The sequence below is a fragment of the Amphiprion ocellaris genome, chromosome 13 (genome assembly GCF_022539595.1).
Source record: "Amphiprion ocellaris isolate individual 3 ecotype Okinawa chromosome 13, ASM2253959v1, whole genome shotgun sequence".
Classification (NCBI taxonomy): Eukaryota; Metazoa; Chordata; class Actinopteri; family Pomacentridae; genus Amphiprion; species Amphiprion ocellaris.
The window spans coordinates 21584541-21635120 of record NC_072778.1 but is presented as its reverse complement, the minus strand read 5'-3'; the positions used below and the strand labels follow the sequence as shown (position 1 = coordinate 21635120).

At 40.4% G+C, this 50580-nt stretch overlaps 2 protein-coding genes across 3 annotated transcripts; one reads left to right on the top strand and one right to left on the bottom strand.

The window, feature by feature from the left end:
* The first annotated feature begins 13896 nt into the window (after positions 1–13896).
* ccnjl (cyclin J-like) lies at positions 13897–36250 on the top strand. Of its 2 annotated transcripts, none has more exons than XM_023277609.3 (6): positions 13897–14189; positions 14831–14938; positions 19132–19342; positions 31554–31853; positions 31978–32137; positions 32746–36250. In XM_023277609.3, exons 2-6 carry the CDS (start codon positions 14861–14863, stop codon positions 33254–33256), a joined length of 1260 nt encoding a protein of 419 aa, XP_023133377.1. In that variant the 5' UTR covers positions 13897–14189; positions 14831–14860; the 3' UTR covers positions 33257–36250. The 2 variants fall into 2 exon arrangements, with proteins under 2 accessions (XP_023133377.1, XP_023133378.1); XM_023277610.3 differs by having other exon boundaries at positions 14828–14938.
* A 12288-nt stretch (positions 36251–48538) lies between these two features.
* Positions 48539–49879, bottom strand: LOC111573458 (gastrotropin-like). Its single transcript, XM_023277630.3, has 4 exons — positions 49684–49879; positions 49422–49582; positions 49239–49328; positions 48539–48857 (listed from the first exon to the last, which is right to left on the bottom strand). The coding sequence occupies exons 1-4, from the start codon at positions 49748–49750 to the stop codon at positions 48798–48800; spliced, it is 378 nt and encodes a 125-aa protein (XP_023133398.1). The 5' UTR covers positions 49751–49879; the 3' UTR covers positions 48539–48797.
* Between the last annotated feature and the right edge of the window lie 701 nt (positions 49880–50580).

Sequence of the window (50580 nt, the reverse complement as noted above, 5' to 3'; positions counted from 1 at the left end):
TGGTTTATGTAGCATCACTATTTCAGGATTTTTTTTCTGTGTTGTGCATAGTTTACTGGAATGTTAGTAATATCATGATGTTTAATGATAATGATGATAACAACAGCAATATGATAATTGTAATTATTTTAGTTGTGGCACTTAACATCTAACCTTTCGCCAGTAGAGAGCATGGCTCTTGCTGCAGGGGTTTTTGGTTTATTTTGACATTCAAAATACAGCGAGAGGAGGCACCAAAAGTAAATATTTAATTAATTTTATTATGCTGACATTTCTATTACCATTCCAGAGTCCAATAAAAGTAATATAATAAACGAAGAGAAAGAAATCATCCTCGCCTTCTAAAAAATGTGAATTACAAAGCAATATCACCATTATAACCAAGCTCCAGTATCCAACTTTGCCACTGAATTTGTTCCTCAAGAGAGACATGCTTTGTGTATCTTTATCTGTTTTCATGTTTATCTTCCCGTAGTCAAAAACAAGTTTGGGCTTCCTGATGACACTGAACTTGATGTTTTTGATGAAACCGACACAGCAGTGGAGGAAGACATCTTTATTGAACTGATAGAGGCCAATCCGGACTTATGCCTGAAAGTACGTGACAGCATTTCACATGAAGGTAGGTTTCATTATAAAAATCTCTTGAAACTTACACACCAATGGACAGGGTTGGGTCATATTACTTAGACAAGTTGTCAGTTACTGAATAAAAAATGACATGGCAATTTTCATGATTAATAATGCTATCCAGTGGATTACAAAAAAGCCACACTGCCTGAGCAGCTTGATGGAGATGCCTGCAGGGAAGCTATTTCATTTCTTGTTCACTCTCCTGATGAAGCAAGTGTGTTTCAGAAGATGAAGATGACCTTGCAACATCGCCAGGACCTAGTGCATGATCCACAGAGAACCACAGATGTCTTTAAAACATTCCCACGATTTTTAGATGTGAAAGGACTGGTGAGTTGTACATTTCTTTTCTTTAAAACTCCATTTGTTTGGTTGGATGTAAGCAGTGAACTGTACACTGACCATTGACTTGATGTATTTGCATGTGTGTATGATCAACAGCTGAATCAAGACTCCCTGCTGCTGTTTGGAGCTGAAACAGCCTCCAAGATGCTTGAGAAGTGGGACACAGTATTCAGGCCCAAAGTTATCAAAGAGGCCAAACACTTGACTCAGTCAACTGAGCTGTGCCGACTTCTGAAAGCTGCTGAGAAACTCACAGAGAACGATGACACAAGTAAGCTACATGACATGCTTGGTTTATATTCCAAACAGCTAGTGCTATTTACTTTGTGCATTCTAAGTAGATACTACTGATGTGTTTTGCTCTATTTTCCTCCTGATAGACTGGGACAGCGACGTGGCTTCTCTACTGCTCCTTCTCCATCTCTTGCCACCCACAGCTGGACAGAAGAGGGCCAAGATAACTTGCAGTAATGCAGTGGACAAAATGGTTCACTTTCACAAAGTATGTATGTCTCATCTGTTAAAATCCAACAAGCCAGTTTAAATTAACTCAATTAGAAACAATTTGCAAAGGCATATTCTTCACCCAGAGATGTATGTTTGCAAAAAGAGAGAGGACTAATCTGAAAGTCTTCAGGTTGTCTACTTTAAAACAATTCCTCAACAGCAAGTACTTCTTGGGGACAAATAGACAGTTTGTCATGGCCTGTTTAGCAACTCAGCTTTTCTGGTGTCCTACAGACCCAAGTATGCCATGAGCAGCTGAAAACTTGCTAGTTGAAGATGTTCATGTTATTACTGTTATTATTCTGTTTGTAGTCATGCTGCAGCATCGATGAACACCTGCGAGGAAGTGAGGGTAAACAACCATATATCCTTGCTGCTGGCCGAACCCAGAACAGGATTGACACTTTCTACATTGTTGTGGACAAACAGCTCATCCCCTGCCAAGCTGCCAACTCGTTGGGTTCTTTTGATGAACTATTTAAATCCCACTATGTATTCAACCTATCTTATGATGAGTCTCTGGTCCAGCTCTACACTTTTGTGCAGACAACAATCTATAACATTGATGTTACCACAACGGAAGAGTCACCAAGAGTTTGTGAGTTACGTGCAAAACTCATCAACTAAAACGCGGAAAAAATGTTTGTGCTTCATTTGTCAAGCTGTGCATGTTCTCTGCCAGTCCTTGATAACTCATCTAAGCACTGATCACAGTTTCTATCCTAGCACCAGGTTTAAGTTGGTTTGCTCACAAGATCGTTGTAGGCGTCAGTTTTCAACATATTCGGGTTTCAAAAAACATCTAATTAGTGCTCATGAGACGGGTTCTTGTCAAAGTGGTGATGCAGCAAACTTAGAGACATTTCAAGCTAATTTTAATTAATAAAAAAGATACTTCTTGTCAACAATGTTATCCACTTCCTGGTGAACAAGGTTGTGGTTGATAATTTCAGTGAGCATTTTCATGCTTACCAAGTATATGAAAGTGATGAGAAAGATGTTATTAAAGCAGACAGTCTTGAAATATATAAGCCTTTTGACTTCCAAAGTGCTTATGGTGGAGATGAGAGCCTCTATATTGTACCATTATTTTCTTTGTAAATGTGCACATAGAGTTAAGTTGTGCCCAACTCCCATGATGCTAGGAAGTTGGGGTTTTTTTTGTCCTGAATTAAAAAAAAAAAAAAAAAAGATACATTTGTTGTAATGATTAATTGTACTTGATCACTGTAAAGTGGCTTGTGGGTCAACACTTTTAAACTTCTGTAAGCACAGGTGGTAAAGAGATTTACAGCATGATATTGTTCATAACTGTTTTTCTGTAGCCTTGTAGGTGACTAGTAGCATTTTCAGATTTGGTGAAAACATGTATCCTTTTATTATGGTGATAAACACTTAAAAATACACTTTCATTTGTAATAAGACAACACAATGAATGTTAAAAATTAACACTCCTAGTGAAAGGTAATACATTTTAGTGTTAAAAGTACACTTTCATGTGTCATTAAACAACACTGACAGTGTCAGATATTTAACACTATTCAAGAGTTAAAATATTAACACTTTCCAAAGTGTAATTTTAACTCAAAATCCATGAGAATTATATAAACTCAGAAAAAGTGTTGATTTTAACACTATGCGAGTTAAATTAACACTCGTGATTTTGCTGTGTTGGAACAGCAGAAGGGGTTAGAAAAATAAATTATTAATGAGAAAAATCTACCCAATTTGCTCTTTTGAATACATATTTATCGTTTATCAGTAAAATATAGTAATAATTATCAAGAAATTTCAGTTCACCCAAAATACAAAAACAAAGTATGTAAAGGAAGAATAAATTTTGAACTCACACGTTGAGTGAGGGTTGAGGACTCTGTACAGGCCAGTCAAGTTCATCCACACCAGACTCTGTCATCCATGTCTTTATGGACCTTGCTTTGTGCACTGGTGCACAGTCATGTTGGAAGAGGAAGGGGCCAGCTCCAAACTGTTCCCACAAAGTTGGGAGCATGGAATTGTCCAAAATGTCTTGGTATGCTGAAGCATTCAGAGTTCCTTTCACTGGAACTAAGGGGCAAAGCCCAGCTCCTGAAAAACAACCCCACACCATAATCCCCCCTCCACCAAACTTTTCACTTGGCACAATGCAGTCCGACAAGTATCGTTCTCCTGGCAACCGCCAAACCCAGACTCGTCCATCAGATTGCCAGATGGAGAAGCGCGATTCGTCACTGCAGAGAACGCGTCTTCACTGCTCTAGAGTCCAGTGTGGCGTGCTTTACACCACTGCATCTGACGCTTTGCATTGCACTTGATGATGTATGGCTTGGATACAGCTGCTCGGCCATGGAAGCCCATTCCATGAAGCTCTCTGGGCACTGTTATATGTGGTCAGTTTATCAAGATAAAGCCTGATTAAAAACTTGCTCCAACGGTGAGGGTCCAGGTTAGATGGCTATGACTGGACAGTCAGCCTCACTGTAGCCGCTGAGAGCAGCCTTATCTCGTCAAGACTTTTTGAAATCTGCTGCTGGCTCTGACGGTTCTATAGTGGTTAAACGGGGATATAAGTAGTTTTACGTTTATCTAATGGTCACACTTTGACCTCGGCATATTTTTTTTATTGTTCAGAGAAAACTGGGCTTGAAAGAAGTTAAAGTTAATGTTTTACCCGATTGCTGACTGTGTACTTCTGAATTACTGTTTTGTCTTCATTACCTGTAGTACAACTTTGTTCTATTCTTATGACTGTTACTGTGCTGTAAAAATAACATTTAAGCAATATTTTATTCCAGGGACATCTGAAGAAACCCAGATCCTCCCTGACTGCTGGGAGACTCCAGAACATGAGCAGATCCATCTTCAGCATGTGGACCAGCAGGATGCTGTTCAAGGAAACTGAAGAAGATAAAATGCTGAAATGCATTTATACATTTTGTAATTAAATATTATTCAACTGTCATCGAAAAATTAATTGAACTGTTGAAGCCAGAATTAAACGTTCCTCGTTCATCAGAACTACTTGATCAGATGCTGCTGATGTTTGAAAAGGTTTCTTTTTTATTTTCTGACAGGCAGAAGAAGAGCTCACCTGTAGGAGCTCACCTGTATTCAGGTTTTGAGTAAAGTAGTTGACATGAAATATTCTCTCAATCAGTGATGATGTTCAGTGCATACAGAAGTCCTGGTGATCACATTAAAGTGTAGTGATGTTTGTGTATCTGTCAGACTACAAACCTCTGGATGTTGGAGGACAAACAGCAGGTATGTATGTAGACTAATGTATTTTAGTAATGTTAGTAATAAAACTGTAAACCATCCATCCCTGTTTATGAGATGTCCTCGTGAAGGTTTAATATTTTTTCAGCAATCAGTTTCTGAAAAGTTTTTGTGGATCCACTGATAGAACTGAGAATGAGACGGTTTAGTCATCAGTATTCATCATAAACTACAGCTGTCAATAAATCAGCAGCTGTAAAACATAAAAAAAAAAAATTATGACGATCTTTCAAACCTGAATATATATACACATATTGCCTCGCGGGCCAAATATAATTACACTGCTGGCCAAATTTGGCCTGTGGGCCAGAGTTTGACACCTATGATCTAGAGACTGCAATAGCCTCACTTGGACTCATCTCACCCCTTTGGATTCTTGCCGGTCCCGGCATTGCCTCCAGCCTGCCATAACCTCACCTAGACTATCGTCGCCCCCATCCCTGGATACCTGCCAGTCCCCTCTCTGTCTCTAGCCTGCTATCTGCCTGTCTTGTCTCCTGCCAGCTCCCGAATTCCTCGTGTCTGCCAACGTTGCCCCTTTAGTTTAGTTCCCCTGGGTCTTGTGAGTACAATGTTTGTTTGCTTAGTTTAGTTCTACTGTTTGGGTTTATTCCTTGGATTTCCGTGTTGGCTTGGTTTGGGTTTTTGCACATTTTTGTATTTGGTTTAGTTTCTCCCTCAGTTTAGTCTCCCAACTGGTTTCAGTGGTAGTTTAGGTTTTTTAATAAAGCCTTTTATTTTCCTCCTGTCTCCCCATTTCTGTCAGCGCCTAGGTTCTCTGCTCATTCAGTTAGTGGGAACTGGTCTGATAATTGAGCTGGAGTGACCACATTAAGAAATGTTAAAATGTCTATTGTGCCCTTGCTCAGACATGACTCTTTCTGAGGTGTGTTTGCTAAGTCTGCAATTTGAATAAATGTGAGTAATTCTGAGAAGGGTGAAATTGAGTAGTGATCCTTTACCTGCAGCTGGTGGTGGTTTGAGAGAAGCTCAGGGAGAGGTAAAAATGTCAAATTTCTTTGTCTTCAACTAGTGGAGACATCCAAGTTTTACAAGTTAAGATTTCTTTGTCTCCATCTAATGGAGATATCCAAGTATTACAAGTTCAAGCCATTTGTCTCCATCCAGGACACATACTATTGGGCCATCCAGAGGAGACATAGGTACTGAATAAACAAGAAATTGTCTCCATCTAGTGGGGAAACATTTGTATGTAGTGTTGGTTCTATCTAGCGAGTCATAAGAAGTACCAGATGTGGTGCCACAACAGTGTTGACGCCCGTAGTGCAAAATATAACCAGGATTGCAAATTATAGATGTTAAAGTTAAAAAAAAAAAAAAAAAGAAATTATTGTAGAATTAATTACAATAAATAAATATATAAATAATAAACAAAATTATATTGTTTGGGGATGTATCATTGATAATAAAATAAACAAAATCACATTACATTTGCTGTCTAGAGATGCTTTATTTACAACATGGAATGCGAGCAGAGCTGGATTTCAGTTTTGAAGATTGATTCATATGAATGACAATACATCAACCAAAACAACTGAAGACAGAAGAGAGAGCAATTTAGAAAAAATCCTGACACCAGCAGAATTTCACTTGTCAAGTGTGACACTGAACCATACCAGAGTTGACAGAGGAGGTGTTCCCGTCTCCCATTGCACCTACCCCAAAAATGGGCAGCGATCCTGAGTTAACAGAGGGTGAAAAAGAGCAGGAAAGACAAAGGATGTTGACAGAGATGGCTGCATGCAAAGAGGAACGATGGAGGATGTTGCTAGAGATGGCCCTGGTATGGTTTTCTAACCATCAATTAGCCTTTCAACACCATTAGCTAACACAATGTAGCATTAGAACACAGGAGTGGTAGTTGCTGGAAATGTTCCTCTGTACCCCTATGTAGATATTCCATTAAAAATCAGCCGTTTCCAGCTAGAATAGTCATTTACCACGTTAACAATGTCTAGACTGTATTTCTGAATAATTTAATGTCATCTCCATTGAAAAAAACTGCTTTTCTTGAAAAAAATATTTCTAAGTGATCCCAAACTTTTGAACGGTAATGTAGAATAAATACATTTTTAAAAACACGATTGAATTATTGGTTGTTTTCAAGTTCAAAAATATGTTCTGCATTTCACAGTAACCACACAAGTCATGGAAAATGCAAAATGAAATTTGTCACGTGTAGTTTTCTTTGGATCACACTGAGGTTAACATGCCTGGTGGGCTAGCCTTAAATGGGAATGGCTAAGTAGGGCTGCTGCAGCAGGGTCTCCATGCACCCTGACATCAAGTTACACAGGTGAAGGTGGTTTTTACACCCTGAACTCTGTCTTGCAAATGGTGCAGTGTCCACCAGGGGAGGTCTGCAGGTGTAGGTGGGATGAGGAGAGGCGCACAGAGACTACCGAGCCTCAGGAGACCTGCATGGAAACCATGGAGAGACAACGGAGTGAGAAGAGGCTCCATTATCAAGAGATATGTTGAGCTGTTTATGAGACAGCAATGGAGGACGCCTGGGAATTGGTAATGCAATCAAACTTTGTGTTTTTATTATGAGCTCCCACAGCGGTTTGCATCTGATGCATGTAAGTGAAACTACCAAACATTTTATCGAACCGTTGTCTTATTGCCATTCATTGTCTATGACCAGTAGACATCACTATTATTTTATTGTCCAGGGTAATTCTCACAGCTTGTCCTTTCTATAACAACATGTCTGCACTGTGCCTTGTGTTGGAAACTGATATCAGAATCTGTAAGACAAGTGAGAAGATCTGTGCATAGTTTCCACTCCAGTGGTTTGTGACTGGAGGTGGTGCAGATGTTCAAGGATGGATGGATGTGGAAATCTCTTTTCAGCCTGTGGTAAGCCATGGCGTTAGCCTTCTTCCAGCAGACATTTACAGATTGAATCACTCAATCCTTCAGCAAAAAGCGTCTATCTTAACAAGTGCTGCACATCCTGTAGTCGGCCTTCACACCACCTCATAGCTTCATTTCAAACTAAAATGGTGTTTCTTGGGAGAGTTCGTACTCAACTGTGTCTGTGAAATTGATGGTCAGTCACATTACACATGGAGCTAATTAATCAGACTTGATCTACAGCAGTGGTGGAAGAAGTATTCACTTTTTTTTACTTTAATTAAACTCACGATTTAAGCATTATAATATTTTATTCAAGTAAAAGTCCTGGAGATAGAGGTAATTTCAGCTGTTTAATTCATCATATTTTATAAATTCATCATTGGTTTAGGTTGTCACGTCTATAAAGTAACTAGAAATTGAGACGCTCAAATTTATTTGGTTGAGTAAAAAATGCAAAACTTCCTTCTGAAATGTGGGAAAATAAAGGATAAAGTGACATAAAGCATTGATCCCAAAACTGTACTTAAGTGCTCAAAACTTCTAATAAGTTTAAAGCAAAAATCTATGTTTGGTAGAATAATTACACAACATAGCCATGAAACTGAGTAAAGATAAGATTGGATGAGATAAGAATATATCCCTGTACAATATTACCTGAACATCACTATGGTGTTGCATGTTTGATAACTCTTGTATTCTATGTGATGTATGATGTATGGAATATGTATTACTTTTTTTTTTTTTTTTTTTTTTAGGGCACTTCCGCACAAGTCCAAGACAAATTTCCCTACGGGGACAATAAAGTATATCTTATCTTATCTATCTTATCAAATGGCTTAAAATTGTTTACAATTCACCTTCTAGTAATAATTCAGTGTTCAACAGAATGGTATTTGGTTTTGTACAGACTGTAGGACCACAGCAGAAGACAGTAGGAACTTTATACAACAGATGTCAGCACACTTTTCATTACTGAGATTTAAATCTTGCATTTTTATAACACTATATTTCTATCTTGATTTTGGATGACAGACTCTATCTTCTTGGCCTGGAGGCTATCGGTGTTGCACATATTTATGGAGAGATGTTCTGCTGTTCTTTAGAGACTGCTTTTTTATCAGCTGCTTTTTGCTGGAGGAGTTTTCTTGCTCTACCTTCCTTTTTAAAGTACCTCAAAGGTATTCTACTGGATTCAACTCAGGTGACATTCTTGGCCAGGTTACAGTTTTTGGCAGTGTGCTTTGGATCATTATCATGTGGAAATATTCCTCTACTGCCAAGATTTTACAGACTGGGACTTATCTTGCCAGCCAGTATTTTAGTATAACCACAGGCATTTATGGTGCTTTCTATAAACATGTGCATGGCAGCACCTTCTGCTCACATGCAGCTCCATATCATACTATTGTGCTTCACTGTTGGGACTGTGCGCTCACTGTGGTTGTCCTGGCCAGGTTCACATCAAACACACTCAGATCCATCTGGGCTAAATTTCTCTTTTCTTTTCTTTTCTTTTCTTTTCTTTTCTTTTCTTTTCTTTTCTTTTCTTTTCTTTTGCAAAGTTAGACTTCTGTTTTTGTACCAAACAGCAAGCAAAGGTGTTTTTCTTGAACCACCATCCATTGAGGTTGGAATAATTCTCTTCTCACTGTCTGAGCTGTCACAGAAACGTTGATTTTCAAATGTCTGAAGCACTTCCCTTTTTGTTTCAGTCTGTGGCATCGTTTTAGGTGGACAGACACTGTGGAGCTAAATAGTGATGATCTGACTCATTTCATATCTCCTCATTACAGCTACCAACTGTGTTTCAGCTGATTTTTAGTTGTTCATAGACTTTCCATCTTTGTGAAGTTTCATAATAAAAAATTCAGTTTCTCTGACAATTCTTTTCCATATAGAGCTATGATGTGGAGACGCAGGCATATACGGCCCATTGGTCCAAAACTGAGAAACTTATTGTGTTCTCCCAATTAGGCCATTTAGAAATTATGGGTATTCTCAGTTTTGTTTCAATGATGACAGGTTTTCTAACTTGTGTGTCTGTAATCACAGATGTATTCAGGTTTGTTACATTGAATTTCTACTTAAGAGCATTTTCAAATGTAGCTTTTCTAAAATATTTGCTTTTTATTGTTCATAAAGGTAAAAACTTTAATTCTCAGCTTAGAAAAAATGCAATTACTGAGAGGTGATTCAGTTTTAAAACATTTAGAATTTACATAACAAATAATGTTAAAATTAGAAAACTCCAAAAACTACAACCAGATTTTTGTAACAGACCTCTATTCTCTTCCCACAATTATTCATTACACAACCCCTCAGATGAAAGGCTTCACATTTCTACAAAATACAATAACAATACATCTTGTATAAAAGGAGTCGAAACAAGTGTCACCAAGAGTTGCCGCAAAAGCAAAATGCGACTTAAACAGAGATCAATTAGAATTTATTTTTGTGAGAATTTAGTGCTTTTATTTTTCATACTTGAGTAACTTCTTTGCATCTGTTAGTTCTGCTTAAAGGCCTGGCAGCAGAGTTCTGTACGGTCTGGAGTCGATCAACAGATTTTTGGTAAAGGCACGTAAAAAAGCTGGACACGATGAGATAAAATCATGGCAAATGGTCTCTGTTGTATTCAGTTCACTTCAGTTTAAATCACTTTTCATTTTTATAGCACCAGTTCAAAACATATGTCATCTCAGGGTGCTTCACATAGTAAGGTAAAGATCTTACAAAATAAGACAGAGAAACCCAAGAAATCCAGTGTTTTCGGTGGAATTCCTCTAAGCAAGCATTAGGCAACTGTGGAAAGAAAAACGCTCCTTTAACAGGAGGAAACAACAGAACCAGGTTCAGAGAAGATTGCCATCTGTCTTGACCGGTTAGGGTGAGAGCAAAGTGGAGAGAGAGCAGGTTAACAGATACAAAAAGAGATACCTGCAGGAGAACAAAACACAAACTCCTCGAGAAAGAAGATGCAAATTTAGTAAAGAACAATAGTGGCATAAAAATACAGAAGAGAGGAAAGGAAAGCTGTTTAATGCATGATGGGAAGCCCCCCCAGCAGTCTAACTAATGGATGGTTTAGGGCAGTGGTTCTCAAATTTTTTCTGTCGGGCCCCCCTTCGGAGGACAAAAAATTTCCGCGCCCCCCCACCCATAACTTTGTGTATATATATATATATATATATATATATATATATATATATATATATATATATATATATATATATATATATATATATATATATATATACATATATATATATATATATAAAAATAAATAAACTGTTTTAATATTAAAACGCGAATATGCAGGGCTGTGTTATTTTCTCTCTCTCTCTGATTCCATTTTGTTGTTTTTCACAGTAAAGATCAGGGGTGTCAAACTCATTTTAGTCCAGGGACCACATAAAGCCCAATCTGATCTCCAGTGGGCCCCACCAGTAAAATCACAGCATAATAACCTATAAATAACCACAACTCCAACTTTTCCCCTTTGTTTTAGTTTTTTTTTTTTTTTAAAAAGTACATTGTGAAAATATTCAGATTTAATGAACTATCTTTTTACAAAACATTATGAACCTGAAATTTCTTATGGAAGATACGTTCGGTTTCAACAGTAGCCTATTATGCCTCAGTTCGTCATTTACACATGCATTCTAACTGCCAGATAACAGTTTATCTACAAAAACACAAAACATTCAGTCACAGCTATCTGGAACTGAACAATCTAGTATTTTACTTTATGATCAGAACAACTTGTCAAGGTCTAGAAATTATTTTAAATTTACAGTTTTACAAATTTACCATTTACAGTAATTTTTATCCGACCTGCGGGCCGAAATGGACCGTCTGGCGGGCCGGTTTTGGCCTGCGGGCCGTATGTTTGACATCGCTGGTAAAAATAATCGGAGGAGATGAGAGGAGTACGTGACGTGATCAAGTACGCTGGTGTTCCGTCTGCACATTAACGATGTGTTCTCCCGTTCTCTGGAGTCTGTACTTCGGAGTCTGAACGGCCAGTGCATATACCGTAGATATATACAGAAGATCATTATTATTATTATTTATATCTATGGCATATACAGTCTGTGGGGTCAGCACAATTTCAGTATTGTACGCCGCGAAAAACATGCCGACGTTAAAACAATAGTTCAGCTAATTAGTTCAGTGTTGAAGGACCTTTTCCTCCCAGTCGCTCGCGCCCCCCTTGACATGCCTCTGCGGCCCCCCAGGGGGGCGCGCCCCACTATTTGAGAAACACTGGTTTAGGGTCACCTGATATTATATAAGTTTCATGTTTAACAATGCAGATGACTACATAATACTTTATGTCCTATTTGACATGCTTAAGCTTAATTGTATTCCCAGGGTATATAAGAGGCCATTTCATGTCATAAGCAGCACTGCACATGTAAAGGCCTAGAGTGGTTTCCTGCTTACATTCAAGCCGTAGCACAACTCAGAAGCTGTCAGCTCTCACATAATGCGTAAAACTAAAGAATTATGTGACCCCACAAAGGCAACCATCTTGGCACTGCTGGAAATTGGCATGAGTGAGAGACAGGTAGCGAAAAAAACTGAAGATCTCCAAGACAGCCATTCATTACACCAAGTAAAAACAAGGTGAACATGGTACTACCAAAGTGCTGGCCGCAACAGGAAACGTCTTTGTACCCCACGAGATGACCGTCACTCATCCGTTCCTGTGTCAGGAATTGTCGTCAGACCTCCAGGGACCTTAAAAATGAGTGGACACTGTGAAATGTGACTTGTTCGGCAAGGACAGTTGGAAACCGACTTCTTGAAGCTGGTCTGAAGTCACACAGGGCACGGAAGAAGCCCTTCATCAGTGAAAGGCAGAGGAAAGTCTGTTTACTCTTTGCTGGGGATCACAAGGACTGGACTGTTGATGATTGGGCTAAGGTTCTCTTCAGTGATGAATCCAGTTTTCAGTTGATGCCCACTCCAGCCAACTTACTGGTTAGGAGGAAGCCTGGAGAAGTCTACAAACCAGACTGTCTTGCTCCTACAGTAAAACATGGGGGTGGATCAGTGACCATCTGAGGTTGTTTCAGTATGGATGGAACAGGGCCAATGAACCAGGTCATGTACAGGGCTACTCTTGAAAATAGTCTTCTTCCATCAGCTGGAAAACGCTTTCCTGCCTCCAATGATGGGATTTTCCAACAAGACAATGCCCCTTGCCACACAGCAAGGTCAGTTAAAGCCTGAATGGAGAACCAGAGCATTGGAACCATGCCTTGGCCTGTTCAGTTACTAGATCTAAATCCAGTTGAAAACCTGTGGAAAATCATCAAACGCAACATGGAGAACCACCAGCCCAAAAACAAAGCAAATTTGTTTGAATTTGTGCAACAGGAATGGGCTGCTGTGACAGCAGAACATTATTAGAAGCTGGTGGAGAGCATGCCAACACACATGGCTGCAGTCATCAAAAACAATGGTTATGAATCAGTACTAACTCCTGTGTGTATCATGAGACTAAAACAGACAAAAAAGAAAACATGGAATGCCTAAAAGCACTGTTTTTGGAGGTACAATGCCATAGCTATTGATGTAAGAACTTAAGTGATTTTGGTTATTATCAAGAAAACCATGGAAAATGGCTAGATATCAGCTCTTAAACTCTTACGAGCTTTTTTTTTTGTTGTTATCATTATATTTGTCCAAACAAAAGTACCTTTAGTTGTATGAGGCATTAAAATGAACAAAAAAATTAAGAAAACAGGGGTGGTCTAATAATTATTTATATATATATATATATATATATATATATATATATATATATATATATATATATATATATATATATATATATATATATATATATATATATATATATATATATATATATATATATATATATAGTGTTTTGTAACAAGAAAAGTTTCATGGTATAAAATGACAACCTTGTATGTTGTCGTAACATCAAAAAACTTTCGCGTTATAACGTTAAACAGTCAAAACTACTGCAATATAATATAATATAATATAATATAATATAATATAATATAATATAATATAATATAATATAATATAATATAATATAATATAATATAATATAATATAATATAATATAATATAATATAATATAATATAATATAATATAATATAACCTGGTGAAGTGTGGCGGTTTGTAGTTTTCAGACTGACCCCTGTAGGACTACAACTCCCAGGCTGGAGGAGGGACCTTCACGTCGAGCGCACGAGCTTCGCTCCCCAGCAGCAGCTGGTGCAGCCGAAGAGGCTACTTTGTTATAGCGGAGCCACCGGAGAGAAAACGGATGAACGGAGTCTCTCGGAAAAGTGTGAACAGTTGAGGGAAAACGGCGCAACCGAAGGCCCGTCGGCGAGATTTGGCAGTGGCAGCAGCTTTATGACCTCTCCGGTGGATTTCAACCGTGTGTTTTCACCGTCAAAAGCAGCGCTTTCTCAAAGTTGAGCCCGAGAGGAGTTCTCTCATTCAGGATGTCGGACTGAGACAAAGGGGTCTGGGGGGCATTCCCGTCGGAGCGGTGAGTGGCACATTCAAAAAACACGCAGATGAAAAGTTCACCATGTTGCTGCCCTGTACGAGGAATGAGCCGAGTTTGTGTCGAGGCGTCTAGTTTAGTATCTGAGCTGTTTTTGTTTCCAAACGAGGCCAGTGTTTGTGAGCTCGGTGGCCAGTTAACTTGTGTAGCCTCACTGTGTTTGGCCGCTGGCTCGTGGTGCAGAGCGTTTTCAGTGATAACCAAAGTGTGGGATTGGTTAGTGTTTAGTCGTCGTGGTAAACAAGCACGTCTAAAATGAGCTTTCTGGAAAGCTGATTTGATTAATTTGACCTACGGCGTGGTCCAGTGGACATTTAACTGAGCCATTTAAATTCCCGAGCAGAGAAAATGGCCTATGCGGGTAAAGAGACCTCCACTGTGAGATTAGCAAGGTGCCCAAAACTTTATTAAAACCGATGCATATTTACATCACCATGTCTTTATTTGGTACAGACTCAAATATTTAGTAGAATAAACCGTTACAGATATCTTAATGAGAACATTTGGATGAAATTCAACTTATTCCTCCACTAACACTTCAGATTTTCTAGTTTTCCTCAACACTCAGCCTCCTCTCTACGTGTTTGAACTTTGTCTCGTTTTGCATCCGTCTGTCTCAGCAGGCAAAACTTGATTCTTGAAGCCTCCTCTGAATGGGAAAGATGGAGCGGGAGTTGCTATGGTGGAAAGGACAGTTAGCTGCAGATATCCATCAGTCCCTCCGTATCAAGGTGAGTGGATGCTATCAAGCACTGCTCCAGTTTAACAGGAAGCTGTTATTATGTTGTCAGTATGAGCAAATCTGTGTGGACTGCAGGAAAACTTTGAATTTGCATGGCATTAACTCATTTGACAGTCATTTCTCTCTGAAAATAGCTGTGTGCTGTGATTAAATATTATGACTAAAACATACAGCTAGCTATATAAAATAACTGTTTAAGTACATTTTTTTTTACAAAAAATGTGAAAAACTTCCCTTTTCAAGCTCCTCATCTGAGAATATTTTCAGTTTTTGTTGTGATTCCCTTCGTGGTAAATGGAATATTTTTGAGGAGTTTCTCAAATGTTCAAAAGTCACAATGGGAAATTTTATTTTAATTCATTTCAAAGACAAAACAATTCGTATTATTAATACTACTACTACTAATCTTTATTTATAGAGCACTTTTTCAAATCCAAATTACAAATTGGTTTGCAAGGCACCAAAATAAAACAGACCAATTATAGAAACAGACAGATAAAAACACTACATGGTGTATAAAACCGATACAGAGTTAGAAAAGGTAAAAATGTTATTGAAGGAAGTGGAATTCAAATAAAATCAGGAATTGCTCTCTTACAATAAGTATGTTTTAAGAAGACACTTAAAAGAGGTCACTGACTGGTCACTCAATAATACAGTTGCAATGGTAAGAGATTTTCCCTATTTTCTGACATTTTGTTGTCTAAATGACTGTTTTTAGTACAGTGTAGATATCCTGATAAGGAAAACAAGAGCTTTGTTGATATTCCACAGCAGCATCTAATCAAATGTAAAGTTGGGAGGAAAATATAATTACACGGTCCTGCTGTCTACTTAAACATGATCTGAATTAAATTACATGGAGGAGTTAAGGCTCATTAATTGAGAACATCTTAATTAACCTCGAAGCATGATCATATTTCTTCCCATGTGTCACTTTGATGGAGACATCTGTCACTTGACTGGCGTTTTCAAGCCGAGAATCTCCTGCCATCATCACGTTGACGGTGATCAAACACAGATCGGGTTTTGAATATCAGGTGTCTTAATGTGCCGTGGATTGAAACTGCATAGAATGAAGACTATCGTGTACGAGACTGAATTAGATGTTTGAGAGTCGTATAATGAGTCACTTACTTACACACTGTTTGGTTCGGTTTACTCATGCTGGACAGTCTGACTCAGAGCGAGCTGTCAATTAGACTGAAATCTGTACGCAGGGCTGGAAACTAAACAACACACCCACGCCTTTCTCATATACTATAATGAAAGAGAGCGAGAGAGATACTGTCAGTCTAATGTTAGGTTTTGATTGCACTGTATCAGCATTTTTGGTGAGATCTCAAGCAGCAGTCTCATCATCGTATACAACGTTGAATACAATGTCCCTTTTGTAGGTGGTGCAAAGTTACAATAGAGAAATATGGTAAATGGAGGAATGCTTTTTATTTGAAGTGACACGTTAGACTTAATCACTTATTTAAAGGCAACATACTGTATATGTGTGTTAAACCTGTCTGTTTTTTACTTAGTCAGCCAGACTGTGCTGACTGGGTTTTCCCCAGTTTCTAAATACCTTTTGATAATGTAACTCCTGATGTATAAAGATGCCGGAAGAGTTTGGGCATTTTCCCAAGAAGACAATCTTTTAATAAGTGATATTTCTTTAGTACTCATAGTGACAGCAGTCTTTATAAATTCATAGTGTCATAGACCTTGTTGTGTGCTGTCAAGTGGAAATATACTACAATTTATCACAGAGAATTGGGATAGCAGGTCTTATTAAGCTTATTTGTTTTGCTTCTTTCAAGATGTCAAGTAACATAAAAAAAGATAATTAGGTTAAAAAAAAGAGTAAAATAGAAAAGGATATGATTAATATAAAATAGAATTCAATGAGTTGAGCTCAGTGAGAGAAATTACTGCACACCTACATGATATGAATTAGTCCCAAATTAAATGTAATAGATTGCTCTGACAAAAAGAAAAGTCATGATTTGAGTTGGAAGAAACCTAAAGGTTTCCGGGTGTTTGCTACATGAAGAAGCTGCCTTCGTAATTAAATGATTTGTTTATGTAATTTTCAGTTAAAAATGCCCAACGTGCTTTTTCCTGCATCTCAGATTTTAAAATTTGCTTCTTTTCATGATTGTAAACTGCTTAAGTTTGGATTTTGTTCTATTAGATAAAAAAAATAAACAAGAAAACTGTTTGAGTTGGTCTCCTCATCATATTTCTGTTGAGTAAACTATTTATGTTAAAAATAGACCGGCAAGGCAGATCGATTTTAGAGTAGTCTAACAGTTAGTTACAGGATTGTCAGTGCTGTTGAAAGACTTGATGATGAGCGGTGGTTGTTTGATGTTTTACCAAACGGGTAATAGGAAAGTGCAGTAAATTTGTAGTGGGAATAGGATGGTGAAATCAGGATCAGAGCTGTGTGTAAAAAAGGCCTTCACAGAGTGTTCAGATTTCCTGCATGGCGCCTGCTCCCCCACAGCCTCATCCAGCCTTAATGACATTTGCTGCAGTGGTAATGCCCTGATGTGGAAGATAGCGGCAGTGTGTAGCATGTGGCAAATTATCAGACATGCAAATCAGTAGGCAGCTGTGGAATCCTTAATTATGGTGCGGATCCCCCACAAAGGCACCTCTCCACCCCACACAAACCAGCCCCCCTCCTTAGAGCCCCCCCAGACTCCAGCAGCCTTCCCCCTTTCACATCTACCCCCATTCTCCTGCTGCCCTTGTACTCCCAGACAGACAGATGGACCAGAGGCAGAGGCAGTGGGAAGAGAGGAGAGTTTGGGGAGGACTGGGTGATATGGTAGGTCATGGCACCGGGGGTGGTGCTGCTATATGTTGATTTGAGAGGGGGGGGACTGTTTATTTTTGGATTCCATTGAAGTGTCAGTCTGAGCATCAATGTTGTTTTAGTTGCGCTCAAAATAAATATGACAGTTCATGTAGCCACGACTATGTCAGTAGTTTTGACCTCATTGCAAACTGTGTTTTTTAAGGTATAGACTGTGGTGTATATTTCACTGAGTTTGCTTTGAAACACAGGAAGGCTGCAACTAACTGTTATTTTCATTATTGATTAATCTGTCAATTATTTCCTTGATTGATTGGCAATTTTTTCTTTAGCCTGAGCAACAGTCCCAACCCCCAAATTTGTAATTGACTGAAATGGAAGAAGAAGGAAGAAATCAGAGAACCTTGAGGCATCAAATGTTTGATATTTTTGCTTCAAATGCAATCAATTTTTAAAGTAGTTGAACATTTTTTTTTATTAATCAGTGTGAATCCTGAAGTACCTTATGGCCTGTTTGGGCTAGTCTAAGGGATATTTCTAGACAGTCTTGACATGATGTGGATGTTTTCTGTATTTTTCTTTTATTTTAAGGACTCCTCGCTGACCCTAAGGAGATTAATCTACCAACCCTCAATCTCTTATTAAATCCAAAAGCTCTTATAGACTTACAGAGAGCAAGAAACACTTTTGAAAACAAAAATATTTTCTATAAGCGGCTTAAACGCAGAGAAAATAACTGTTTTGCAAGCTTGTACGTGCAGTTCTACATGTCTTTTGTTTCTTACTCTAAGGCAGATTGTGAAACTGGAACCTTCTGCTCTCTGCTGTTCTGTAGCTGATTGAGAAGATACCCAAGGCTGATTCAATGCTAATGCCCCCGAGTGTCTTCCTTCCACTTTGAAACACATGCAGCTAATTGAACATGAATAGGAGATGTGCTAGGGGTGAAACCTAATCCTATCTGCTCCTCAACCACTACTGGAGAGAAGGCGCTCCCCTCCCCAAACCACATAGACACACATAGCACACACAAACCCTCAGCCCATTGTTCAGAGACCCCTGCAATGACCGAAATTAACTCCAGTTCTCTGCAGCAGTGGTGAATTAAATGGAATTGAAATGAGGCTGAATCATAATCAAGAACTTTCTGTATTAAATTGAGTTTTATTTTTGATAGGGCTATTTTCTACCCACAGCCGCTCTCCTGACAGTAGTTAAAAACCCAACCACAGGAGACATGCATCACTATTATTATGCATATGCTTTACAACCCCCACGCTTCTTCATCTGTGCTTCCTGCCCACCCTGCTCCTCTCACCCCCCGTCGTTTGCTTGCCCCCTCATCCCTTTTCTTGTTCCCTCTCCAGGAACTGAAGTTACCGGTCTACCGAGCTCACTCTCCGCAGATTGGCATGCGGCGGTACTTTGCTGACTTGTTGGCAATCCTGAGCAATCGGTACCAGCTCTGTCCGACAGCACGTCACCTGGCCGTCTACCTGCTGGACTTGTTCATGGACCACTATGATGTCGCTGTTAAGCAGCTCTATGTCATTGCGCTGTCCTGTCTGCTGCTAGCTAGTAAGTCCAGAAACATCCTTCCAGCTTGTTTTCTAAAGCTATCTGCTCGTTTGAGTACTTTCTGCTTTGCATTAACATTTACTTACTCAAATTCATCATATTATGAGTATTAATGAATTAATACTAGCAATAATTTTCGTTTTGAGTGCTGTATGCTTAAGTATACGTTGAATCTAGCAAAGCAGAACCTTTACTAAGGGTTTGTGTTTTCATCTTGAAAAGTATTGCATTTTCACTTAACCTGTAAACACACACTTTGTCCTTTCTGCTGCTAGCTAGTAAATTCAGACACATCCTTCCAGCTTCTTTTCTAAATCCATCTGCATGGTTGTTTTAAGTTTTGAAGACTGTTTCGCTTTGCAGGAACATTTACTTACTCTTACTTTTCATGTTTTAATTAATACTCATAATAATTAACATTTTGGGTGCTGTTTATGTTTTCATCTTGAAAATGATTGCATTTTTACTTACCATGTAACTACACCAAAGCTCCACAGTAAATCTGTTGAACTAAAAGAGACATTGTGACTGTGGTTTATGCACACATGGCTTAAGGCGAAACACTTCCTGCAACAAGGCTAATTTAAGTTACACTGAAGAGATCATGATGTTTTCTTTCCCTCCCAGGTCTACATTTTTAACTGATCTGAACTGCGTTGACGGTTAACTGATAACGGAAAAGTTGCCTTAAAAATAAACAAGGTTTCCAATGTGGTAGGATGACTGTGCCATTGTTTTGGGACAAACGGTTGGGGATTATGCTCAAGTCTGCAGAACTTTATCTATGTCTTTGATCCTGGCTGTAATGTGATCTCAGCAACTGCTTCTGTTAAGTCAGTTTGAGATGAGCTAGCGTAGCACCTTCCTAGGTCAATATGTCCTCTAACGAAAGGTACATTCATTTTCTTTAATTTCTTTACTCTTACTTTTCTCTTTTACTTCAAACGTACGCTTAATTGCAGAGGGCAGCCCATCCACAAGCTCCTTAAAAATCTATTTGTTGCCTTTAATTGTTAAATATCTAATTCCCCGTATTTTAGCATAGTATCCATGTAGATATTCTGTGTTTTTCTTATAGACAAGAAATGGTATAAACACCAAAACCCACAATGATTTGTCCCTGCTACTTTTAACATATCTTATTCCTCTGTGCTGTAGTGCTACCTTTGTTGTCCAAAACCTATTAGAAATGAATCAGTGTGCACAGATGCAAGGATTATTCTGGGGTTGAAGTTGCATTCCTTCTTGAGCCATCTGTAATTCTGTACAAGTGAGTGAAGTAGTGGTTTGGTTTGTTGAGTAACTCTGAAAGTGTTTCTTTGAGTTTCGTGTAAAGCAGGTGTGTTATTCATCCTCTCCCTGTTGATGCATGGTGCAGGTTTTGTGGTAGTTATTAGTGTCTCTGTGTCTGTCTGGTGATTAACAGACTGTGAGGTTTTCTGTACATTAACGCAGCCCTTGGCATCATGGGTAATTAGACTAATGATGCTGTCAAAGTAAGAGTCTGGAACAGGGCCTGCTCACTTGGGAAGACTCAGTGTGTGCCTATGCACAGTCACGTACAGGCCATCTTTGCAATCAGAGAAGTCTCTGTGGTGAGATAAATTTGAATACTAGACTTGAAAGAGATTTTTTTTTTAAAGCAATCTCATGAGAATCCAAGAATAGCTTTAAGACTTTGCTCATTTAGTGAGATAGGTATTATTGGGCCGACCTGGACAGAGGGTTTTCTTCTAGTTTGTAATAGATTAGTGCAATTTTTTTTATCGAATCTTTTGATTATGGCTTTCAGTTAGTGAAGCTCTCTCCTCTCGGTTCTTCTGCGTCTGACTCCTCTAGGACTCAAGGGAGTCTCTATCATGATTGATGAATGCTTGAAAGGGCGTTTGATTCAAAGTTGTCTTGGGTTTTCATCTGTCCCGAGGTGCTTTGGTATCTGGCCTAGTTATTGAACAACCTCTCCAGGTCTCACTGCATGTCTTTGACAGGCACATACATTGTCTTTCTTTAAACTTTTCTGGCTTCCGCACTCAGTTAATTAATCGGTACTTCTTTTGTGCCTCTCAGCAGTCACTGCTTAATCCTGTTACTCCATTGTATGTGTGTTTTTGTGGTACTTGTCTGTGCATGTGGTTGTTCATGAATGAGCTCCTCCTTTTTGGTAGCAGTAAGGTTATGTTCAGTTCTTCAGACTCATAGAGGCTGAGTGTTATTGACACCTATCCCAGCTATCAGATTTATTTAGACACCTGACTTCACTCTTTAGAGACAATCAATCAGGAAAACCAAAATTAGCATTTGAAAGTTCAGTTCGCATCCCCAGTTAAGTTTCTATTGTGTTACATTCCATGAAGTCCTGCAGTGATTGCATCAATCTTCATGGCAAGTTTTGGTCCCCTAAGTCAAAGCTCTGCATACTACAGCTATTTGGAACCTAAACTGAATCATGGATGTGTCTCTGCTGTTGTCTTGATCTATTTTGCAATGTCTCTGTGGCAGGTTATTGCTAAAGCTGGATTTCATACTGTTCTTCCAGTCAACCTGATTCAGTAAAGGGTCTCCAACAACAACAAAAAAAGAGCATCCAATGAAACGACTGAGCACAGGAAGCTCAGTCATGTCAACTACACAGTGCACTTGCATAGGCTATGGAGCCCGGGGGTGGGGAAGAGCTGTGTGCTGAGGGGCACCTGCCATATGCTCTCCGAGTCAGCCCTCAAACAAAAGCCAGTCAGTGCAAGCAGGACAGCCAGCCAGCCAGCCCCTTCCGAGAGAGGGGGAGGGGAGCACACTCTCAGGGGTGGAGGTTGATGTGTGAGCAGGCGTGTGTGTGTGTATGGTAGAGATTTCCCGTAAGCTAACGTCGCTAGAAGAGGACATGGTTGCTGCGGCAACCTTACACTAAACCTATGGATTCCTTTCTTAAGGTCACCTAATTAAGATCCACATTGAAGTCTAATTTATTATAGAATTTACTATTGAAAGAGCACTACTGCTACTGACATATAACCGTTTATCCAGCTAGGTTCAAGTGGTGTCCTTTTACCTTTTTGCTGCCAGCTCTGTTTCCTCCTTGTTCTCTCACCTTGTCAGGGTCAGGCAACGCGAGCCAGTCCGGGGACAGGGCGGTCAGTAAAAGCAACCCCACATCCCTGGGGGGTTGGGAAATGAGTGGAGCAATACTTCAAAGACAGGTTGGCTGCTGATGTTAAACAGGGTAGAAAGGGAGGGAGAGGTGGTGGCCTGCAAAATGGGACATGTTGGAACTGAACCACCCAGCAGGGTGCCCTGAAATGTAGATTAATAGGGAACCCACTTCCCCCTTTATCCCAGTCTCAGAGGTTTGACGGTAATTCTGATGGAACTGTTGTCATGCGGAGCTCTCACAATTAAAGAAATTATACAGAGTTGTATAGATGGGTTTGGAAATGTTAATATTATTCATTATTCTGAGGTGCAATCAAAGCACCATTTCACATTTTTGCTTAAGATCTGTTTTGTGATTGTAATCCACAAAACTGCAGTACAGATTTCCACATTTAGTCACATTCTATGTTTTGCCTGAAGCTCTGTTTGCCCACATGCACCCTATGTCACTACCCAAACAGCAAGGCGCTTCACACCCTCATTCAGTGAAAACCCCACCTTCCCCCTACCACACACACTATCACAAATATATATACACAGAGCTGAGGTTTCTATGATTCTCCCTGGTCACCCAAGCATTCAGCATCAGGGGTCAAGGGCTGGCCCAGACCCACACTGTGAGAGTTACCAGGACCAGGGGTGGCAACACACAGATTCTGTGATGGAGCTGTGACCAATTTCCCCACTCCCAATGAAAGATGAACCAACAAATAAAAAGAGTTTAAAGAGCAAAGGGAATTCCTTCATGGCTGTCAAGTCAAAGAGAGAAAGCAGGAAAGAATGAGGATACAAATGAAGGTTACTTAAAAGGTGTAATTTTCTTAATCTAAGTCTTTATTGGTAAGGCAGTTATAAACATTAAATGATAGTCAAAACAAATCCTGTTGGGGAATACATTGACATTTATGCAGTCTTGTTAGTAGACGTTGTCTGTCACCCAAATGTGTAGTTCCATTTCTTTGGAGATGCATGTCAGGCTACCTATGCCACAGATTCAACGTAGAGGTATAAATACTTAGCTTAACTTCCTAAAACTGACAGCCCAATGCTGATACCGAGTGATTGGTCACTGTGCAGAGGTGAGACAGAAGCAAGGCACTGCTGTACTCATTGTGTAGCTCCCTTTTCTTGATTTGATATCCAATGTGAGACAACCTGGCACCCATTTTTACCCTTTCAAAGTACTTTTGGGATTTTTTTGAGCAGATTTTTCTTGTTTTTGGACAGTTAAAATGTCTGCAAATGGAGAATTGATTTTGGTCACCTTATATTTTTTTCTAGATGAACTTTTTATTTTAACAGCTGAACAAAATAGACTGTAGGTACATGATGTTGGTGAACTGAAAAACGACAGAAACAGAGGCCTGTCTTTTTTGTGCGAATGCAGCTCTCAGGTTTCCTAACTGCCCCTATCACTCTAAATCGCTCTTCACCTCCACCGCCTCCTCTTCCCCAAACCGCACACCTGGGAGGTGGCACTGCATCCTGGTTTTACCTCTCTCTAACGCTTAACCTCTAGACCCTGCCTGTTTACTCAACCTTTTTAAAGATAAAGATAAAGATAAAGTTCTTTATTTCTCCCCACTCCAGGGGAAATTTACATTGTTACAGCAGCTTTATTTACAATATATACAAGGGTGGCAAAATTTTTTAACAGAAAAAATAAAAATAAAAATAAAGTTTAAAAGTGCAGAGATCACATCATCACTGTCACCTGTGGGTAATAGGTGTCTCATACATGCTGTGTGTGGGAAAAGTAGTAGATGTAGATGAAAAGAGAGGACTTTTTTAAACTTCTCAACTGTGTCTCTTCTCCGTTTGCCAACTTAAGATAGGATCATTGCACTGCCTGCATTCCAGGTAGGCTGAACTCACAGGAGAGGAATGCAGCATCTCTTTCAGGCTGCATTCACAATGACGACAGTAAAACAGCACAAGGAGCTGAGATGGTGTTGGCATGTTGCAACAAGGATTCAGTGAGGAGATGAAATACACATCACAAAGTTCAGGCTTATCAAACTTTGACTTGCAAATGGTAAAAGGGCACAATGTTGATTTATTCACACTGGTATGTAAACCTAAATTAACTGGCCAGTGCTGTACATTGCAGGATGACACCGGATATTCAATGTAAGCACTGTTTAAAAACCGGCGTTAATGTGTCTATAATGTGTACTGAGAGCCGTCCAGTCAACAGAGCATTTATACTTAAACACCATTTGGGTAATTAAAAGCGAAAATGTCAAAAAATAATTGCGTTTAGCTTCTTAAATGTACAAAAAGTATTTCATTGTGTTAGTCTTCATTACAGTTTGCTGGATACATGTTGGTTTTGATTGTTGGTTTTATAAAACAATCTGCAAAGTCATCTTGGGTTCTAAGAAGAGGAAAATCTCACATTATTGAACCTAATTGATTAAATAGGAAAATAATCAGTAGATTGACTGATAATAGTCATGAAAAGTAGCAGTCAAAAGAAGATACCAGTTGATATCTGACACTAATGAGTTGTGTTGCAAAAAATAGAGAACAAGTATCAGCCTCAGACTTCGTCCACACTAATTACTCCGGCAAAATGAGAGATTTTAGTATTGTTTCAGAAATCATCCTGAAAACACATCACCTGACTGTTCACATACACTAGGCATACACGTGCTGGTATAAACTATTAAACTATAAAATATGCACAGGAGTCAGTTCGTTTTACAGTAACTGAAACCAAATTGTGGCTGAAACTCATGCTGTACTTGTGTAGGTTTCTCTGACATTGCTTCAGTTTTTGTTTTTAAAGCCTTTGGGTGTCTCATGTTTCTCATGTGCCTGGTAACCTGCAGTTGTAAACCAGAGGAGTAATCACAGAGCACAATGAGGAGATTGACTGGTTCTGTGTCTCTTAAGATCAAAGGGGCTGGGGCTGTGTGGAGATTGGGGGCATTGATGGCTTTTTATGGCTGCGTCTGTGTGGACATAGCAGTCGAGCAGCAGACAGAGCACTGATGCAGAGGATATGAGGGTGAGAGAATGGGGCAAGTGTGGACTGGGCCATGGAACGAGTCCTGCTGGCTATAAACAGCTTTGTTTCATTGTGCTTCCTGTTCTGCTGGAGAGACGCCATTACTGCCTCTCTGCTAATTACTCCCTCACCCCCACCCACCAGGATGTTGGACTGCAGATCCTATTCCCTCTCTTTTCCTCTCTCCTGCACGGCTTAATGATGGATCGCAACATCAGTGATAAAACTTGCACCATGTAGGAAGACAGCTTGCTTCACCAGACGTAAAGAGGTCAATGAGGTCCATCAAATGCAGTGACAGTGGCTATGGCATGTTGGACAGTTGTTTCCTAGGGTGCTCACTTTTAAGTCAATAAAGCACTTGTTTCGACTGTGTGGTTACCATGGTTTTAGATTAAAAGATTTAACCCAACAGAAGGTTGTTGTTGTTGTTCCCAGCTTGATGCATATTTTTACCAAACCGATACATACACTTTTAAATCCTAGCATGGGGATATTCTGTAATCTTTATCAGCAGGCAGCAGAATGTACTGTATGTGTGTGATTGGTTGTATATTTGTACAGGTTGTGAAGGCCCCATTTTGCTACTGCAAATGTGTTTTTGTGAGCAGTTTGAGAAGTAATTATTTACAGTTTAGAGTCATACTAACTGTACTTTTCATAAATGTGGTGAAATTAAGAATAGCTCTGGGCAGAGCTCGACAAATTCGCACAACTGGAGTTAGAAAAATCTGCCTGGCAAAAATGTTGTCAAACTTAGCTTATTGCAAACATATTTGATGTTTTTCTGTGACTGATGGTTTCGTATGTAAGAAAAAAAAAAACAGTACAGAAAGGCCAAACAAATACTTCATGCTGTTTAGAAGCTGTTGCAATTTCATTGTTTGTCCACAAGACGGGAAATTAAAAATGTTAAAAATGTCCCAATGACTACATATGAGGTAAAGCACATATTGAATTTAATACTTGAATTCTCTCCCTATTTAAAATGCATAAGCAACATCTAAACATTTAATAAATGATGTGTTACATATTATAATGTAGTAATGAACAGCTACAAGGACATTTTAATCATTTTTAAATGTACAGTATTTAAAAAAAAAATGATAGCTTCTGTTGTGAAGCAATTTATCATTACGGCTGTTTTACAGTATTGTGGCAGCAAGAAGGAGAACCAAGCTAGTTGCAAGTTAGTCAATTTTATTCTTCTTATGCCAGAGATAGACTGTATGAACCAAACCACATGTGCCTCTCATAGGGGCTTGTCACACCCCCTAAACCCCCCGAACCTCTGGGTGAGAGACCCTGTATAACATGTACACCACACAGCTCCCCCCCGAACACCCAGAAGGGAACATGGCACACAAAAACAAATCAGTCTCTTAACGGGGGCTTAATAGACCTGCCGAAACGACTGCGCCGAACCACGGAGTCAGGGCGAGGAACCTGCAAAACAGAGTGGTCATCAGTGGAGCGCACAGGAACAGTATGGTCCATCACAGGCGGGGAGACACAGTCAGCAGCAGGAGACAGAGCCAAAGGTCTGGTAGGAGGACGGCCACGACGGGGAACCTGACCGGGCAACACAGTCTCACCTGCTACAACATAGGCCGGCTTAAGGCGATCAACAGTTAACAACTTTGTACGCCCACCCATATCCAACAGAAAACCCTTGGTACCTGATCAAGAACACGAAACGGACCATCGTATGGAGGCTGGAGGGGGGAGCGGTGGGCATCGCGGCGTACAAAAACAAAACGAGCCGAATTGAGTGCCAAAGGCACAAACGACTGCGGAAAACAATGATGCATTGGACCAGGAGCTGAAGAGCCGCCGGACAAAAAACTGTCCATAGAGGAGCGGAAAACCGGGGCTGCTGATTCTGACAAAAACTCACCCGGAATACGAAGCGGCTGACCAAAAACTAACTCTGCAGAAGACGCATCGAGATCCTCCTTAGGGGCTGAATGCAACCCGAGAAGGACCCACGGAAAACGGTCCACCCAACTGTCATCAACAAGGGAAGCACGCAGAGCTGCTTTAAGAGAACGGTGGAAACGTTCACATAGCCCATTAGCCTGAGGGTGGTACGCTGTTGTACGGTGAACTTGCACCCCTAGGGAGCGCGCCATCCCTGTCCAAAGCTCTGAAATGAACTGGGGGCCCCGGTCAGAAGTAATATCCGAAGGAACACCAAAACGGGCAACCCAGGCCGAGAGGAAAGCACCAACCACATCCGCTGATGCGGTGGATGAGAGGGGGACCACCTCAGGCCACCTTGTAGTACGATCCACCATAGTGAGCAAGTGAGTAAAACCCCTCGAAGATGGGAGTGGGCTGACCAGATCCACATGCACACGATCAAAACGCCTGGCAGGGATCGGAAACGGTTCAAGAGGAGCGGTAGTATGCCGATGCACCTTGGCACACTGGCACGCAACACAAGAAGCTGCCCATCCCCTAACGTCTTTGCGCAAACCTGGCCAAACGAAACGGAAACTGATCGCCAGGATCCATCAGCCTTAGGCACCATGTGAAGGGGAGAGGCCCAGGGGCTGTTAGAGCTCCGCACTATTCCTAACCTCTCCATAGGAGCAAACTCCTCCTTGGCGCACGCCAATTTTCCTGCGTCAAGACGCCGTGCGTGCGCAAAAACCGGCGGACCACTTGTAGGAATGAAGTGCTCCACTCCGTGTTTAGCAACCGCAGAGGAAAAAGCTGGAGTAGTTAGAGACGGAAATTCAGCAAGAAGGCTCTGAAAAACATCGCCGGACGTTGAAAAAGTTGCGTGCGGAACCGACCCAACACCTCCAGACTCGCAGGGAAAAGTAGCAAAAGTCACAGCGTCTATGAGTCTACGATTAGCAACATCAACCAACACACCATGAGCACACAAAAAATCAGCACCAATAATTGGAACAGTCACAGAAGCAACTACAAAGTCCCACTCGAAATCACGCCTGTGGAAGCAAACAGTTGTCCGTTTTGTACCAAAAGTGCCAATAGCAGAGCCGTTAGCTGCGCTTAGCTGTGGGCCGCAACCACCACGAGTCGCCATGTCGTGGCTCGTGGGGTGCAACAAACTCTTCTGAGAGCCAGAGTCGATCAGAAAACGACGTCCTGTCAGTGAGTCTTTAATAAAGAGCAGCTCACCTCGGTCACCAGCGCCCACAGCCGCCACTGCGTTCCCAGAAGAGTCAAAAGTGCACGACGGGACACAGCGCCTAGCTTTGATGCCAAACCTCCGGTGGTAGAAACAGAGGGGGCTCCCACGCCGAGTCCTCGCGCTGACAGCCGAAACCACCGCGGGGTCCTTTGGGGACATCTGCTGGGGACCCATCGTAGCACTTTGGACCATAACCCGTCTGGAAGCCAACAGGACACGGTCAGCCTCTTCTGCTAGGCCGCGGAAATCGCCAGCGGCTAGAAGCGGAGAGTTAGCCAAAGCAGCCCGAACTTCACGCGGGAGCTGCCGCAGGAAAATATGAGGAAAAAGAAAACCGTCTGAGGCCAGGAGCGAGAGCATGTCGTCCATAAGGTCCACCGCAGTACAGTCTCCCAAACCGGACAAGCTGAGGAGTTTATCCGCTCTCTCCGCAGGAGACAGACAGTATCTCCGCACCAGGAGCTGCTTGAGAGCGGCGTATTTCCCACGGTCAGGGGGGCTACGCAGCAGCGACATCACCCGGCGAGTGGACTGCTGATCCAGGGCAGCAACCACCAAGTAGTGCCGGGAGTCATCCGCGTCCACACCACGAAGATGGAATAAAGCCTCAATGTGCTGGAACCATGAAGCCGGGTCGCTTTGCCAGAAGTCCGGAAGCTTCACTGCGGCGGTCACGGTAGCGGACAAGGCCGGCTGGGAGAGCTGGAGGGAAGTCGAAGCCGAGTCCACCGCCGAGGTCGACGATGAAACACTCTCCAAAGACGGTTCAGTTATGTTCAACTCAGGGGTCACCAATGTGGCAGCAAGAAGGAGAACCAAGCTAGTTGCAAGTTAGTCAACTTTATTCTTCTTATGCCAGAGGTAGACTGTATGAACCAAACCACATGTGCCTCTCATAGGGGCTTGTCACACCCCCTAAACCCCCCGAACCTCTGGGTGAGAGACCCTGTATAACATGTACACCACAGTATAATCATTTGTTCTCTGCTTACACACCAGCATCTATTTATTAATGTCCGCAGGAAGAGTTAGAGTTGCTGACAAACACACTAATAAACAAATCAGCTTACGACTACATTATGATGTTTTAATAAACCGCTTATGAAATATCTCTATGCTCCTGATTAATTCTAAATAGGGGGATTTTAAAGTGTAATCTTATTAAAAAAAAGACAATTATGATATGTGTGTATGTCTTTTTTGTATTCTCAAAAATTCATATCAGCCTCAAGAATGCGTTTAAAGGTTGAGCCAAGATTTTGGGAGCTAGTCGGTTTCATTAAACATCTCCACTAAAAACTGTGTGTAGTTCATGGCACACAGGTTTGAGAGGACAGTCTGTATCAGAGTAACCTGACACCTCCTCGCCCTTATTCTTAATGTTTGAGAGGAGGCCTGCTGGACCCTTGGATTAAAGCCAGAAACACCCCTTTCATTGGTCGCATGGCCCCCCGAGGCCTCGGGGCTGTTGCTATGGAAGGGAGGACGTCTGGGGATGGGGAGGGGGCTCTCCATAATGACATTGCTCAAATGTCTGAGAGGATCTGGGGTGAGGCATGAGGACAGAAATATTGGGGATCGAGCCGAGTGAGTTTTTCATAGAAAGTGTTAGGCTTTTATAATCCACTCTAAGTGCGGCGCTCTCTGCAAGCCTATAGTGATGCCTCTCTAGGCATATTAGTGTAATAGCTTAGCTTTATGGCCAGATGTTCAGAAGTAGTCAACTTAATTGCAAATGCTTAGTAGGCACTTGTTAGGTTTTGTGGAAGCTGGAGTAAGCTGCTACAAACCTGCTGCACATGATAGTAATCACTGTAAAGAAAGGAAGAAAGCAATTAATATACATTCCTTTGCTAAGATTAATCATCACCACCGCATGTCCAGATTGAAACTTGATTTCTCAAACCTTTTAACTAGAATTCATTCACGTTTAAATTTATTGTCAGATTCGGATATTATGAGCACTCAAACAAATTTGCCTCATCATTAACTTCTCTAACTTACTTATATGTTCACATTATTGTCAGTAAGCAAGATATGGAGCCCTCCAAGGGTCACAGAAAGTTTTGGTTTGCATTACTTAGCATTAACTTTTGCATTCTTTCACACTATGCCTTACATTCCTTCTGAGCTATACAAACGGTTTGTGTGTTGGTCCAATCCAGTTCTAATGCAGTTTAGGGAAACATTCTGAAGATGCTATTTAAAGAAAAGGTATTGTGACGCCAGTGCATTTATTACTGGCAGTGAGCATATTGTAAATATATATTGTATAATATAATATTGTATTTTAGCAATGAATCTGTTGTAACTGATCATTTTAATTATCACAGAATCTATTTTTTTAATCCATGAATTCAAATCTATAAAATAGAAACAGATGTATGTAATAACCTCCCACAGCAAAGGCGGACAATATGTTGTTTTTGCCTCAAAAACAATATTTAGTTTTTCATTTTTAAAGTTAGTAAATGGTTAGAGGAATACATCGCATTTTCTTTGATAACTGATCAAAGTGACAGTTTGTCAAAATTGCAGTTGAATGAATTTCTGTTGGTTTAATTTGAGTTTGAATGATGAACTGATAGTTTCAGCTCTGCAAGGAATACTTTTTTGTGGGAGGATGTGTTTTTGAATCATTGCTAAAATTTTTTATCAGTAAAATCAAGAATAAAACAAATTTCCTGCAGACAAACATAAACAGAGGAAGCCTTGGAAAATGTAAATGTAATCCGTTGAAGAGGTTTAAATGTCTATATTATGCAAGAAGAAATGTTTCTAAGTTTTGCAAATGAATGTTGAATGTTTGTATGTTTCATCTTTATGGCTCTGAAGCATACAGATGATAAAATCTAACCTCACTATGTCTGTTTCTTTCTTTCCAGGTAAATTTGAAGAGAAGGAGGACCGGGTTCCCAAACTGGAGCAGCTGAACTCTCTGGGCTTTATGTGCAGCCTTAACCTAGTTCTCAACAAGAGGGATCTGATCAAAATGGAGCTTCTGCTACTGGAGACCTTTGGCTGGAATCTGTGCATGCCTACACCCGCCCACTTTATTGACTACTACCTCCATGCCTCGGTGCAGGAGGGTGACCTCTACAATGGCTGGCCTCTGTCCTCACTCTCCAAGACCAAGGCTTTCATGGACAAATACACTCACTACTTCCTGGAGGTGTCATTGCAGGGTGAGTTTAGAGGGAGAATGATCAACTGGGCTTTACTCTTTGTCCCACATATCTTTGACATGAACTCATCAATGGATTGTGTACAGTTAATCAAAGAATTAATTGAACTGTTTTCTTCTTGTAGACCACGCCTTCCTTAGTTTCAGACCATCCCAGGTTGCTGCTGCCTGTGTGGCGGCATCACGTATTTGCCTTCAAATTTCCCCAAGCTGGACGACTGCTCTGCATCTGCTAACAGGCTACACCTGGGACCACCTCACCCAGTGCATTGAACTCATGTTGCTGTAAGAGACATGCCAAAAACACACAACAGTACAGAAAAAATGCATATAGAAATAGAAAGCAAGGCTTTGCAGAGGAGCCCCTTAAAGTGCAATGGAAGGAAACCCAAGATAGACAGCCTTAGGCCTCCATTACACGCTTTAATTTGCCATGTTTTTAATTTTTAGGTACTGCTTGTTTTAACTAGTAAAAGCTTGTGTGTGTATGTGTGTATGTCTGTGTGATCTTGTGAAATCTGTCCATCTGATAATCATAGCTGATGTCCTCAGAGCTGTGTAATTTAACAACAATAATTAACTGTAAGTCGCAGATTTCTTACTAAGTGGTTTTCGGTGTGTTCATTTGTGTGCAACCATAAGTATAACATGCAACGGCTAATTGTGTGGGAGTTACTGATCTCTGCTCCGGTTACTGGTTTTATCTGAGCAGCAGTTTTTTTTGTTTTTTATTTTATCTTTTACACAAGAATTCACCCACTTTACTCTCTGCCCTCAGAACAATTGTGATCATAGTTGTAATTCACCACCAAATTGCCTACACATTTCCTTACTCCTAAGTTCATCTTTTTGTTATATTAACCACTGACGATGTGTGTCTTCTCCTTTCACAGTGCTCATGACAACGATGTGAAGGAGGCCAATAAAGCTAAATCCACCCCTCCTCACCGGCCCTCCTCTCTGCAGTCCCAGCCCTCTCACCTCTCTCCTGTGTCGGCCATCCAGAGACCAGCCTCCTCCACTTCCTCCTCCACACCACAGCTGCTCTTCCAGCCAGATGGCTTCCCACACCTTTCCCAGCATTCCCCATCCCTCTCCCAGCTCCAAACCTTAGCTGACTCCCAGGCTTTGAGCTCTGTGGTGAACATGTCCCAGGAGTTCCTCCAGAGCCACAGGATGGGTCTACTAACTGGGGCTCCCTCTATCACTCCTGGGGGTGCGTTCCCCTCCTACCCGAGCCTAACATCAGGTCTGCAGCCAGGGGCGCGTGCGTTGCCACTCCAGGGCCCCATTTCTGTGCAGATGGCCCTTGCTGGAGAACCACGACATTGTTTGAGCATGGCCTACAGCGGGGGATACCTGGGGGCTCATCACACGTTCACAGCTGGCTGCTTTGACAGGTGACGCCAGGAGACGGAGAGGGAACACAAACCCCTACGGGAGTCCACTGCTATGCTTCCGTCCCAACTCCCTACCCCGAAACATCCTCTTACAGACCTCCGCTCTCTCTCCGTCAGCACTGCAACACCTTCAGCTTGTCCAGCTCCCCCGTCCCTTTCGCAGAGACGCCTCAAACGCAAGCAGAGGGCCAAAGGCAAGACAGACCCAGTGGAAGTCATCACACTGACGTGACAAATGCTCCACTGCCTCATATGAAATATTGAGGCACTGCAAAAATGTTACTGCCATATTCTAAACTGGATTTACAAATCTGTGTTATTATGAGACTGTCATCACTGTGAATGAGATGAAAGCAGCAGTGTGATCTCACACCCACCTCATTCAGTGCCTGTTCTCAGTTGTGTGATAGCTGAGCCAATTTTAGAAATGCACAGAACACAAAGTATCTGTGATGAGCGTGTCTTGCTGCTTGACGTGTTTTTTTTTCTTTTTCCCATTTTGTAATCCCAAAAATTGAACACATTTTATAGAGGAAAATTTGGATGGTATTGTTTTTTGCGCCACCATTTGAGAGTGAGATAGAAGACAAAATAGAGGCTTGTCGCTGACTTGGCACGGCATAAAAAGGCTGTATACGTCAGCAGACTATTTGGTCGTGTCTCCTGAATGTCAGTGAACGTTGATATAACGAGCTGAAGGGCTTCTCTGGGAAATCCTCACAACATACAACCTCAGAGGGGATGAAGAATTCTTTGTTTCATGCACAGCAGGTGAATCCACAGCTCAAACAGGCCTGCGGTATTTTGTTTCTTCTTTTATGTTCTCCTCTTTCCTCATCTTTCTCTCCCATCTCCAAAGTGGAGCCTTGTGGCAGAGCCTTCACACATGCAAGTGAAAACGTGGCTCTCTTACAGCTGCAGGCTTTGTCATACTAAAGTTCTAATTTCTCCCGAACCACTCAAAGAATTCAACACAAACTGATGTGACTGGACCAGCATGGTGAAGGAGACATGGACGTTGGTTGTGTATTGTACATATGAAATGCTGCTGCCTTCTTTTGAACTTTTGGTTCTGTGTCTGTGTTAATGACTCCAATGTTTACATGAACCACTAAGTATCAGGGACTTTAACAAGATTACTTGAATATGATGCCATTGAAACATGCCGTAGCTTTTATTTATGATGACTCGTTTTTATCTTGTTCTTGATTTTTTTTTAAATAAATTTTTGTTTGATGTAGTGTAGATTTATATGCCAGCTTAGAACCCACCATTGATTAATTTTAGTTTTCTTTGTACCCGTTCATAGAAACTGTATATTCAGGCTCAGGTTTAAAGGCTGAAGCTAGCAGTCTTTTCTTCATTATTCTGTGCTATTGCGCTTTAAAGTGGATGCTGATTCAGTATCTGTGGGGGCTGCAACATTCCCCTTCTTCATCACTGGACCATACTCTGTACAGCTCAGTAAATGAGTGCATGAAACAGTCTATTTGCTACAGAGTGGAACAAACCCTCGGTCACTGGCTTCACCCACAAACATCTGCAGCCAGTCCTGGGTAATTGCTTCCCAGATTTCTAAAGCTGCAATCCCCAGTCTTCCACTTCCTGTTAAAGTGTAAACGCATCCAGATTCCCAGTGCCGGTCAAACTGGTTACCATGGTGATACCTTAACTGCACGGACCCCGGGTTTTGGGGTGTTTTGTTGACTGCATTCTGACTGAATTATTACTGAAATTTGCGATTATCTGTTGGTTATTTTCTCAACTGATTGTCCATGACATATCTAAAGTACACCATTTAGAAACTAACAAGTTTTATCCTGCCAAAAGTGGAAAACACAATAATATTATGTTAATATCTTTGCTATATATGGCAAAAAGCAGGCTAAAATGAGAAATCATTTGGCATTCTTGCTTTATATATTAAACAGGTAATTTAAAGAAAATATAAACTGATGAGTCTACTAACCGTTCTAGCTTTAGGCTGAATTGAAGATGACTTCTTTTCAGTCTTGTGGAGAATTGTTACCTTGTTCTGGAACAAATTGTTAATAACTTAGATCTATAAGTTACAACTTCTTAAGTTTTAAATTTCCAGTGGTTTAAATGTTTTACTTGACACTTAAGCCCGTTGCTGTTTGCTGTGGACTCTGGACATCCTATCATGTTTGTGCCTCATCCTAAGTTCAGAGACATGTACAGACATTCTCAGATAACACTACATAAAGCCTTCTAAAACTGCAGCTCTCAAGATTAATGTAATTGCAAATCACCAAATCTTTAACAGACATCTGTTTGCTTTCCCACCACTGAAAAGTACACGTTAATGCTTTTCAGCGATATGAACCATGATGCTATGCCTTTTTTTTGTATGTTGTATGTTATATTTTCTACATTCCGTTTGTTTTCATTATACTTTAGGTAAATCTCTGTAATTCTTCCAATTGATGCTGTTGGTGTGGATTAGTTCTTTTTTTGTTCTTTTTTTAGAGTTCAGTTTGCTGTTTTCCTCAGAATTCACGAGCAGCTTCTCATTGAGGTGTCAAAGGTGCAATATGTTGTTTTTCTGTTGAAACTGACCGCAGCCATCACTGTCTCATGTATACCACTGGTTCATCTTTTGTCATATTTTGGATAATTGTGCGATTTCACTTGCCGTAGCTTGATCCCCTGTAGAGGGCGGTGGGCTCTGAACACAATTAATATGTTGCATATTGCAGCCACATGCTTTGAGTGATAGATATTACTGAATGCTTTTTTGTCTTTTAGCTAGAGTTTTACCATGCATTTTTCTCTCCTGCGAAAGGTGCTGATGTCACTCACACCAAATAAACACTTGTCTTATGTGATAGTAACAAAATGACACCACAAACTTCCAATTTATATTTTTATATTCTTTTATAACAATCTGTAGTCTTGGATTATGTGACACGGAATGATAAGAAAAAAAAATTTTATCATAAAGTGCCATGAAAAAATAAACACACAAGTGAGCGGAGTTTCTGAGGGTTGTGGGTTTTTTGTTCTTAAAGGAGTGTGACTGGAGTGCCTGCAGCATGTTGGGAAATAATGGTTTGCTCCACTTGGTTTAGATGGAAGACAATAAAACAGCTGCAGTGGATTTTACACTCGAACATCCAGCTGTGGCCCCATGTTGTCGATGAAACACACCATTCTTTAAAACTACTAAATTAAACTAAAGCCAGAGGTGGCATGCAATTAAGAACATTTATTTAAGGTTTGTTGTGCTTTAATTTTCTTTTGCTTTTCTTGACTACAGTCATGGAAAAATTATTAGACCACCCTTGTTTTCTTGATTTCTTTTTCATTGTAATGCCTGGTACAATTAAAGGCACATTTGTTTGGACAAATGTGATGATAGCACCAAAAATAGCTCATGAGAGTTTAATTTCAGAGCTGATATCTAGACATCTTCCGTGGTTTTCTTGATAATAACCAAAATCATTTAAGTTCTACATCAATAGCTATGGCATTGTACCTCCAAAAACAACTTTTATTAATTCCATGTTTTCTTTTCTGTCTGTTTTAGTCTCATGATACACACAGGAGTTAGTACTTGATTGCATAAACATTGTTTTTGATGACTGCAGCCATGCGTCTTGGCATGCTCTCCACCAGCTTCTGACATTGTTCTGCTGTCAAAGCAGTCCATTCCTGTTGCACAAATTCAAACAAATTTGCTTTGTTTTGGGGCTTGTGGTTCTCCATTTTGCGTTTGATAATTTTCCACAGGTTTTCAATTGGATTTAGATCTGGTGATTGAGTAGGCCAAGGCATGGTTCCAATGTTCTGATTCTCCATTCAGGCTTTAACTGACCTTGCTGTGTGGCAAGGGGCATTGTCTTGTTGGAAAATCCCGTCATTGGAGGCAGGAAAGAGTTTTCCAGCTGATGGAAGAAGACTGTTTTCAAGATTAGCCCTGTAAATGACCTGTTTCATTCACCCTGCACACAATTGCATTGGCTCTGTTCCATCCATACTGAAACAACCCCAGATCATCAGTGATCCACCCCCAAGTTTTACTGTAGGGGCAAGACAGTCTGGTTTGTAGACTAAACTGGATTCACCCCCTAAGAGAACCTTAGCCCAATTATCAACAGCCCAATCCTTGTGATCCCCAGCAAAGAGTAACTGGGCTTTCCTCTGCCTTTCATTGATGAAGGGCATCTTCCATGCCCTGTGTGACTTCAAACCAGTTTCAAGAAGTCGGTTTCCAACTGTCCTCGAGGAACAAGTCACATTTCTCCACAGTGCCTACTCATTTTTAAGGTCCTTGGAGGTCTAACAATGATTCCTGACAATTCAATTCAATTTTTATTTATATAGCGCCAATTACAGGTCAAATTGTCTCAGAACGCTTTACAGAATCCAGAAGATCATCTGGCAGGGTAGAAAGACGTTTCCTGTCACGACCAGCTAGCAGTTTGGTAGTACCATGCTGGGCTTGTTTTTTCTTGGTGTAATGAACGGCTGTCTTGGAGATCTTCAGTTTTTTCACTACCTGTCTCTCACTCATGCCAATTTCCAGCAGTGCCAAGATGGCTGCCTTTGTGTCTTCACATAATTCTTTAGTTATAGGCGTTATGTGAGAGCTGACAACTTCTGAGTTGTGCTACAGCTTGAATGTAAGCAGGCAACCACTCTCGGCCTTTACATGTGCAGTGCTGCTTTTGACATGAAATGGCCTCTTATGTACCCTGGGAATACAATGAAGCACAAACAGGACATAAAGTATTATGTAATCAGCTGCATTTTTTGCCGTGTTCATTGTATTCTTCAGGTAATATACCTTTAGTGGTACCAGGCTTTGAAATTAACAAGAAATTAAAGAAAACAAGGCTGATCTAATATTTTATTCCATGGCTGTATATAAGAAAAATACTGTCTTCTTTACTATAAATTTATCTGACAGTTAGATCTCTATATTCCATTACAGGATCAGGATTAAACTGCTCAACAGTATGGAAAAGTGTATTTTCCCTGATGATACAGGAGGCTTATTTGTTACACTGTTTGCTATCTGAGTGAAGGATGCGCATATTTTTTCCACTACTGACTACATTCCACTTTGTGCTTGAGGTCAGATCTAAAACAAATATTTTAATCTGCCATGCCCACGGTTCTAACCATGGGTGGAATAGTAAATCCAAATACAGTACTGTTCATCAGACCACTGACAAAGTTATTATTCAACATTTAAGAGACAAGTTTGGCCTTTCATCTGCTCTGGAGCACTGCCTCCTCTGCTCGGTCAGAGCTTTCTATGTTGTCTGGCATTTTGATATATAGAAACCTATTCAGTGATGGAGCTCTCTGTCACACACAACTCATTATGCTCCTATACAATGACTGCAAACTGACCGCCTTCCTCATGGCAGACACAGAATAGTCTTATAAACTGCTGAGCCTTAGCTTTGTTCCCTCCCAACACAATAAATTTTTATGTTATTATTGAAATGAGACAGTGTGGAACATAATCATGTACAAACGTCTAAGCATATCAGCTCTAATCAGCAATTCAAACAACAAAATATTGGAAAATATATAATGAGACTGAGGAGAATTTTTGCAGACCTTCTGCGCTCAGTGGATCGTCTTCATGGATCATTTTCAACGTCTCCTGTTGGCTTTTGTATGCAGAGCTGAGAAAATATATCGCCGGCCTCTTTTAAATGTGTCCTCGAGGAAAAATCTGGGGAAATGGTTGAGTGTGGGTGCAGGGAGGGCGGCTCACAATGCAACATTTAATCTGCATTATTGCTGAGCTTAAGCTTTCATTTAGACTTGCTAATTACTTTTAACACATGGCTCCATTTTCTGTGTGCAAATAATCAGTGATAGGATGAAAGCCTGAAAGCAGCTTTATTACTTCTTTTTGTGTTTATTAGAGGGGATATGTGTCAAAAATGTAGTTTTAAGACCTTCATTATTTCAGTTTAGTAATTTACATTCAAATAGCTACACAGTGAACATAGTTGTGTTGGATCTGCATTTCCATCCTCCACAAGGTTCAGTTTGAGTTTTGCCTTGTGTTTGCACCCTTTGTCCAGGTTTCTACAACGTCATGGTAGTGATAAAGTTGTGTGACTGTTTTACAGCGACTAGAATTTGCTCATTATCCTGAATCAATGTTTTTTTTTATCCTCATGATCCAAACTGTTATTTTTCTGTGTTTTATTTGCATGTCGTGCACCTTTCTGGTGGCCAACCTATACAGATTTACAAGGTACTTGACAAAAACCTGAATAGCCACATGACAAATCATAAAGTACAGTTTGGCACATTGGAAAAGGAGTACATTTTCCGAATATTAGATTTACAAAACAAAAATCTACAGCTATGCACACAGTCTTTTGTCTCAGCTGTCAGGCATCTTCTTTAAAACTTGCCAAAACAAAAGTTAACTCAACATACCAGCCTCAGAAAACCAATACAAATTTTCAGTTGTATCTTATCAAACAAACATTTTCTCAAATCACCACACAAAGGGTAGTGGAATATAGAATAAAATTCATCCTAAGCCCCACCCAGGCCACCAAAAACACCCACAAATGCAGCAGCAGTGCCTTTGTATCTGCTTATCTCAGCTGCCAGTGCCAGTTGATCTTGACCAAGTTTTGTTTCATTTTATGAAATGACGCTGTGCGTTATTCCTGTAAATGGAAAACACTGCGGTGACCCCGTTAATCAAGAATAATTGTGTGAATGATATATATATTTTTTTGTCCATTTTTCTTCTGGCAGCTGAACCAGGCTTTTCCCACAGCCTCACCATTTCACCTCTCTGCTTTTTAAGACTTGGCTCCCATCCCATATTTCCTTCAAAAGCTCTCCGCAGTAAATGTATGCAGCTCAAGTAAGAGCCTCATTGGCTTGATGCTGGATTATTGTGGAGGTCATCATCCAAAGACTGTGATTTTACTCATCACTGACCCTGTAGGGCTCTTTCAACTGATTCTACCGTTACATTAATTCCTCATATGAATGGACTTGACAGTGAACAGTGTCTGTTGCTGTTCAATACGTGTTTTTTGTCCTGTCTCCTCATTTGTATATATCAAAGAACCAGCTTTGTTTTGTGTATTTTTTATTCAGCACAATAAATCACATGTTTGATCAGTGCACAAATACAGACTGAAATTTATAAAGGAATTTCATTAAAATTAATTTCTTCTTGTAAAAACTCTTTCCCTTCATGCAGTGACTGGTTCAACGCCCCTCCAGTGTTTTATAGAGGATTGAGGGCGCCTCTCAGTGGTGACAATAGAGAAATGCAGCTCTAGTCAGTTTCAGAGAGAGTTCAAAGCACAAAGGGTCTCTTGATGTTCATTTTACCAAAAAATTTACAAAAAGAATTTAGAAAAAAAATCACGTTAAACAGTGAGCAGATGTATATTAGATGGCATATTTCCAAATTGAGGGTGAACCCAGTGGCGTATATCCAAATCACAGGACGTTTTCAACTCTGTAGTTGAATTATTTTTTTTAAAGATAATAGACACAGTGAATTATGTTCCTTTGCTATTTTGGGAAATCCTGATTAAGACATATAAGATCTGAAAAAAAAAATTTAAAGCAGAAAAAGAAGAAGCTATTTCAGATTTCCTTAATTTCATATTTTATTCTTCAAATGGCAGCACAGTACGAAAAAAATATGTTTTTAAAGATTTCTGTGCCTTAGTAAGATTTCTTACTATGATGTTGATTGTGGCTTTGGAAATCAAATAAATTCTCACAGAAGATGTTTTGACATGTCAAAGCATGAAAAGCACGTCTTTCCATCTCAAATCACAATATTTTTTAGAACATTTCTGCTCAGCCATCTCTTATTTGTCTGGATTAGTTTTTTGTTTTGTTTCTTGCATAAGGTATAGATATTTCTAAAGATATTTGTGAAATTTTGGCTATATATATCCAACAAAAATGTGCTCTTCTACCAGCTTTCAGTTAATGTATTCACACTTTGAAATGTCAGATTATATTTGAACGACAATATCTCAGGAACTAATAAAAAATAACAAAAGCCTCAAATTTTCAATATTATTTCTTATCATGCAGTTGTTTCAAGCAGCTGCACAGTGGCTTGGTGGTTAGCACTTTCGCCTTGCAGCTAGAAGACCCCCGGTTTGTGTCCCGGCCTTCGTGGGATCTTTCTGCATGGAGTTTGAATGTTCTCCCAGTGCATGTGTGGGTTTTCTCCGGGTTCTCCAGCTTCCTCCCACAATTCAAAAACATGCTGAGGTTAACTGTAATGCTGAGTAAACTATAATTAGTTTCCATGTTAGTTGTACTTTGCATGTATCATCTGTCTTATCATGCATGTATTATACTGTGTGTTTTATGGTCCTTGTGTCCCCCCCCCCACCTCTCTATCTCTATCCTCTACCTCTAACCCTCTACCTCTATCCCTCTATCTCTACCTCCCTACCTCTACCTCTCTACCTCTTCTGTCCCTCTCAACCCGCCCGGCCAGCAGGCCAGCAGGCAGATGGGTCCCCCCACATTAGAACCGGGTTCTGCTCGAGGTTTTTTTTCCCTGTTAAAAGGGTGTTTTCCTTGCCACTGTCGCCTTTTGGCTTGCTCTGGGGGTCAGGCATATGGGTTCTGTAAAGCGTCTCGAGACAATTTGACTGTAATTGGCGCTATATAAATAAAATTGAATTGAATTGAATTGGACTGATAACTCTAAATTGTCTGTAGGTGTGAATGTGAGTGTGATTGTTTGTCTGTCTGTGTAGTCCTGTGATAGACTGGTGTCTTGTCCAGGGTGTCTCCTGCCTTCGCCCGAGTCAGCTGGGATAGGCTCCAGCCCCCCCCGCGACCCTAGTGAGGATTAAGCGGTGTATAGATAATGGATGGATGGATGGATGGACTGATAACTCTAAATTGTCTGTAGGTGTGAATGTGAGTGTGATTGTTTGTCTGTCTGTGTAGTCCTGTGATAGACTGGTGTCTTGTCCAGGGTGTCTCCTACCTTCACCTTAAGTCAGCTGAGATAGACTCCAGCCCTCTGTGACCCCAATGAGGATTAAGCCATGTACAGATGGAAAATGGCGAATGATTCAGAATTTTAAGACATAACAGATTTTAAATATTAAAAGTTTATGATGAAAAAAGTTTTAAGCAAGCAAGGCATGGACAAGCAGAAGGCTCCTGATTATTTCAGATGGAAGAACCCATGGGGTAAATTCTAAAATTAATGATGACTGGACTCAGTCTCACTTTCAGGACTTTTAACGACATGAGGAGTACACAGCAAATTATCGATTCTATCAGTAACCCCTGTACTTTTACCTCTGTGACAAGAAAAGTCCTTTTAACACCACACTGCAGTATTTGCATATCAGTAGCCAAACGGAAAAAGAAAACAGAATAGCCCTTTTTTTTTCTTCCTGGACAGGAAGGAAGTGAGGTGATAAAGCAGAGACACCTGGTGGCTGATTGCTGCTACCAAAGACAACATGGAGGACAAAAGAAGTGAAATGAGAGTTGGGAAAAGGAAGATTTCAGGTGTGCCAGTTGAACTTCTAGTCATGTTTGCTTCAAATTGTGATGAATGAAAGCAAATGGAGTGGATTTAAAACCCAGAACCGGCTTAATGTGTCAAAGTTTCCTGGTCCACTAGAACCTGCAACTTTGAGGATGCACATCCTCCCAGCACCTCTTCAACCTGCTCGGACTGCTGTTGCTTGGATGTCGGTGCCTTTGCAGGAACTGGGTTGAGATAAGTCTTGTTTTTCTTTCTAAATCTCAAGTATTCTTCCCTTTTCTCTTGCCTGAGTTCAGGGGTGCATTACCCTTCATTGCAAGCCTTTCCTACCCTCCTTCACCAACTCTTCCACATCTCAATGAACTGAACCTAATTGAACCGAACATTTCAGCTGACATTATTTGGACTTTTTTTTTTATCTCTTGGTAATTTTTCTCTTAAGGAATTTGAATTAGTTTCCCCTGTTGCTGAGTTTGAATTTGTTGATGTTGATTTAATGGACGTTCACATCTGAGCTGTTTTTGTTGTTGATTATGATTTAGTCATATTTAACCTGATTTAAGTCATGAAACCAAATTGATGGCAGTGTTTCTCGTATGTCTTGTGTGGTTTTGCAGCGATGAAGTTAAGCTGTCTGGGCTACAGCTCTAATTTGATTTTGAAAATTCAATTCAATTTTAATTCAATTCAATTCAATTCAATTCAATTCAATTTTATTTATATAACGGCAATTACAGGTCACATTGTCTCAAGACGCTTTACAGAACCCACATGCCTGACCGCCAGAGCAAGCTCCAAGGCAACAGTGGCAAGGAAAACACCCTTTTAACAGGGAAAAAAAACCTTGAGCAGAACCCGGCTCTTTATGTGGGGGGACCCATCTGCCTGCTGGCCGGGCGGGTTGAGAGGGACAGAAGTGGTGTAAAGGTAGAGGGGTAGAGAGGTAAAGGGAGAGGGATGGAAGAAGAGGGGGGTGGGGAACAAGGAACATATAACATACAGGTGGATACATGTATGATAAGCTAGATGATACATACAAAGTTCAAGCTAGCATTGAAATTGATTCATAGTTTACTGTTATGATGTACAGCTCTGGCATTAAATATACTACATATATAGCTGGTAGTAAAATTCAAACAGTATGTAGATGAAAATATCAAGTATAGTGAGGGCGAATGCAGAGTCAACTGGTGGAAATGGGCAGCTGGAAGCAGTGGGCTGGAGGAAGGTCAGCAGCAGCATCCCACAAGTGGAGACTAAGCCAGTTGGTGGGAGAACAACCGCAGATCTGAAGCATCCAGCACTGGGACCAGGGACACTCGAAGAAAGGACACAGGGAGAAACAGAGTGAGTGTAATGCAATAACGGTATATATAGTAAATACAAAGGCAATTAGAGAAGGGCTCAGTGCATCGAGAGGTCCCCCAGCAGCCTAGGCCTTAGGGGCAGAACTAAGGGACGTTGAAAGGGTCAGCCAGTCAGCCTTAACTATAAGCTTTGTCAAAAAGGAAGGTTTTAAGCCTGGTCTTAAAAATAGAGAAGGTATCTGCCTCCCGAACCCAAACTAGGAGTTGGTTCCACAGGAGAGGCGACTGATAACTGAAGGCTCTGCCTCCCATTATACTTTTAGAGATTCTAGGAACAAGTAAGCCTGCAGTCTGAGAGCGAAGAGTTCTACTAGGATAATATGGTACTATCAGGTCTTTAAGATATGATGGAGATTGGTTAAGAGCTTTACATGTCAGAAGAAGGATTTTGAATTCTATTCTAGATTTTACAGGAAGCCAATGAAGAGAAACCAGTATAGGAGAAATATGATCTCTCTTGCTAACTCCCATCAGTACTCTGGCTGCAGTGTTTTGGATCAACTGTAGCTGTTTGAGAGAGCTATTGGGACGTCCTGATAGTAAGGAATTGCAATAGTCAAGTCTGAAAGTAACAAATGCATGGACTAGTAAATATCTTTTAAAGCAACTGGTGGAGAATATGTTTTACCCCCAGTGTCTGGTGTCCAAATCCTTCTGAGTATTTGGAAAACCTCTACACCGCAGGATCAGGTGTTTTGAGCTTTCTGTCGACATGATGATGAAACTATGAGTTCATCTGTGACCTTCTGTGTGTATTTCAATTGTAGTTGGATTTGGCATTGTGATAGTTTGGCTGTTAGTCCAGCTTCTTGGGTTTTGAGCATTTTTGCACTTTGGAATTCCCACTTTAGAGGTTTTGGTGGACATGCAGCTTTGTGGAGACACATCTGGCATCTTCAGTGCCCATGCAGTGAATGTGACCTGCAGTGGCAGAGTCGTATCTGGTAGCATGGATGCTTGTTACTATGATAGAGAGTGAGTGGCAACTTCTCTCAGCACTGAGCTCTGAGATTCTGCTTTCCTTTTAATCGTAGCATTTGGTTTTCAAATGGCAGTCTGGATCGGTACTACAAGTACACAGGCAGCAGTGCTGGCGTCATGACAGCAGAGAGATGTGTGTAGACTTTTTTTTTTCTTTATAGAAGAACAGAAATCTTTACACGTAAAATCACAGATGGCACCACTTCTCCCACATTACATCATGCAGACTGTCACCACTCTATGCTGAATATGTGGAGATGACCAGCAGCTTTAGAGGCTAATGCTTTTAATATTTTACAAGACAACACTATTTGCTTATAGACATCTTTGCTTACTCTTTGTATGGTGGATTTCAGCCCCATTATTTGGATCATTGCTAAACAAAGTGTGGAGAAAAGGTACAATGATTAATAGGATTTAAAAAAAAAAATTTGGTAATAAAATCTATTGTGGATACCTTAACTTGTGTTAAAATAGGTTTGGCAAGTTGATGGTAAAAAGTAAAAGAATATGAGCAAAAGACACTATTAAAAAACACACCATGTAATCTCAGCTCATGGTAGATTCCTGTTGGTCTCTCTTCTTTTTTTAACTATACAAACATGATTCAGAAAATTCACACGTTATGGAAACACTGCATCCATACAGACTTGGCAAATCCTCATCTTGGTGATCTCTTTAGTTGAATGAATGTCTCTGGGCTTTTTGTGTAATTCATTTACATTCATAAGATCATGATTTTACAAAATTTTGCATATGTATAAAAAGATAACAGAATAATTACGCTTAAATGCAATGCAATGCAATGCAATCTCCACTGCACTCCACTCAGCCCTCACACACCTGGAAAACAAGGACTCTTATGTTAGAATGCTGTTCATAGACTTTAGTTCAGCATTTAACACCATCATCCCCCAGCAGCTCATCCACAAACTAGACCAGCTTGGGCTTAACACCTCACTGTGTAACTGGCTACTGGACTTCCTGACAGGGAGACCACAGGCAGTACAGGTCGGCAGCAAGACATCGAGCACCATCATCCTGAACACGGGGGCCCCCCAAGGATGTGTGCTGAGCCCCCTACTCTTCACCCTGCTGACCCATGACTGCACTCCAGCTCACAGCTCTAATCTTTTTATAAAGTTTGCGGATGACACAACTGTGGTGGGTCTCATCAGTAACAGCGATGAGACACAATACAGGAGTGAGGTGAGCAACCCGGCCAGGTGGTGCAGCACCAACAACCTCTCTCTGAACGTGGAGAAGACAAAGGAGATGGTTGTTGACTTCAGGAGAGGACACACCCAGCATGCTCCTCTCAACATCAACGGTGCGGCTGTGGAGAGGGTGAGCAGCACCAAGTTCCTGGGTGTGTACGTCTCAGAAAATCTCTCCTGGACCAGAAACACAACATCACTGGTCAGGAAGGCACAACCACGTCTCTACTTCCTGCGTAAGCTGAGAAGAGCCAGTGCCCCAGCCCCCATCATGTCCACCTTCTATAGAAGCACCATCAAGAGCATCCTGTCCAGCAGCATCACAGCGTGGTACGGCTCCTGCACCTCCTCCTGCTGCAGGACCCTCCAGCGCGTCGTGAAAGCGTCTCTCTCCCCTCACTCCAGGACATCTACAGCACCCGCCTCACTCGCAAAGCACTAAGCATTGCAGGTGACCCCACACAACCATCCCACAACCTCTTCAGCCTGCTGCCATCAGGGAGGAGACTGAAGAGACTGAGGGCCAGGATCAGCCGACTGAGCAACAGCTTCATCCACCAGGCTGTCAGGAAGCTGAACTCTCTCCCCTCTCTCCCCTTTCTACCACCCCCTTCCCCCGCATACAGAAACTCTGGTCAATAACCTCTGATCTGCACTGAAATAGCACATTCAACCGTCAAGCATATTTGCACTTCTTGGACTGTTACTTATTTGCACTGTTCTGAGTATTCTGCACTAAATCCGTCACTTTATCTCATGGTCATGTTTACATTTCACTCAGTTCTGCTTTTCTTAGTTCTTAGTTGTTGCTCGGCTCAAATTTTGCTTCCTTTGTTCTTTTTTGCCCTTTAATATCTTATTTTCTAAGTCTTTATTTAATGTCTACTGTTGCACGAAGAGAGAGTAACGAAATTTTGATTCTTGGTATGTCATGTACATATTGAAGAATTGACAATAAAGCTGACTTTGACTTAAATATAGTTTTGAGAAATATGCTTCTTTGCTTTCTTGCAGAAAGTTAGATGAGAAGATTATGACTCCCACATGTGTACATCTGTACCAGCCGCAGTCAGCTGCTTAAACACAAGTCATGTTTCTTTTCAAACTTCCCACTGAAAAATCTCTTCTCACCTTATAGAGAAACATTGTATAATATTCTCTATTTTTCCTGATTTAATCTGGTAAATTGTAGTCTTAGTGTGCTGTTGTTGGACAAAAATCTCACTTTTTCTGCTGTAGTTCAACCACAAGACAGGTGTAAACTCTAAATTAAGTTAATTTGCTGAGGTGATGGTAAGCTCGTGTACATCTTTACTCTGTGAGTACAAACTGTGAGTGCAGGATGATTAATAAGAGCACCAAATTAACTGCTGAAAAAGTTTAATTAATGAGTCAAATTTTATTTTTTAGATTTCAACATGCAACTGTAAGTGTCCTTGCTTACAGTTTTATGTCCCAGATGTTGAATGACACATCTGCAGAGATGTTTGCTTTATTTACAGATTTTCTTCTTTGAGACCTGCTGTGAATGAAGGCAGTGTGTAAACAGATGCGTTTTGTTCATGTTTGTTGTAGATTTCTTCTTGTACAAAGTGAGGAAACCTTTCACAAGTCGCTGCTTTTGAGTCAATATAATGCTAAGTCTTGAACTATATAACAGATCAACAGTAACACTCCTAAAGCCTTGTGCTCAGTATAAAAATAGAGGAAACAAACCAAAAAATATCATAATGATAACAATAAAATTGTTTTGCTCATGCCTTGTGCATAATTAAAGTCCATGATTTGGCAGTATGCAACGCTTTTAAAGGTTTTTGTTTGTTTGTTTTTACATCAGGGTGACTTCAACATTTAGCATATTGAATTATTACATTTTTTGTCTGATATTGATTTCAAAAAAGCCCTGTCTTTTCTGAAAAAACAATGGCTTATTAGTAAATCAGATATATGTAACAACTTACCACCAATCAAAAACTAACTAAAATTGTGACCCTTAATAATTGTTTTGTTTTGTTCTTACTAAATATGTACTGCAGTCAAAACAACAGAAGTGAATATCTAACTCATAAAAACACATAAAACTGTATTTCTACTCATTTGAAAGGATGTCATGTAAAATCCCAGGATGATCCTCTCATTTGTCTCAAAAATCATTAAGACAAGATTAGTTTATTAAAAGTAAAGGAAAACCTCATCATGACTTGGGAAAATAAGCTGCATTTAAGCATTTTTTTTATTGGATCAAACATTAACACTGTCAAAACTGTTTTGTCTTTGTGAAAATACAGTTCATGTTGTAGTTTTGCCACTTCTGTGAAGTTTAACAAAATTTAGTCCTGTAAAGCCAGGAGACGTTCCTCTTGCTCCTTAGCGTAGATGATCCCATTGCTTCTGTACCTGGAGCACTTTATTGTCATGATTTACCTCCTGCAGCCTCTTTGAAGCTGAAGCATGTTGAGTCTCGTAGCGTTAGATCCTCTTGTTGATTCTTTTGAAGGTCACACCCTTCTCTCCTGGAGTTACACAAGTCTGCACGACACAGTGTGGGAAAAAGAGAAGTAAAGACGAAACAAAGTTTCAGAAATGGGAACTTATATTCACATTATTGAAGTTATACAGACATGATTTGTCTCTGAGTATTACTTGAACATGAAAGTGAAAAAATAGAAATTACAACCAGTAATTATACTCCTAGGTAAATATTAGGTGCAGTTTTTTTGTTATTTTTCAAAAATAAAACCTGCTAAAACTACTGTTTGGTCAGTATCTGTCAAACTGTTGATCATAAACCGCAACGTTTCATTATTCAGAATATTCAGTCAGTTCAGCTTGTTACTATTACTTTTTACATATGCCTCAAAAAATTAAAACAAATTTAAGTCCATGTAAATAAGTGGTTACTTCTCTTACCATTACTAGCTTGCCATTACTGATCTCTGCTGTGAAATGGTACTGAGGAAACTGTATTGAGATCTTTCCACCTTCCATAGTTACAGGCGCCTGTAGGTCACAAGGATAAAAGGTCAGAGACAGCTAAGAAAACGGGGCAGATTTGCTGGCAATTTATAATCCCTTTTCCTATCATAAACTCACCCTGAATTTGGAGCCTGTCATTGTCGCCAGCTCACACTCCTGACCCACTGTGAACTTGTTCGACCAGGTCCAGTTAGGGATGGTTTGCATCCAGGTGAAGTTGTTTCCATCCTGAGCCACCTCTGTCACCACTTTATGGTCTGTCTTGGCACTGAGAAGCCCTATGACAAAGAGGGTGAAGTTCCAAATAAAGGAAATTAAAATTCAAATCAAAAGCGACTCATATTAATCCACATGCTGCAACTTATCTATAAATAAATACCAATCGCTTCCAGAAACTCCACATAGTTCTCCTGGCTCTCGAGCTCATACTTCCCAGTGAACGCCATGATGCTGAAAGAGAAGTGAAAAAATAAGGCAGGAATTTGTGAGTCAAGAAAGGAGTGGCCTGTTCCAGATACTCTCCTCTGTATTTGCTCCCATGTGTCACCACCGCATGACTGAAAAATGTCGGTGGTGTTTTTCCCAAGACATAATTGTCACATTGTTTCACGCTGCAAAAATAAAGCATGTCCCTGCTCCTGTCAGCTTCAGGTTTTTCCAGCGCTTCTGCGAGGTGATGACACTTGGTCTGCAAGTTTGAGCATGTGTAGTGAGGCGAAATGTACAGAACATGTTGCTAATATCCTTCAAATGTAAGTCATGGAGGTGTTTGCAAACCATTTTTAACGTTCATGTCTTCAGGGCTTCACATAACAACATAACTTTCTTGAACTGCACTCAGCAGCTGCTTTATATTTCTTGTTGAGAGCTGCCTGAAGAACTGCAATAAAAATAATAATGGAGACCAAAACAACCCTCAAAAACATCTTTACCACCATAGCCATGCAGACAATGAGCATAACTGTGGGCTGCAATTATGGTTGAACAATTGGTATTTGAACAATTTGTCAGAGCTTGACTGACAAAGATTGTTTGCGCTGTACGCCGTCAGAACACAATAAAAAAAACTGTCCAAATATCCACATTTTTCTTGATTTTTTGACACTTTAACTGAGGCTAAGATGTAAAAAAAAAAAAAAAAAAAAAAGTTAGTCATTTAATCAGGACTTTTTTCAAATCTGTGCTTGATGTTGCTTCCTTTCACCTTGTTCTGCAGCGACTGCTGCATCGTTTGATGTAAATCGAAATGTGTGAATACTGAGGGAGAAATATCGGA

Bases quoted from the DNA above. Each gene is read 5' to 3' on its own strand.
- LOC111573458 (XM_023277630.3), bottom strand. From the start codon at position 49,750: ATGGCGTTCACTGGGAAGTATGAGCTCGAGAGCCAGGAGAACTATGTG. The intron at 49,329-49,421 runs GTGAGTTTATGA...TGTGACCTACAG, and splicing joins TGACAGGCTCCAAATTCAGG to GCGCCTGTAACTATGGAAGG. The intron at 48,858-49,238 runs GTAAGAGAAGTA...TGTGTCGTGCAG, and splicing joins GTAATGGCAAGCTAGTAATG to ACTTGTGTAACTCCAGGAGA.
- ccnjl (XM_023277609.3), top strand. From the start codon at position 14,861: ATGGGAAAGATGGAGCGGGAGTTGCTATGGTGGAAAGGACAGTTAGCT. The intron at 19,343-31,553 runs GTAAGTCCAGAA...CTTTCTTTCCAG, and splicing joins GTCCTGTCTGCTGCTAGCTA to GTAAATTTGAAGAGAAGGAG. The intron at 32,138-32,745 runs GTAAGAGACATG...CTCCTTTCACAG, and splicing joins TGCATTGAACTCATGTTGCT to TGCTCATGACAACGATGTGA.